Below are 70,841 nucleotides of genomic sequence, written 5' to 3'. Positions count from 1 at the left end.
CCCGACCTAGGGCACAGGCCCGCCACGTCAACAGGAAGCGCCATCATCACCCTGCCCCGAGCCGACTTGGGCCGCAGAGAACAAGACCGGTGTCCCATCTGGCTCGCTCCGCCAGATAGGCAATGATGGCGCCCCGCTAGCCCTGTGACGACGGCGGCTCTCAGCTCCCTTACGGAAGCAGGGGGACGTCAGCAAGGACTCAACCGCTCTGACAGTTGTCCCTCCGTCAGGCTCCGTTGCTCCTCCGACAGCCACGACATCACACCAGCAGGGTGCCAAGATCTCTCCGGCTGCCACATTGGCATGTACTTAGGGCGCTAGCTCTCCCTCCGCTAGACACGTAGCACTCTGCTACACCCCCATTGTACACCTGGATCCTCTCCTTACGCCTATAAAAGGAAGGACCAGGGCCTTCTTAGAGAAGGTTGGCCGCGCGGGGACGAGGACGGGACAGGCGCTCTCTTGGGGCCGCTCGCTTCCCTCACCCGCGTGGACGCTTGTAACCCCCTACTGCAAGCGCACCCGACCTGGGCGCGGGACAAACACGAAGGCCGCGGGATTTCCACCTCTCTCACGCCCATCTCCGGCCACCTCGCTCTCCCCCCTTCGCGCTCGCCCACGCGCTCGACCCATCTGGGCTGGGGCACGCGGCACACTCACTCGTCGGCTTAGGGACCCCCCGGTCTCGAAACGCCGACACTCTTGTTTCTTGGTTTTCTTAATCGTGCTTTCTTCATCTCATTATAAACTCTCTAGTGACTTGTAAAGTTAGCAAGAGACACCAAAGTGTGTGGTGGTCCTTATGGGGTCTTTGTGATCCTTGAGATTAAGAAGAAGCACTAAATCAGTCTGAGTGATCAATTAAGAGAGGGAAAGGGTTGAAAAAGATCCGGCTTTTGTGAAAGTCGCCTAGAGGGGGTGAATAGGGCGAATCTGAAATTTATAAACTTAAGCACAACTACAAGCCGGGTTTGAAAGTTGCCTAGAGGGGGGGTGAATAGGGCGAATCTGAAATTTATAAACTTTAGCACAACTACAAGCCAGGTTAGCGTTAGAAATATAAACGAGTCCGAGAGAGAGGGCGCAAAACAAATCATGAGCAAATAAAGAGCAAGACACAATGATTTGTTTTACCGAGGTTCGGTTCTTGCAAACCTACTCCCCGTTGAGGTGGTCACAAAGACCGGGTCTCTTTCAACCCTTTCCCTCTCTCAAACGGTCACTTAGACCGAGTGAGCTTCTCTTCTCAATCAAATGGAACACAAAGTTCCTGCAAGGACCACCACACAATTGGTGTCTCTTGCCTCGGTTACAATTGAGTTTGATCACAAGAACGAATGAAAAAGAAAAGAAGCGATCCAAGCACAAGAGCTCAAATGAACACAAATGTCGCTCTCTCTAGTCACTATTTGTTTTGGAGTGGATCCAGACTTGGGAGAGGATTTGATCTCTTTGGAGTGTCTAGAATTGAATGCTATAGCTCTTGTAATGTGTTGAAGGTGGAAAACTTGGATGCCATTGAATGTGAGGTGGTTGGGGTATTTATAGCCCCAACCACAAAAAATGGTCGTTGGAAGACTGCTGTCGCATGGCGCACCGGACAGTCTGGTGCGCCACCGGACACTGTCCGGTGCGCCAGCCACGTCAGCCAGCCGTTGGGGTTCGACCGTTGGAGCTCTGACTTGTGGGGCCTCTAGGTTGTCCGGTGGTGCACCGGACAGGTCCTGTAGACTGTCTGGTGCGCCAACTGCGCGTGCTCTGACCTCTGAGCGCAGGCGCGCATTTATTGCGTTGCAGTCGACCGTTGCGCGCGAAGTAGCCGTTGATCCGCTGGCACACCAGACAGTCCGGTGTGACATCGGACACTGTCTGGTTCTTCACCGGACAGTCCGGTGAATTATAGCGGAGCGGCCTCCCATTTCCCCGAAGGTGAGGAGTTCAGCCTCGAGTGCCCTGGTGCACCGGACACTGTCCGATGGCACACCGGAAAGTCCAGTGCGCCAGACCAGGATACCTTTGGGTTGTCTTTTGCTCTCTTTGTTTGAACCCTTTCTTGGTCTTTTTATTGGCTTATTGTGAACCTTTGGCACCTGTAAAACTTATAGACTAGAGCAAACTAGTTAGTTCAATTATTTGTGTTGGGCAATTCAACCACCAAAATCAATTAGGAAAAAGGTGTAAGCCTAATTCCCTTTCAATCTCCCCCTTTTTGGTGATTGATGCCAACACAAACCAAAGCAAGTATAGAAGTGCATATATTGAACTAGTTTGCATAATGTAAGTGCAAAAGTTACTTAGAATTGAACCAATAAATGTTTTCATAAGATATGCATGGATTGTTTCTTTATTTTTAACATTTTGGACCACGCTTGCACCACATGTTTTGTTTTTGCAAATTCTTTTGTAAATTCTTTTCAAAGTCCTTTTGCAAATGGTCAAAGGTAAATGTGTAAGATTTTGAGAAGCATTTTCGAGATTTGAAATTTTCTCCCCTTGTTTCAAATGCTTTTCCTTTGACTAAACAAAACTCCCCCTCAATAAAATCCTCCTCTTAGTGTTCAAGAGGGTTTTAGATATTAGTTTTTGAAGAGGGTGTACCAATTTGAAATTCTATCAAAAATAAGATACTAATTGAAAAATTCATTATTTCAAGACCTTTAAATTTTGAAAATTGGTGGTGGTGCGGTCCTTTTGCTTTGGGCTAATACTTTCTCCCCCTTTGGCATGAATCGCCAAAAACGGATACTTGAGTGAAATATAAGCCCCTTGTAACTAATTTCTCCCCCTTTGGCGAACAAAATATGAGTGAATATTATACCAAAGTTGGAGAGTTGCTCGGAGCGACGGCAAAGGATGAGTGATTCAATGGAGTGGAGTGGAAGCCTTTGTCTTCGCCGAAGACTCCAATTCCCTTTCAATCTATGACTTGGTTTGAAATACACTTGAAAACACATTAGTCATAGCACATGAAAGGTATGATCAAAGGTATAATTATGAGCTATGTATGCAAGACATCAAAAGAAATTCCGAGAATCAAGAATATTGAGTTCATGCCTAAGTTTGTTAAAAGTTTGTTCATCTAGTGGCTTGGTAAAGATATCGGCTAATTGTTCCTTAGTGTTAATATATGCAATCTCGATATCTCCCTTTTGTTGGTGATCCCTTAAGAAATGATACCGAATGGCTATGTGTTTAGTGCGGCTATGCTCAACGGGATTATCCGCCATGCGGATTGCACTCTCATTATCACATAGAAGAGGAACTTTGGTTAATTTGTAACCATAGTCCCTAAGGGTTTGCCTCATCCAAAGTAATTGTGCGCAACAATGGCCTGTGGCAATATACTCGGCTTCGGCAGTAGAAAGAGCTACGGAATTTTGCTTCTTTGAAGCCCAAGACACCAGAGACCTTCCCAAGAACTGGCAAGTCCCCGATGTGCTCTTCCTAATAATTTTACACCCCGCTCAATCGGCATCCAAATAACCAATTAAATCAAATGTGGATCCCTGAGGGTACCAAAGCCCAAACTTAGAAGTATGAACTAAATATCTCAAGATTCGTTTTACGGCCGTAAGGTGAGCTTCCTTAGGGTCGACTTGGAATCTTGCACACATGCATACGGAAAGCATTATGTCCGGTCGAGATGCACATAAATAGAGTAAAGAGCCAATCATCGACCGGTATACCTTTTGATCGACGGATTTACCTCCTGTGTCGAGGTCGAGATGCCCATTGGTTCCCATGGGTGTCTTGATGGGTTTGGCATCTTTCATCCCAAACTTGTTTAGAATGTCTTGAATATACTTCGTTTGGCTAATGAAGGTGCCATCTTGGAGTTGCTTTACTTGAAATCCCAAGAAGTACTTCAACTCCCCCATCATCGACATCTCGAATTTTTGTGTCATGGTCCTACTAAATTCCTCACATGTAGATTCGTTAGTAGACCCAAAAATAATGTCATCAACATAAATTTGGCATACAAACAAATCATTGTCAAGAGTTTTAGTAAATAAAGTAGGATCGGCCTTCCTGACTTTAAAGCCATTAGTGATAAGAAAATCTCTTAGGCATTCATACCATGCTCTTGGGGCTTGCTTGAGCCCATAAAGCGCCTTAGAGAGTCTATAAACGTGATTAGGGTACTCACTATCTTCAAAGCCGGGAGGTTGCTCAACATAGACCTCTTCCTTGATTGGTCCGTTGAGGAAGGCACTTTTCACGTCCATTTGATAAAGCTTGAATCCATGGTAAGTAGAATAGGCAAGTAAAATGCGAATTGATTCTAGCCTAGCTACGGGTGCATAGGTTTCACCGAAATCTAAACCTTCGACTTGTGAATATCCCTTGGCCACAAGTCGGGCTTTGTTCCTTGTCACCACACCATGTTCATCTTGCTTGTTGCGAAAGACCCACTTGGTTCCTACAACATTTTGATTAGGACGTGGAACCAAATGCCATACCTCGTTCCTAGTGAAGTTGTTGAGCTCCTCTTGCATCGCCACCACCCAATCCAAATCTTGAAGTGCTTCCTCTACCCTGTGTGGCTCAATAGAGGAAACAAAAGAGTAATGTTCACAAAAATGAGCAACACGAGATCGAGTAGTTACCCCTTTTGAATATCGCCGAGGATGGTGTTCACGGGGTGATCTCATTGGATTGCTTGGTGGACTCTTGGGTGTGGCGGTGCTGGAACTTGTTCATCTTCCTCATCTTGATCATGGGCATCTCCCCCTTGATCATTGCTCTCCTCTTGAGGTGTCTCAACTCCTTGATTTTCTCCTTCATCATTTTGAGCCTCATCCTCATCTTGAGTTGGTGGAGATGCTTGCATTGAGGAAGATGGTTGATCTTGTGCATGTGGTGGCTCTTCGGATTCCTTAGGACACACATCCCCAATGGACATGTTCCTTAGTGCGACGCACGGAGCCTCTTCATCACCTATCTCATCAAGATCAACTTGCTCTACTTGAGAGCCGTTAGTCTCATCAAACACAATGTCACAAGAAACTTCAACTTGTCCAGAGGACTTGTTAAAGACTCTATATGCCCTTGTGTTTGAATCATATCCTAGTAAAAAGCCTTCTACAGTCTTAGGAGCAAATTTAGATTTTCTACCTCTTTTAACAAGAATGAAACATTTGCTACCAAAGACTCTAAAATATGAAACATTGGGCTTTTTACCGGTTAGGAGTTCATATGATGTCTTCTTGAGGATTCGGTGTAGATACAACCGGTTGATGGCGTAGCAGGCAGTGTTGACCGCCTCGGCCCAAAACCGATCCAAAGTTTTGTACTCATCAAGCATGGTCCTTGCCATGTCCAAAAGAGTTCTATTCTTCCTCTTCACTACACCATTTTGTTGTGGGGTGTAGGGAGAAGAGAACTCATGCTTGATGCCCTCCTCCTCAAGGAAGCCTTCAATTTGAGAGTTCTTGAACTCCGTCCCGTTGTCGCTTCTAATCTTTTTGATCCTTAAGCCAAACTCATTTTGAGCCCGTCTCAAGAATCCCTTTAAGGTCTCTTGGGTATGAGATTTTTCCTGCAAAAAGAACACCCAAGTGAAGCGAGAATAATCATCCACAATAACTAAACAGTACTTACTCCCGCCGATGCTTATGTAAGCGATCGGGCCGAATAGGTCCATGTGGAGGAGCTCAAGTGGCCTGTCAGTCGTCATGATGTTCTTGTGTGGATGATGAACACCAACTTGCTTTCCTGCCTGACATGCGCTACAAATCCTATCTTTCTCAAAATGAACATTGGTTAGTCCCAAAATGTGCTCTCCCTTTAGAAGCTTATGAAGATTCTTCATCCCAACATGGGCTAGTCGGCGGTGCCAGAGCCAACCCATGTTAGTCTTAGCAATTAAGCAAGTGTCGAGTTCAGCTCTATCAAAATCTACCAAGTATAGTTGACCCTCTAACACTCCCTTAAATGCTACCGAATCATCACTTCTTCTAAAGACAGTAACACCTATATCCGTAAAAAGACAGTTGTAGCCCATTTTGCATAATTGAGAAACAGAAATCAAATTGTAATCTAAGGAATCTACAAGAAAAACATTGGAAATGGAATGGTCAGGTGATATAGCAATTTTACTCAAACCTTTGACCAAACCTTGATTTCCATCCCCGAATGTGATAGCTCGTTGGGAATCTTGGTTTTTCTCGTAGGAGGATAACATCTTCTTCTCCCCTGTCATGTGGTTTGTGCACCCGCTATCGATGATCCAACTTGAGCCCCCGGATGCATAAACCTACGAAACAATTTTAGTTCTTGATTTTAGGTACCCAAACGGTTTTGGGTCCTTTGACATTAGATACAAGAACTTTGGGTACTCAAACACAAGTCTTTGATCCCTTGTGTTTGTCCCCAACATACTTGGCAACTACCTTGCCGGATTTGTTAGTCAAAACATAAGATGCATCAAAAGTTTTAAATGAAATGTTATGATCATTTGATGCAATAGGAGTTTTATTCTTAGTCAATTTGGCACGGGTTGATTTCCTAGAGCTAGATGCCTCACCCTTATACATGAAAGCATGATTAGGGCCAGAGTGAGACTTCCTAGAATGAATTCTCCTAATTTTGCTCTCGGGATAACCGGCAGGGTACAAAATGTAACCCTCGTTATCCTGAGGCATGGGAGCCTTGCCCTTTACAAAGTTAGACAATCTTTTAGGAGGGGCATTAAGTTTGACATTGTCCCCCTTTTGGAAGCCAATGCCATCCTTGATGCCTGGGCGTCTCCCACTATAGAGCATGCTTCTAGCAAATTTAAAATTTTCATTTTCTAAGTCATGCTCATTAATTTTAGCATTAAGTTGACCTATGTGATCATTTTGTTTCTTAATTAAAGCTAGGTGATCATGAATAGCATCAACATTAATGTCTCTACATCTAGTGCAAATGGAAACATGTTCAACGGTAGATGTACGGGGTTTGCAAGATTTTAGTTCAACAATCTTAGCATGTAAAATGTCATTTTCACTTCTAAGATTGGAAATGGTAACATTGCAAACATCTAAGTCCTTAGCCTTAGCAATCAATTTTTCATTTTCTTTTCTAAGGCTAGCAAGAGAAACATTCAATTCTTCAATCTTAGCAAGTGAACTAACATTATCATCCTTAAGATTGGAAATTGAATCATCACATACATTTGAGTCAACCTTAGCAATTATTTTAGCATTCTCATTTCTAAGGTTGGCAATAATATCATGGCAAGTGTTTAGCTCACTAGATAGTTTTTTACATTTTTCTACTTCTAGAGCGTAAGCATTTTTAACCTTAACATGCTTCTTATTTTCCTTAATTAGGAAGTCCTCTTGGGAGTCCAAGAGTTCATCCTTCTCATGAATAGCACTAATTAATTCATTTAATTTTTCCTTTTGTTGCATGTTTAGGTTGGCAAAAATGGTGCGCAAATTATCCTCCTCATCACTAGAATTATCCTCATCACTAGAGGTTGCATATTTAGTGGAGGATTTTGATTTTACCTTCTTCCTTTTGCCGTCCTTTGCCATGAGACACTTGTGGCCGACGTTGGGGAAGAGGAGTCCTTTGGTGACGGCGATGTTGGCGGAGTCCTCGTTGGTGGAGGAGTCGGTGGAGCTCTCGTCGGAGTTCCACTCGCGGCACACATGGGCATCACCGTCCCTCTTCTTGTGGTACCTCTTCTTTTCTCTCCTCTTGCCCTTCTTGTCGTTATCCCTGTCACTGTCACTTGATAATGGACATTTCGCAATAAAGTGACCGGGCTTACCACACTTGTAGCACACTTTCTTGGAGCGGGATTTGTAGTCCTTCCCCCTCCTTTGCTTGAGGATTTGGCGGAAGCTCTTGATGATGAGCGTCATCTCCTCATTGTCGAGCTTGGAGGCGTCGATGGGGATTCTACTTGGAGTAGAATCTTCTTTCTTCTCCTCTGTTGCTTTGAATGCAACAGGTTGTGCTTCGGGCGTGGAGGAGTCGCCTTGCTCGATGATCTTTTTGGAGCCTTTGATCATTAGCTCAAAGCTCACAAATTTTCCTATGACCTCCTCGGGAGACATTAGCGTGTATCTAGGATCACCTCTAATTAATTGAACTTGCGTAGGGTTAAGGAACACGAGAGATCTTAGAATAACCTTGACCATCTCATGGTCATCCCATTTGGTGCTCCCGAGGTTGCACACTTGGTTCACCAAGGTCTTCAAGCGGTTGTACATGGCTTGTGGGTCCTCCCCTTGGTGAAGTCTAAATCGACCAAGCTCCCCCTCGATCGTCTCTCTCTTGGTGATCTTGGTCACCTTGTCTCCTTCGTGCGCGGTCTTGAGCACATCCCAAATCTCCTTGGCACTCTTTAACCCTTGCACCTTGTGTCGGTGTTTTAGGTCCGACCGCACACCCGGGGTTGCCCCTCAAGGTGTTTTTAGGAGTAGGACGGTGTCGGCGACTGTAGCAAAATGGTTCGTGCCAATTGCACGAGGGACAGTGGACAGGGTTTACAGGTTCGGCCGCTTAGAGATGTGTAACACCCTACGTCCTGGTGAGTATGCTGAGTGAATGAGGTTACAAGAGAGCTCTCTGAATTGAGAATACAGAGAGTCGAAATGGATGGCTAAGTAATAGGGTCGATCGATCTGAAGGGGTGCCCCCTAGGCCTTATATATTCGACCGTGGGGCAATACATGTGGATATGATAACAATGTGTAGCTAAAAGATAGTGAACTGTTTTAGTTTATCTCCCTATAGTTCTGCCGACTTATCCTCGCATGGCTCCGTTGCATGGGGGCTCCAGCGCGGGAAAGTCGGATCTCTGTTGTGGTTGCTCGCTCGACGTTGTGGGCCGTCCGGGTTTGCACCAATCCAGCCCCATGTCGATCTGCTTTGCTGGCTGCCCCTCCCCAGGCCCACGAAAGAATGAACTTACGATTTATTGGACCCTTGGGCCTTTCGTGAGGTCTTTTACTCTTTTAGTGGACCCGGGGGATATCTATCCCCCACAAGCCCCCGATCTTTGGGTTAATTTAGAGGTAATCAGCCCAAAGATCCCAGGTCCAGCTTGCAGGCGATTTGAAGAAAACGACTTCTTACTGTCTCCTCCTGCTTTGATCACTCGTAAACCGAAGCTTTGTTTCGTGTTTGTGCCTTAGAGGTCGGCATTTCGTTTTGTAGGACCCTGAACTTCATTGGGTGCACCGGAGGTGCACCCAATGGGTGTAGCCCCCGAGCTTCGAGTAGATTTTTAGAAAATAATCTACTCGAAGGTCTTCACCAGAAATTATTTCCATTTTTACTCCTGCGTTTTGGTTGAGGACCAGCCTTGTCTTTAATCTTGCCCCATGCTTTAGAAGTCGGCATTATCTTGGCTTGGAATGATAATCCATGGGGTGCACCGAAGGTGCACCCAATGGGTGTAGCCCCCGACCTTCGAGTGGATTTTTGAGGATAATCCATTCGAAGGTCTTCCTTTTGTGTCTTTTTGCTGAAGATTATCCTTTCTGCCTGTAAAAATCGGCACGATGCCATCTGCATTATGCTTCGGAGGTCAGCATTATGTCATCAATATTATGCTTCAGAGGTCAGCATGTATTTTGTCTTTTGCAGCCGAGTTCGCAATCCATCCATATCTTGATAGGTAGTGTAATTTATTTGCTCTGCGACTGATTGGACATTTGATGGACGTTCTCTGTCTAGTCTTCACGTCGCTTCTGTCGGCCATATTTTGTACTTCACTGCTATATTTGGCTTTCCTTTGATCCTTACTGATATCTCATTTTTGTCTTGAGGTATTCACTGCGTGCCCTGCACAGATGTGACCGTTTTGAAAAATATACTGATAATTCCTGGGCGTCCCCCCAATGGGTGTGGGCAAGGGACGGCTTGGTACGCTGAGTGTTTTAGCCGGCTGCTTCTGAGTAGTAATGTGATGTGACGGCGGGTGTAATCATATCCTCCGCGCTGTTGACTGGAGTCCCAATGGGTGTTGTGTTGCGTGAAACGGCGTCAGCCGCCTGACGTGTCTTCAGACGGGTTGAAGTGCTTATTGAATGCTTTGCGACTGTTCAGTGACCGCGGTTGGAGGTGAGCGGTTGCCTTCTCCTTCTATAAATAATGTCATTGTCTCTCCGGCTTTTTCACATCTCTTGCTGTTCTCTGTTGCTTGCCTTTCTTCTCTCCCTTTTGCTTCCACCATGGGCAAGAACAACAAGCGCAAGTGTGAGCCAACTCCTCCATCGGAGGATTTTGGTGACTCGGAGTACTCAGAGGAGGAGTTCTCCTCTGAGTCTGAGGGGTCTCCGGCTCCCATCCCCCTGCGTGAGTGACGACTCCCAGGGACTCGCGGCAGAGGTCTGGACGTACATCCGGGCCGTCGAGCGCTCCGGGCTCGAGGGCTCGGATGAGTCGGAGTACTCCTCGGATGAGGAGGACTCGGACGGTGGCGGCGAGGACGAGGACGACGACGACGAAGGCGGTGGTGGCGGTGACGGTGACGGCAGCGGCAGGGGCGGCAGCAGCGGCAGCAAGGACGGTGACGGCGGCGGCAGGGGCGGCAGCAGCAGGGGCGGCAGCAGCAGGGGCAGCAACAGGGGCGGCAGCGGCGGCGGCAGCAACAGGGCCAGTGGCTAGATGCCACTGGTCTTTTAGATGTTAGTATAGTATAGTTAGAATAATGTAGTAGTATTTAGTAGTGTAGAGTAGTTTAGTGTAGTGTAGTAGTAGTAGCAGTAATGTAATGTAATGTAGTAGTAGTAATAGGGAAGTATCAACTCATAATGAGTTGATTTGTAAGTATGTTATCTTCCCTTTAATGAAGAAACGATGTTGGTTTCTCCGTGATGATTGTCCTGCTCATTTGTGAAGCTGATTCCTTTGAAACAGTAAGTGAATAACTCGGGCATCATACTGATGCTTTTAGAAATAGCTGCCGAGTAACTTGTAGATGATGTCAGAGTTTTAGAGATAACTGCCGAGTAACTTGAAGACGACGTCGGCGCCTTAGAGGTAACTGCCGAGCGACTGAACACGATGTCGGAGTTTTAGAGTTAACTGCCGAGCGACTTGAGGGCGACGTCAGCGTTTTAGAGGTAACGCCGAGCGACTTGAAGATGATGTCAGCGTTTTAGAGGTAACGCCGAGCGACTGGAGGGCGACGTCAGCGTTTTAGAGGTAACGCCGAGCGACTTGAAGACGATGTCAGCGTTTTAGAGGTAACGCCGAGTGACTGGAGGGCGACGTCAGCGTTTTAGAGGTAACGCCGAGCGACTGGAAGACGACGTCAGCGTTTTAGATGTAACGCCGAGCGACTGGAAGATGATGTCAGCGTTTTAGAGGTAACGCCGAGCGACTGGGGGGCGACGTCAGCGTTTTAGAGGTAACGCCGAGCGACTTGAAGACGATGTCAGCGTTTTAGAGGTAACACCGAGTGATTGGAGGGCTGCGTGGGCCACTTTGAGGATAATAGCCGAGTGATGATGTGGCGCACCAGTGTTCTGGAAATAACTGCCGGGTGATCACGTGGCACGCTGGTGTTTTGGAAATAACCGTCGGGTGCTGACTGGATGCTTTTTGAAACGGTATCTGGCTCGGGAATATCCCATAAGTGTTGCGCTTTTAGCCGCCTCTGCTTTCCGTGCCCTAGTTCTTGCTTTCTTGCTTCCGAATTCTCTCTGCAATTCGCCTCCCACTCTGCTCGCCGGTAGAATCGAGATGGCGCCCAAGAGGAAAGCCTCGAGTTCGTCTGCCGTGGTGATTCCTCCAATCAACCCCAACAGCCAGTTGCCTTTCGCAGGTAACCACATGTCCGTCATCTCTGAGCACGAACCTCTCCACCTCGTGTCCATCGGGGTTCTTCCTCCGCGGGAACTCTGTTCTTGGCGGATTTGCCATGGGGTTACTGTCCCAACTGAGGATACCCATGAGTCCGTTGTTTATGCTCCTTTCCTTCTCCGCGGCCTTGGCCTTCCCATTTCTCCCTTTTTTCGCGGCCTCCTTGATTTCTACCATCTAAACTTGACTCATCTGAATCCCAATTCTATCCTGCAAATCTCCATTTTCCTTCATTTATGTGAAGCCTTTCTTGGCGTGCTGCCACATTTCGGGTTGTGGAAGTACTTGTATCACTGTCGCCCTGGGATGGCCGGGGACAACACCAGTTGGTTGGGGGTGCCAGCTTGGAGATGCGCCGCGGGAGGAAGACTGAGTATCTCGAAATCCCTCTCAAAGACAGTATCAAGGGATGGCGCTTGGAGTGGTTCATAGTTGAGAATTATGGAAATTCTCTCCCCCCGGTCGGGAAGACAGCCGGATGTTCGCACCCCAAGCTGGACCGAGTCTCCCACAGATCAGGAGGTAGCTGGGGCAGGTGTGTTGCTAGCTGAAGTTGGATTGCTGAAAGAGAGGGGTCTGACTGCTGAAGCTGTGGTTGCTGATTTTGTCTTCAAGAATATTCAGTCGTTGAAAGACAGGGCATACCCAGCTTATCTGTATCGAGGTCTAGCCGACTCAACTTGGGTTACCAACAGAAGAATTCCCTCTGCAGACTTGGTGAGCCGACTTGAGATGATCCTTAGAGGCAAAGTGTCAAATGTTGGTGCCCCAGTGGCATACTCGGCCTGGAACCTGCCTCCTCCTAAAGCCTTCACCCTTTTTGTGTCGAATCCACCTGTCACTGATGGCGGTTTGGGCCTTAGAGTGCGACCCTTTGCTGAAGAAGTTAGTGCCTTGGTTGCCTCGCTCGGGGAGATTCCTGATGATGAACGGCAGGTTCATTTTGAGGTGCCCCTGAATCCTAGTGATGCAGAGATAAGCGCCATGCTTGACTTGCTGGCTGAGGACTCTTCTGACGCTGCTCCTGCTAGGGCATTGGTAGTGGCGCCCCTCCCAGAGGCTGATACAACCTTGGATACTCAGAAGCCTGCCAGTACTCGCCCAAGGCGCCCTTGCCGAGCCAGTCAACCTGATCCTTCTGCTGATGAGCAGAAGAAGAAAAAGAGACGCCTCCGGCGAGTATCCAGTTTGGATCGGGACGTTGGTACCTCGGTTCCTGCTGCTGAAGAAGTGCCTGTGACTGAATTTACTGACGCTGACCCCAATGGGTGTACCCAGTCTGTTGCTAATCCCAATGTGAGTGTTCCATCTGTTGCTGATCCCAATGGGGGTGCTGCCTGTGTTGCTAATGTGGACGACGAGAAGGAAGAAAATGAAGTTCCTTTGACTCGGAAAAACAGTCGGCAGTTCATCGCTAGCGGTGAAAGTAGTGGAGTTCTTTCTCCTGCTTTGTCTGCTCTCATTGGTCTGCAAGAACTGTCCCTGGCCAACTTTGATTAGACTCTTGAGGATATGGTTCCAGAGGATTTGTTATCGGAGCCAGTGGATGATGGCGTGATGGAGGTTTGTGCTGATGTGCTTGATGCTGGGTTGAGGTCATCCCGTGCCTCGTCGACCTTGGAGCGCGATCTCGAGGGTCGGGAGACTGACTTGGATCATCATGGTCCCATGGAAGTAACTGAGGGCCCATCAGCCTTAGAAGTGGCTATCGCAGAGAACTTGGACCCCAAGGATGGTGTTGACACATGCCCAGCCCCCGAGGATGTCGCCGGGGATGACTTGGTTCGGGTGGGAAGTGTAAGCCACTGCCCAGCCCCCGAGGGTGCTGCCGGGGATGATCCGGCTCAAGTGGGCAGTGCAAACTATGACCCAGCCCCGAGGGTGTCCGAGCGGGGTCTCCCTCCTGTACTTCCATGGACGTTCATGCGGGATCGCCTCCACACTCCGGCTGTATGGTGGTAGCCCAAGCCTTGGACCAGGGAGTCGCTTTAGAGGGCAGCGTCCCCGCTGACCGAGTGTTGGGCCCTGTTGATGGCACCGAGCTGATTCCTGCTGGTTTGTTGCAAACTGCTTCGGGTGGTGGCCTTACGCCTGGTTATCAATTGATCTCTCCTGATTTGGGGATCCCTTCGTTCTTTTCCAACCTCCAGGTACTGTGATGTATTTTAGCTTGGTTTTTACATTGCATGAACTGCTGTCGTTACACTCATCTGTTCTCCTCATCAGGCTTTGGTGGATGGGATGGCTAGCCAGCTGAGGTTACAGGGTGCTTCTGTCCCAGAAGTAGCTTCGTCTCTTGCATGTTGGAATCCAGTGTCACTTCAACATCGTGTCTCTAAATTGGAGGCAACCAACGCTGGTTAGTGCTTTTTTGCTTCTCTTTGTCTTCACTGTGGACTGCTTTACATTCTGACTCCTTTTTGTTTGATTGTCTCCTGCTAGGAATGACTCGGCAGATTTCCACTCTTGAGGAAAAACATTCCCGAGATCAGGCTGAATTGGTCCAGCGGTGCACTGACTTTGAGGAAAAGTACTCTCAAAGCCAGACTGAACTGGGTCAGGTCTCCGCTGCCTTAGATGACGCCAATGCACTGAGTTCTTCTCTTCATGCTTAGCTCAATTCTGAAAAGGTGATTTATGGAACTATGCTTTGCCTTGTTGTGCTCCTATTGCTTGCTTGGTGTTTGAGGGAGTTTACTTTTGTTTGCAGGAAGAAAAATGTATCCTTGCTGCTTCTCGCGACAGTCTTGACAGATTGTATCGTGATTCTAGCAACTCGCTGACTATCCTGGAGAGGAGTCATCGCTTCACCATGGAAGAGTTAGACAACCAACGCTGTAGGCTGCAGGAATCCACGGATGAGGTGACCCGGCTCAAGCAGTTGATATCAGCGAAGGACGCTACTATCAAAGAGCTTCGGGCTTCCAAGAAATCCATCGCCCAAGAGTTAGAAACCGCTCGGCTGGCTGCCAAGGTTGCCGAAGAAACTTCTGTTACTCTCAGAGCCCAGCGCGACAGAGCCATGGACAAGGCTATTCGGGCGGGGCGAATCTTGATGAGGAGACCCGGCGTGGTTGTTCCCGAAGATATAAGGGCTGATGTGAATGCTGCCCCTGATTCCTCGAGTCGTCCTTCCTCATCGATTGCTCCTGAGAAAAATATCACCAAGTAGAGAAACATTTTGCGTGCTTTGAGCGCGCGGTTAGCATGGTCAGACATTTGTTAGAGGACGCCATTTCAGTACTTGGACGATATTGTTATTTTCATACTGTTTTAGAATTCATTAGTTCGTAAATTTGCAGTAGTAAAATGATGCGCGATGGTTATGAAATTTGTTTGTGGGATATAGAAGTCATCCTTATATGAGTAATTGTAATCACGTCAGATCGCCTTAAGTCGCTGCTGACTTAAGTCGATTGCTTTTGTTAATAGGGCGTAGTGGTCACCCTGAATTGCGTAGGCGTGAGCATGTTGCACCGCCTTAAGTCGTTGTCGACTTAAGCCGATTGCTCCGTTAGCAGGGCATAGTGGTCACCCCGAGTTAAGTAAGCGCGAGCATGTTGCACCGCCTTAAGTCGTTGCCGACTTAAGCCGATTGCTCCGTTAGCGGGGCATAGTGGTCACCCCGAGTTAAGTAAGCGCGAGCATGTTGCACCACCTTAAGTCGTTGCCGACTTAAGCCGATTGCTCCGTTAGAAGGGCATAGTGGTCACCCCGAGTTAAGTAAGCGCGAGCATGTTGCACCGCCTTAAGTCGTTGCCGACTTAAGCCGATTGCTCCGTTAGCAGGGCATAGTGGTCACCCCGAGTTAAGTAAGAATGCAAGTCAATCATGAACAAACTGAGTATCTTTGAAACCCCCTTTTTGTATTGATGACATATTTCCATTTTACAAAGTACATCGTCGTCCCGGTAGCTTTTGAAATACAGCTAGGGATAAAACTTTCTAAGGTGTTCTATGTTCCAGGAGTTCCCGACTTCTGTGTCATCCATCTGAGTGAGACGATATGATCCGGGCCGAGTGACTTCTGCTACTATGAAGGGTCCTTCCCATAAGGGCGATAACTTGTGTCGTCCCTCCCCCGTTAGAATTCGGCGGAGGAGGAGATCTCCTACTGAGAAGGATCGCTGTCGCACAGCCTTGTCGTGATAGCGCCTTAGAGTCTGCTGGTACCGTGCCGATTGGATTACCGCATTCAGCCGTTCTTCTTCAAGTATATCAATGTCCTCCAGCCTGGTGGCCTCGGCTTCTGCTATGTTTTCGAAGATCAACCTTGGCGCCCCGAACTTGAGATCGGCGGGTAGCACTGCCTCCGACCCATAGACCATGAAGAAAGGAGTGTTTCCATGCAGAGCTCGGCTGGGTTGGGTTCTTATGCTCCAATCGACATAAGGCAATTCCCTTATCCAATTTCCTGCGAATTTTTCATTCTTATCGAAGACCTTTTTCCTGAGTGCCTCCAGTATCATCCCGTTGGCTCGCTCAACCTGCCCGTTGGCTCTTGGATGTGCTACAGATGCATACTTGATCTGAATGCTTTTTTGCTCGCAGAAGTCGAAGAACTCTGAACTTGTGAAGTTGGATCCTAGGTCAGTTATGATGCTGTTTGCTTTTTTGTCATCTGGTTCCTCTTCATTCTTTATATACTTGATGATTGACCTTCTCCAGTCATCAGAGTCTGACTCGGGTTGATCTATAATATTACACTCTTCTGTTTGATCCATTGAGATGCTCGGCCGTACTACTTCTTGCACAAAGACTCCAGGTGGGACCTGAGTTCGACTGGATCCTAGCTTGGACAATACATCGGCTGCTGTGTTCCGATCTCTTTCTACATGATGAAATTCCAGGCCCTCAAATTTATCTTCCAGCTTTCGGACGGCAGTGCAGTATTTTCCCATTGAATCGCTGGAACAATCCCACTCTTTGTTTATCTGGCTAATGACTACCAGAGAGTCTCCGTACACCATCAATCTCTTGATGCCCAATGATATGGCGATGTTCAATCCGTGGATCAGAGCTTCATATTCGGTTGCATTGTTGGAGGCCGGAAACAGCAACTAGAGGGCATATTTGAGGTGCTCGCCTCCAGGTGCGGTGAAGAGAATTCCTGCTCCTGCCCCCTGCAGCTTCAGCGAGCCATCAAAATACATTCGCCATACTTCTGCAGTCTCTGGGTTATCTGGTACTTGCTGTTCAGTCCACTCTGATACGAAATCAACCAGTGCTTGAGTTTTGATGGCAGTGCGAGGTCGGAACTCGATGTCATGAGATCCCAGCTCACAAGCCCACTTGGCTATTCGGCCAATGGCTTCCTTGTTGTGAAGAATATCCCCTATCGGAAAACCAGTGACTACTATGACTTTGTGGTCATCAAAGTAGTGACATAGCTTGCGGGCAGTTAGAAGTACTGCGTATAATAGCTTCTGAACTTGAGGATACTTTTTCTTTGAGGGGCCCAGAACTTCACTGATGAAGTAAACAGGATGTTGCACTGGGTAGGCATGTCCTTCTTCTGCTCACTCGACTACCAACGCGGTGCTTACCACGTGAGTCGTGCAAGAGATATACAGTAGCAGATCTTCAGCTGGTTGAGTTGACGTAGTTCGTCGGGGTGGCTTCAGTACTGGTGGTGTTGTCAAGAATTTCTTCAGTGCATCTAGAGCCTCCTATGCCTCTGAAGTCCACTGAAACTTATCCACCTTCTTGAGTAGCTTGTAAAATGGTAAACCTTTTTCCCCCAGCCTAGATATAAATCTGCTCAGAGCTGCCATACATCCAGTAAGTCGCTGAACCTTCTTTTGTGATCGAGGTGCTTCTATCTTCATGATAGCCTCAATCTTATCCGGATTAGCCTCAATTCCCCGGTGGCTGACAATAAACCCGAGTAACTTTCCTGCTGGTACCCTGAAAACACATTTTTCGGGATTAAGCTTCCATCTATACCGTCTCAGACTGTTGAAAACCAGCTGTAAGTCTTCGATGAAGTTTTCTGAATTCTCTGTTTTGATTACCACATCATCTACGTAGGCCTCCACACGCTTGCCCCAGTGATCGGCTAAGCACGTTTGAATGGCTCTCTGATAAGTCGCTCCAGCGTTTTTGAGGCCGAACGGCATGGAGGTATAACAGAAAGCACCAAATGGAGTAATGAACGCTGTTTTTTCTTCGTCTTCCTTTGCCAAGCTAATCTGGTGGTACCCGGAATAACAATCCAGGAAAGACAACACAGAACACCCGGCGGTGGAGTCCACCACCTGATCTATCCTCGGGAGCCCGAAGGGATCCTTCAGACAGTGTTTGTTGAGATCAGTATAGTCGACGCACATGCACCAATCCACTTTATTTTTTTTTGAGTACAAGAACATGGTTGGCTAACCACTCGGGGTGTAACACCTCTCTAATAAATCTAGCCGCGACCAAGCGAGCTAACTCGGCGCGAATGGCCTCTCTCTTGTCGGGCGTGAAACGACGTAGCTTTTGCCGAATCGGCCTTGCCTGGGGATAGACCTTCAGTTTGTGCTCGGCCAGTTCTCTTGGGACTCCCGGCATATCCGCAGGTTGCCATGCGAATACATCTCGGTTATCTTGCAGAAACTGGACGAGCGCGCTTTCCTATTTGTCGTCCAGGCTGGAGCTGATGATGGCAGTCTTGCGCTCATCAGCGAACCCCAGGTTGATCCTTTTAGTTTCTTCAGTCGGTCGCATATAGGTCGCGGCCTGAGCTTCGTTTGCCGGTACTGCAAGGTCCTCCTCAGGCTTAGAGTTCGCCTGTGTTGAAGAAACCGTCGACGGCTTGGTGGTGAGGGCTGCTTGGATGGCCACTCGGAAACACTCTGCGGTGCCTTGGAAGTCGGCGCGCACAGTTATGATTCCTTGCGGTCCTGGCATCTTCAGTATCATGTACGTGTAATGTGGAATGGCCATGAATTTGGCCAATCCCGGCCTCTCGATGATGGCGTTGTACCCGCAGTCGAAGTTCGCCACTTCGAACCTTAGGAACTCGGTTCTGTAGTTCTCCGGAGTTCCGAAGGTGACATGCATGTAGATGTGGCCCAGCGGGTATTCCCCTTCAGTCGGCACGATGCCGAAGAAGGGAGTGTCCGACTCATGGAGCTCTTTGAGGTGAACTCCCAAGCCTTGGAGTGTCCGAGGGAAGGTGACGTTGATGCTGCTCCCCCCGTCCACTAGCACCTTCTTCACCCGGCTCTCTCGGATCACCGGATCGACGAGGAGCGGGTATTTGCCTGGATGGTCGAAGTTGAGCCATTGATCTTCCCGAGTGAAAGTGATCGGGTGCTCCGACCACCGGTATGGGGCGGGAGGACCGGTGGTCGCCACCAGTATCTGGCGGTCGTTGAGCTTTTGTTGCCTTTTGTTCTCCTGCGACCCGTGTCCACCGAAGATGACGTTGACCTCCCTGTCAATGCGCGGGAAAGCTCCTCGTGCTCCCTCCTCCTGCTGATGGGGTTGTCGTGGTTCATCTGGTCCTCCCCTCGGCGGAGGAGGAGGTAGAGGTTGGAAGGGTCGGCCGTGCCCGACGGAGTGCTTGAAGTCCCGGCAATTATGAAGAGTGTGGCGCATGTCCTTGTGGTACGGGCATTGGGCGTCGAGGATGTCGTCCAGTGTGCGCTCGCCTCCGCGAGGTCCTCCTCGGGCGCGAGAGGCGGGTGGTCCGGCGGCGTGCACTTCTTCGCGAGGCCTCTTCTCCCAGCGTTTGTCGGGTTGCTGGTTCGCGTCGCGTCGTGGTGCTGCCGGTGCGGGCTTTGCTCCTCCGATGAGGTCCTAGGCCCTCTCGTCGACGGTGATGTAGATGTCGGCTTCCCGGAACAGCTCCTCGGAAGTAGTTGGCGCCTTTTGTAATATGGCTCGGACGAAAGCCGAGTCATTGGATCCTCGGTAGAAGTCCTCGATCACGGCCGCCTCCGTGACCTCGGGGATACGATTTCTCATGGTCTAGAACCTTTTGAGGTACGACCAGAGAGTTTCGTCCCCCCGACGCTTGATGGATTTGAGATCCCACGGTTGCGCCGGTTTGTCGGAGAGGGACTGGAAATTGGCGGTGAAGCATCGACTGAAGTCGCCCCAGTCGTCGATGCAGTGTCGGGGTAGATGTCGCAGCCATTGCAGCGCGTCTTGCCCAAGGACAATGGGTAAGTACGCGGTCATCACGTCCTCGGACGCCCCGGCAGCTCGAGCAGCGGTGGTGTAGACGGCTAGCCAGCCCCCTGGATCCTGCTTAGGTTCATATTTGTCGACATTGGATACCTTGAAGTTAGGAGGCCAATGGATGGCCCTGAGGCGCGGAGTAAGAGCAGACACTCCGCACGTGTCCTCCTGTCGCCGGGGATGATATATGTCTCGGGGAGGGGAGTAGTTGTTGTGGTTCCTCGACCATCCCCGGGTAGTACCGCTAGTTGAGGCTGTTGCCGACTCAGTTCTGGTGGCCTGGCTCCGAGCTGGGATGCCATGATCCCTGTCGTACTCCTCCCGGCGGCGGATCTCGTTCTCATGCCGCCGTTCACGCGAAGCATTGATGGAGCTTCGCGCGTCTCGGCGACTGTTGATGGCGTGTCGTAGATCATTCGGCGGGTGAGCAAGCGGTAGAAGATGGTTGGCCGCCTGGGTGAACAGTCGTCGGTAGCCCTCGGCGTCGGGAGTCCGAGGGAGTCCATCAGCTATCCGAGCTAGTACTCCTCCGACTTCGCTCGGCGTGTTCATGGCTCGGGCGAAGTCGGGGTTCAGGTTGCGCCCGAAGAATGGATTCTCTCGGTGTTGCCTTGCGTCTTGCTCGGCTTGTTCCTGAGCCCGGCGGCGATCACGTCGTCGGGAGTTCCTTCGTTCTTTGAAGACGCGTTCCTCCGGGGTTTCTCCTATCTCCGAGACCTCGTCTCGCGAGACAGGTTGCTCCGGATCCCGTTCTCCGGTCGCGTGATGTCGTCGAACGTTCCTGCGCCGGTTCCTCCGTCGGCGGGATTCTCGTTGAGGCGGTTCTTCTCCGGGTGCAGTCGGCTCGTCGTCGGAGACGGTAGGTGACTCCACTCTCCCGATGAAGAGGACGTCAGGGTAGAATGGTGCTGCTGTCGTGGCGACCTTCTTTCTATTCTCCTTTGAGGGTGGAGGAACGGAAAGAACAACTTGCTTCCCCTTGGTCTCCTTCTTCCTCGCGATCTGTGTCCATTCTTTTGTCGGAGAAGTAGACAATGGAGTTCTCCGGGTCAGCGGGCCCTCGACCCCTAACTTTCCGAAGATGATCTTTTTCTGGAGAGCTGGAGGTTGCGCTTCTCCGACATTTTCGGAGTTTGTTGGAGGAGACTTCTTTTCCGGCGGATCCGCAATGCGGTGTAGAGTTCCCTCTTCATCTGCTACGGATGAGATTGTTCCGAAGCAGAATACGGATCCGGGACGGAGGGTGATCTTGCTGTGGAAGGTGATGGCCATTGAGCTAGCTTGGATCGTCGACACACCCCCTACCTGGCGCGCCAGCTGTCGGTGTTTTAGGTCCGACCGCACACCCGGGGTTGCCCCTCAAGGTGTTTTTAGGAGTAGGACGGTGTCGGCGACTGTAGCAAAATGGTTCGTGCCAATTGCACGAGGGACAGTGGACAGGGTTTACAGGTTCGGGCCGCTTAGAGATGCGTAACACCCTACGTCCTGGTGAGTATGCTGAGTGAATGAGGTTACAAGAGAGCTCTCTGAATTGAGAATACAGAGAGTCGAAATGGATGGCTAAGTAATAGGGTCGATCGATCTGAAGGGGTGCCCCCTAGGCCTTATATATTCGACCGTGGGGCAATACATGTGGATATGATAACAATGTGTAGCTAAAAGATAGTGAACTGTTTTAGTTTATCTCCCTATAGTTCTGCCGACTTATCCTCGCATGGCTCCGTTGCATGGGGGCTCCAGCGCGGGAAAGTCGAATCTCTGTTGTGGTCGCTCGCTCGACGTTGTGGGTCGTCCGGGTTTGCACCAATCCAGCCCCATGTCGATCTGCTTTGTTGGCTGCCCCTCCCCAGGCCCACGAAAGAATGACCTTACGATTTATTGGGCCCTTGGGCCTTTCGTGAGGTCTTTTACTCTTTTAGTGGACCCGGGGGATATCTATCCCCCACACCTTGTTATACTCCTCTCGACTTAGAGAGGCGAGGAGTATAGTGGTGGCTTGGGAGTTGAAGTGTCGAATTTGGGGACCTCGTCCGAATCATAGTCTTCATCCCCCGGTGATGGTACCTGTACTCCAATCTCAACAACATCCCAAATGCTAGTGTGGAGTGAGGTTAGATGATGCCTCATTTTATCACTCCACATATTATAATCTTCACCATCAAACATAGGTGGTTTGCCTAATGGGACGGAAAGTAATGGAGTACGTTTGGAAATGCGAGGGTAGCGTAGGGGGATCTTACTAAACTTCTTGCGCTCATGGCGCTTAGAAGTTACGGACGGCGTGTCGGAGCCGGAGGTGGATGGAGACAAAGAGTCGGTCTCGTAGTAGACCACCGTCTTCATCTTCTTCTTCTTGTCACCGCTCTGACACGACTTGTCGTGTGAAGGGGATCCCTTCACCTTGTTGGCGGACTCCCCGGATGGAGCCTTCCCATGGCTTGTGGCGGGCTTCTCGCCAGTTCCGATCTCCCTCTTGGCGGATGCTCCCGACATCACTTCGAGTGGTTAGGCTCTAATGAAGCACCGGGCTCTGATACCAATTGAAAGTCGCCTAGAGGGGGGTGAATAGGGCAAATCTGAAATTTATAAACTTAAGCACAACTACAAGCGGGTTAGCGTTAGAAATATTAACGAGTCCAAGAGAGAGGGTGAAAAACAAATCGCGGGCAAATAAAGTGTGAGACACGATGATTTGTTTTACCGAGGTTCGGTTCTTGCAAACCTACTCCCCGTTGAGGTGGTCACAAAGACCGGGTCTTTTTCAACCCTTTCCCTCTCTCAAACGGTCACTTAGACCGAGTGAGCTTCTCTTCTCAATCAAACGGGACACAAAGTCCCCGCAAGGACCACCACACAATTGGTGTCTCTTGCCTCGGTTACAATTGAGTTGATCACAAGAAAGAATGAGAAAAAGAAGCAATCCAAGTGCAAGAGCTCAAATGAACATAAGTCACTCTCTCACTAGTCACTATTTGATTTGGAATGAACTAAGGACTTGGGAGAGGATTTGATCTCTTTGGTGTGTCTTGTATTGAATGTTATAGCTCTTGTAAGGTGTGGGAAGTTGGAAAACTTGGATGCAATGAATGGTGGGGTGGTTGGGGGTATTTATAGCCCCAACCACCAAACTAGCCGTTTGGTGAAGGCTGCTGTCGCATGGCGCACCAGACAGTCCGGTGCGCCTGCCACGTCACCTGGCCGTTGGATTCCAACCGTTGGAGCTTCTGTCTTCTAGGCCATCGGACAGTCCAGTGGTGCACCGGATAGGCACTGTTCACTGTCCGGTGCGCCATCTGGCTCTGCTCTGACTCTGGCGCGCACTGTAGCGCATTCAATGCGTTCTGCAGACGCCCGTTGGCGCGAGGTAGCCGTTGCTCCGCTGGCACACCGGACAGTCCGGTGCGCCACCGAACATTGTCCGGTGCTCCACCGGACAGTCCGGTGAATTATAGCGGAGCGCCCTCCAAAATTCCCGAAGGTGAGCAGTTCGGAGTTGGAGTCCCTGGTGCACCGGACACTGTCCGATGGCATACCGGACAGTCCGGTGCGCCAGACCAGGGCACACTTCGGCTGACTTTAGCTCTCTATATTTGAATCCTTTCTCGGTCTTTATATTGGTTTGTTGTGAACCTTTGGCACCTGTAGAACTCATAATCTAGAGCAAACTAGTTAGTCCAATTATTTGTGTTGGGCACTTCAACCACCAAAATCAATTTAGGAAAAGGTGTAAGCGTATTTCCCTTTCACTTTGTGACCTCCTCAATGGGGAGTAGGTTCATTGGAACCGAACCTCGGGAACAAATCATTGTGTTCATTTTATTGATCATCACCCTACAATTTGATACTTCGTCTCCCCAAGTTCTCTTGCTCACAATCTTTTGAGTTAGCTCTCAAAGTTATCCGCATTGATTGAGCAACTCATAGCAAGAAGAACTATCTTCCGCACTCCGTATCCATTATTATTTGTTTCTAATCCTAACCCTATGTGAAGTTCGTGTTCAAAGTTTATAATTTATAGGATTCGCCTATTCACCCCCCTTCTAGGCGACTTTCAATTATAATGGTTGTATTTTCTAAATTTTATTTTGGATCGAGTATTATTATTATTTTAGTGGTAGATGTTGTACTAGCAAGATCTGTATCATGATTCCATCAATCTTAGGAATTTCCAGCCGTCTATAAATAGTGTACTCACATGAGCAACATGTGTGTTTATGGATCTATAGGAGTAAAGGTTCGACTATATCGAGTTTTGAAAAGAAAATCATGTATGACATGATATCTAGGACATGTCAAACATGATGGTGTTATACCATTATCATCCTTCAACTACAAATGGGTTAGAAATAATGGTAGATTAAAAATGAGGAATTAGGAAGCCACAATAAACATATATGCTATGAAAGTCACCTAGAGGGGGTGAATAGATGAAACATGTAAATTATAAACTTTGAACACGATCTTCACCCGGGATTAGGATTAGAAACAAATAAAATGAATACAGAGTGCAAAAGAGAGTTCTTCTTGCTATGAGTTGCTCAATCAATGCGGATGACTTTGGAAGCTAGCTCAAAAGATTGTGAGCAAGAGAACTTAGAGAGAGGGGAGAGGAAGAATCAAATCGTAAGGTGATGATCAACACAAATGAACACAATGATTTGTTTTCCGAGGTTCGGTTCCAATGAACCTACTCCCCGTTGAGGAGGCCACGAAGGCCGGATCTTTTTCAACCCTTTTCCTCTCTCAATCGATCACTTAGAACGGTTGAGTGCTTCTTCTTTAATCTCAAGGATCACTAAGACCCCACAAGGACCACCACACACTTAGGTGTCTCTTGCTAGCTTTACAAGTCACTAGAGAGTTAAGAAAGAGATGAAGAAAGCACGATTAAGAAAACCAAGAACAAGAGCAACAAATTAAACACGAATCACACTCTTTCAAGTCACTAATCACTAATGATCACTTGTCTCAATTGTGGAACTTGGAGAGGTTTGGAAGCTTTGAATGTGTCTTGGAATGGATTGCTAGCTCTTGTATTGAATGTGTACGAGTAGAGTGCTTGGATGTGTTGAATGGAGGGGTTGGGGTTGTATTTATAGCCATCAACCACTTCTTAGCCGTTGCCTCCTTCCTGCCAACCGCGGACGGTCCACGCCCCTGGTCCTGATGGTCCACCCCTACACCTCAACGACTGAAATTGCAACGATCAGCAGTAACGGCTATATCAATAGCTATAGTGCATTTAATGCGTCGTCAGATGTCAGATAAATCAGTCGCGGACGGTCCGTTCGTGCTCCCCGAACGATCCGCGAGAATGCTAAAAATGCATTTTACCGAACCCGTCAGCTTCGGATTTTTCTAGTTTTTCAACGATCGGACGGTCCGCGCTTGAGGCTGGACAGTCCAAGCTTGGTCCCGGACGGTGCTCGCTTCTCCTTCGGACAGTCCATAGTGTTTGACGTGTGTTTTTGCAGTGTTCCCGTCCGAGGCTCACCCTGGTGTCGCGGACGGTCCGCCGCAAGGGCCCAGACAGTCCGTGTAGAGGTGAATTTCCAAAAAGTTTCCATGTCCGGAATAATCTACGTTATCTCGGACAGTCGACTTAGAATTGATGTATATGAACTTTATGCACCTAAAAATGATCAACTAGGCAAACTGGTTAGTCCATGAGATTTGTGATGGGCGTCAAACACCAAAATCGATTATAGGAAATTGTTGACGCCATTTCCCTTTCATGCTAAAACAACTAAAGAAAAAGAATAAAACACAAACATGATGCATATGTAAGAAAAAGCACCACAAGAATCAAACAATATCCATAGATGCATGAAAAGAGTATAGATGTATGAATTAGATATGTTCATGATAGCTTTCTAAATTCAATCAATTATAGTGACTACTTATTTGCAATGCCCTTGTAGTTGGAGCAAAATAAACAAATAAGAGTAGACATAAATTAAGCCGATAGAACCTTATAGATGGAAAAAATATGGAACTCTAGCGACTATTGAGGCCGGAAATGTGGGCCTAAGCACTCAGGAACAAGAGAGATAGGTGGCACGACAAATCAGATGGTTCAGAGCTCAAATGTCTTTGTCAAGCGTGTCCCTGTTGGGATTCGAGTGGTGGTATTTATAGTAACTAGAGGGACACATGTCTAAAATACAATTGTACTCATTGTTACCTATTACATTCCCGAAATATGATATGCAACAGAATAATCATAGTACAATACTAGCCTGCACCTAATTACACCATGACATCTACCCGCATGAAAGTCTAGACTATGGCCCGATCTGGGCCCACAACAGGTGGGCCCTCTTTGTCCTATGGGCTCCACCCTCCTTGTTGTTTTAGGGACGCCAACATGTAGGTTGAGGTCCTAGTGCGTTAGGCCCCCGCCTGTCCTCATCATCGCTGGCCTCGAGATCTGGGAGTCTTCGCATGTTCCCGCTGGCATGACGAGCACAGATGGGGAGTCAACATTAGCGTGGGCATGGTGGTCTTCTATATGGCCTACATTCTTGAGGTGATGAGCCCCCGTGGTGAACAATTTTATCTCCATCGGTGTTGCATATGAGGGGGTGTGAGGGCCTCCCGGCGCCATGGCCCGTGTCGGCCGTGTGGGGACCCGAGGTCTCCGATCACGTTTGTGTCCTGCATTCACAGATAGGATCAATTAGGTTCTAGATGAGGTCACCCAATGGTTGGTTCGAGGTCTGGTTTGGCCTTTGTCCCAACAGTAGGCCCTAAGGGTGAGGCTCAACCTAATGGGCTGATCCCGAAGTCAATGGAGAATGGTACGAACGTTGCCCTCGATCATCGGTTGAGTTGTCTCGAAGGGTGTGAAGTTTATTTAATGTTGATTGGACTAGCATTATTGTTCATACTTTGTATGTATTTTTTTGAGTGTCTATAAATATGTTGTTGTTGGTTTTCTTTGTTTGTACTGTTGTGCCCGACGCTCGGTTCTCTCTATTTTCATCTTCACCGCCGCTGATCGCCGCCGACCACCGTCGACGCGTGCTCTGGGCTAGCTCATCTGAAGATTGTCGCGCCGCCTCTGCCCTTGGTATGTTGTCATGTATCCCTCTCCAAGTGGCAGTATTCATTCTACTTTCTTGTTGCCGCCGCCTGGTGTGATCGTTGTGGCGGCGTTGTCTGTTCCCGTGACCGGTTTGTCTGCCGAGAGGGTGGCCCTCTAATGCATCAGATAGAGAGACCTACGACTTGGGTCGGTCGATGACCATGAAGCGAAGGGTCCACGAGATGGAGGCATTGGGTTATTTTCTAGCGAAGACCGGTAGGGTTGTAGGGTTGGAGACCGCGGTGAAGCTAGTAGGGGGGTGATTGTCTTCGAGGATGTTGTGCCACCGGTTTATGACTGATGTCTTAGATAAGTACAAGGTGCAGATTCATCAGTTGACTCCAAATGCGATCGTTGAGCAAATTCATATGGACGTGGACGACTTATGAAGGGACTCCATGGACTAAAGTATCCGCCAAGCATTATTTCTTGTATTGGCAGAATAAGGACTTTGACAACCGTGTTGATCAGTTTAGAAGCTGCACCTTCACCCTTGAAGACCGGGAAGACGAAGGGTAAGGTCACCGAGTTGGTTCCATGTGCAAAGAATAGGTGGGGGATGGACTGACAAGTGCAAAAGATTGAGGAAGGGGAGGCTGCACTCAGCTGAACCAGATATGAAACTGTTTGAGGGTTGTGATTCTGTCTGTGAGCTTCTATACATCTTTCATTGTTTGCAGAGTCTGCATCTCCATTATTGCTTTTATCTTGTTCGGGTTAGCTTCCTTTTTTATTCCTAAAATGCATTTATCCGAGTTGAGCCGGATTCTGGCTTCGCGCATATTTGCACATATTTGCAAAGAACATGTGGTATTTACATATAGAGGACAAAATATAGAGGACACTGCGGGATATAAAAGGAGATATAAATGAGAATCTTTTAAAAGAGAAAGAACCGATATAGATAATTAATATAGATGGTGCTGCTGAAGATAGCTTAATGCACACTGCGGAATCTCACATCTCCTTCACACTAGCAGTAGCACACTTTAAACAATGTAACTTAAACTTATGTATGTCGAGTATTGTAGTGGTAGTATTAGACTATCTCCATCATCTTACCCATTCTTATTTCCATATTTAACTCTACTATGTGAATAGTGCAATATATACAATGTAAAACATAGTTTTGAGTGACAATATGAGTGAACTTGGACATGCCTGAATGAAAAATAATTAAAGATAAAATTGTGCGTAGTGGAACACTCTACGCAGCACGGTACCGAGATAGCGTAAAACGTTTGCTGCAGTGGATCACTGCATATAGTAGGCTATTTTAGCGTAGTGGTCCATGAACGGTGAATTTGGCGCAGTACAAAAACAACCCTATGTACTACATATACCAACGCATGTGTATGAAAGAGAAATGAAAAATATAACACCAACTTTTCGAATATTTTTTGTATGCTAGTTTATTTTTAAACTAAAATATGACAAATAAAAAATAGAAAAATATAATAGAGTTAAAATATGAAGTAAACATGACTATTGAGAATTATAATATATGGTAAAGAAGTTTGCTGATAAGAATAGAATATTACTTTTACGCATGATTATTGAGAATTATAATATATAGTTGTCTGCACGCAAATAACTTCAGTTCGACTCAGCTCCGCCGCGCGTGTCAGCCGATGGAAGAGCTGCGGGCCGCCGTGACGGCGCACTTGGACCAGGTAGCGGGCCTCGTGCAGGCGCTCTCCTCCGAGCTCCGCCGCGGCATAGGTCCCGCCGCCGACAACCTGCGCGCCTTCATCCGCGCCGTTGACTGGACGGTATTCTCTCCGGATCCGCCAACAGGAGATCGCATCCGGATCACCAAGACCTTGTTTCCTTTCCTCTCCCACTTCCAGGGCTGACAAATATCATGCGCTGCACTGTGTTGCGCTTTGAATGTGCTGCTGTTTCAGGAGCCATGGCTCATGTGCTTGATGGCATTCCATGTGGTTCTGCTGCTCACTGCTGTAGGGTTCAGGAGGAATGCCAATTTCCAGCTATTCTTGTTATTTCTTGCTTGTGAGTTTTTTTGTTCCTTCTGTTATTACCAAGCATGCATTGCATATAAACAAGCACATAGTTGCTGAGGGAAAGAGTATACAATTCCATCCACATTCCGCAGCAAGAATTGCCCGAGATAAATTTGTAGATTTAAATTCCGTCAGCACAATTTCTAATCGAGGTTTATTTTGTTTAGCTCTTTTCCGTTGGTGCCATTCGATTCACACCCTTCCGTGTGAAATGAAGCCATTGGAGGGAAAATCGATCTGACATTGATTTCGATCATATTATTCAGTAATAGGCGGCCAAGAGCAATGTATATGTTTGTACACTAATTTATTACTCCCTTTGTCCCATAATATAAGGCATAATCATCTTTTGTTTTTGTCACATAATATAAGGCGTGCTCTCTCTAGAGACACGTACATCAATGCCGTAATACTAGTGTTGATAGAGAGAATTAAATACATTTTTTGGTCTTTGAACCAGAGATGGTTACGCCTTAGAGCAGTCTTAACCCTCCACGTCATCTAGTTTCTATATCATTAATTCAGCTGCCATATAAGCTAAAAAATGATGTGGCAAACAATTAAATATAGAAAGAGTAAGAAACTGAGTCTTGTATAAGATTTGGTTTCAACACGATATCCAAGACAATGAGAGAAGAGGAGTATTAAATTTAGTTAAGTATTGCAAAATTGGAGAGGTAGTGTCTAGTAGTAGTTTCTAGATGATGTTGAGGCTATAAAAACTATAAGTAGTGTCTTAGGTTGGGACTGCTCTTATATACTGGGACGGAGGGATTAATATCACAGGCTAGTGCATATGTCACTAACTAAAGTAAATAAATTAGTTTGTTTAGCATTGACACAGGTATTAAAAACATTTCCTGTCGTTTTGCAATTGGATGATTGCTAATTTGTCCTCCTTAATCCACATCGTTTTCTTTTTTTCTCTCGAACACGCAGGAGAACTATGTATCATTATATTAAGAAAAAAAAAGAGGTAAAGAGATATCTCATACAAGTCCACACAGAAAAAACACCACATGAAAGAACCACACAACCTATACAAGACTTAAAACCTAGATGACCCAAGACTGATCAGGCTGACCAGAAATCACCTAATAGCTGGCTGCAGTGCTAGGGGATTAGAAATTCCACGGGCTCCTGCCATACTCCAAAGGTGAATCTCATCCTTGACCCAAAATGAGGACCTCACTAATATTGGTTGTGTACCATCGAAAACACAATGATTACGATGATTCCAAATGGCCCAACCCCTAAAATGGTAATTGAATTTAGGCCTTTTTGCAATGATCCAACTAGAGCCTTGCTTGCTCCATCCCACCAATCATCGAAAGAGGAAGTGCCAAGTTGGGGAGATAGATTCTGAAGTCCAATAGTTTGAAGAAGGCTGAACCAAAACTGCCGGGTAAAAACGCAAGAAACTAGTAGATGGTTCAAAGTCTCCTCCTCTTAATCGCACAACAGACATCTATGTGGGTGAGGCAAGCCTTTTTTTGCCAATCGGTCAGCAGTCCGACATCTTCCATGTGCCACAAGCAACATGAAGAATTTGCACTTCCCTGGAGCCCCGCTTTTCCAGATCCTCTCCCAAGGCCTAAAGGAAGTTGAGCCGATGAAGAAACCCTCATATGTTGATTTGGCAGAATATACTCCAGATGGAGAGCACAGCCAAATAAGTTTGTCATCTTGATCTGGATACAAGGTCCAGCCATCAAGGATACCCCAAACTTTTAGGAATTCAGTCAAAATTGTTACTGTAATAGCTCCTCTTATATCGTGAACCCAATACTCACCAGATAGGGCATCATATACTTTCCTTTTCTTGGCCCTGGCAGAGACCAACTTGAATAAATGAGGTGCCGATTGCTCCATATTTTGGTCATGTGTCCATCTATCTGTCCAAAACAACGTGGACTTACCATTGCCCACCTCAGTAGAGGTTGTCATTGAGAAGAAGGCTTGGACAGTAGGATGAACATGGATTTTGAAGGATGCCCATGGGAGGAAATTCACTTGGTCCAATCATCAAGATACTCCTACTCTTGTCAAGCTGGACAGAATGTTATGTACTGTAGACTGGGAGCAGTTATTCCCTAATTGTCTCTTACAAAGCGCTAGTTCTGATGGTTCAGATCATTGCCCTCTTCTTTTGGGTCTTCATGGTCTTAAGCCTGGGCGCAGGAGGTTTCACTTTGAATCCCACTGGACAAAACTGCCAGCTTTCTTAGGAGTGGTCGAGTCTGCTTGGACCTCTATCTCCTCATCTTCTTGCCCATTTGTATCTCTCTCAAGAAAGTTTGGTGCCACTGTCAAGCGTCTACAAAGTTGGAGTCAGAAAAGAGTTGGCCACATCATTTCTCAGTTGGGGCTGGCATGTGAAATTTCTCATCAACTGGAGATCACCCATGATAACAGGCCCTTATCTGAGTTGGAGAAGTGGTTGTTGGATCAGCTGGAGGCTCACATTGTTGCCCTCTCATCCCTGCAGCGTTCTTTGGTTAGAATCCATTCTCGGATCACCTGGCTTTCTGTGGATGACGGCAATACAAGCTTCTTCTATTTACACGCTAAATATAGAAAAAGCAAGAATTCTATCAACAGCCTGATTTCTGATGATGGTCTGATCCTGACCAAGCATGAGGACATGGAGAGAGGTAATCAAGTTTTATCATAATCTGCTGGGGGTTTCCTCTGACCGAGAACATACCATTAATCTGGAAGAACTTCGCATCCCCTCTCATGATCTCTCTGAGCTGGAAAGTCCCTTCTCTGAGGAGGAAGTTTGGAAAGCTATATTATCCTTACCATCAAACAAGGCTCATGGGCCTGATGGGTTCACTGGGAAATTCTATAAATCATGTTGGCAGATCAAAAAGGGGATATCTTGGTTGCAACCTCGGCGGTTTGGAGCAGAAGATTGAGGAACTTTGAGCTACTCAAGTCAGCCTACATTACCCTGCTCCCCAAAAAGGAAGATGCCACACATGTCAAGGACTTTCGGCCCATAAGTCTGGTCCATTCATTTGCAAAGCTCATCACTAAACTTATTGCCAACAGACTCTCTGGACACCTAGATAAGATGGTGTCTCATAATCAAAGTGCTTTTATCAAAGGTCGGACGATTTTAGACAACTTCATGCTTGTCCAACAAACACCAAGTTGCTGCATCATCATAAACTTGCAAGGATTATATTGAAATTAGATATCACAAAAGCCTTCGACTCAGTCTCTTGGCCTTTTTTATTGGAGGCTATGCAACAATTGGGCTTTGGGCTGGTTTGGTGTGATATAGTCTGCAGATTGCTTTCTTCTGCATCTACTCAGGTGCTTCTTAATGGGAGTCCAAGTCACACCATTTTTCATAGAAGGGCGCTTCGACAAGGGGATCCTTTATCCCCCATGTTCATCTTGGTTATGGATGTCTTATTCTACTTAGTGAAAAAAGCAGTCGATGATGGTCTTTTCAGCCCCTTGCTGGGAGGACAGACCTTCAACGAATATCCCTCTATGCTGACAACACAGTGATCTTCCTCCGGCCTGTAGCTGGGGACATTGTGATCACTCTGGACATTCTTAAGATTTTTGGGGAGGCACCAGGTCTCAAAACAAACATTGAGTAAAGCAATGTTTTCCCTATACAATGTTTGGATGCAGATATTGGTGCCATTCATAATCTCCTTCCCTGTCAGTTAGACACTTTCCCTTGCAAATATCTAGGGGTGCCTCTAATGTTGAGGAGGCCTAGCAAACAACACATTCAACCAATCATTGACAGACTTGCTGGCCGGCTACCAAATTGGAAGGCAGACCTGCTGACAAAATCGGGTAGGAAAATTCTTGTGCAGACAGTCCTCACTTCGATGATGGTTTACTTGGCTATGACATTGGATCTTCCTTCTTGGGCTATTAAGTCCATTGACAAAATTAGAAGAGGCTTTCTATGCAGAGGAAAAAAGGATGCTTTGGGCAGCCATTGCTTGGTGGCATGGAGCAAGGTCACTCGACCAAAAGAGTATGGGGGCTGGGCATCTCCCAATTGCAGCAGATGAATTGGGCTCTTAGGTTACGGTGGCTGTGGCTACAAAAATCCACATCATTTTCTTACTGTCTCAATTAGAGTTCTAATGCTATAATTGCATTAGTTATTTTTGTATTTGGATAAAGAAATCGATCTGGTATGAATATTATCTCACATTATTTCGCAACACTAAACTACAGTGAGATTTTGAAGATTAGGAATTTGGGACCTCATATTTTGATTTGCTTTGGTTTTGATGCAGTTCATGGTTTACCTATGCAGATTCAGGAGTGTATCTAGCTGAAAAGATGAACAGATACCTGGGAGAGAACTGGAAGAGCTTTACCAGTAGGAATTATTTTGATCGTTCTGGAGTTTTTATCTCTGTCGTCTGGTCTGGGCCCCTTATTGTCATATCGATTGTCAGTGTGGTTAGTAAAAATCTGGCTTACCCTTATGTAAAGGTTTCTGTCTATTGCATTCATCTCTTTTTTTGTTTGCAATTTAGCTTATATACGTTGTTTATCTTTCTGCTCTTTGATCATTCCAGATTAGCAGCCTCATTGCATTATGTCGATTGATGGTGAAATGGAAAAGAGCAGAACTTAGGCACCGGGCTCGACTTGCTCATGACAAGAAGGATTGAGAGAAGAGAAAAAAATCCTTATTATGGGAGAATCGAATGATTTAGTGATTTTGAACTTTTCTAAGTTTGTATGCCGCTTGTCAACAGGGCACTCAAGAATTAAGTGTTGGAAATCCTGGATAAGCGAGGAGTGTCTACAGCTATTGTTCCTGCTGGTCACTGTAGGACAGTAGCAGCTAGACATACTTCATAAAAAAATAGATATGGTACCTGTCTCTATCTTGTTTTAGATTGTAGATGTAAACATGGATGTAATCTTGATTGAAACTGCCAAGATTTGTAGAACAAAGCCTCACTGTTTCGTTTCCCATCACAAATATGAAATATGAGACGCGGAAGTGATACGAGTAGATTTTGCCTTGAAGAACAATTTTATAGAAGCATATATTTGTTAAAAGCATTAGGACCAAAAGTTTAGACTCGTAAAATTATACAACTTCAAAACAGTCAGACTTTAGAAAACTTCAAAACGCATCTGCCTGCGGAGGGAGAACAGTTTGCACTGAACAAACGCAGTAAAATCTAAATGTAAAACTATTATGTTTCAGCTGGATCTTTTACTTTTTTTTACTTTTAGGGCTGATTTCGTGACCATATCTTCTTGTTATTCAAAATTGAATAGCAAGAGGCTCATAAATCCCCTCCAATTTTCTGGTTACCAAATCATTTCTTAGGAACCGTTTGGATCTTTCATTTAATATAGTAGGTTATTTAGTTTGGAACTTTACATTTCACTACTTTCCAAAATTTAGATATGAGCCTATTCTAAATTCATAGATGAGTAGATGGAAATTGGTTTTATGTATTATTAGTACATATTTCTACTCTATAACTTATGACACGTTCTATAATAGTCGACACACTTCTTTATAATAAAGATATGGCTATGAATGTTTCCCCCATATGATCAATAATAGTACTAGTATACAAATATATTCTATATAAAATTATACTAGTTTATTGTTCTATGCCTAGTTTACGATTATTTGAACAGAATTCAAGCAAAATTTGTGCGAATGGGTCTATAGTCTTAGTCTAGTGCTCACAGGTCTCTAGTCTGTTACTAGCCGGATTCTAGTCGTCATAATCAAATTCTGACAGTTAAACACTTCTGTAAAAATCGAATTGGAAGGAATCCGTCATTTTCTAAACTCTAAACCGTGCATACCTCTTCAACTTTCTCAAGTCTCGTGATATCTAAATTCTCGTTTACAGCAGAAAACTTAGTAGTTGGTAGCTTCAGAAATCCAAATTATTCTTGTGATATCTAAATTCTCGTTGACGCTTCAGAAATCCAAATTATTCAGAAATCCAGCAGAAAAGCTCTTAAAAAAAGCTGTACCAAATATACTCTTAGTAGTTGGTAGCACCTCAGTCCTGACTTAGATTAAAAAACTTATCTCGCTGGCTATGTTCCTGACCTGAGTCGCTTTTAGCGAGATGCACAGAGCTACATGTATGTGTTCTGAAGCGTTGGGTGGTAATGACAAAGCTAGAGTAGAATTGAGAAATGTGCATTTAGCTTTTTGGATGTATAATATCTTTTTCTAGAGATACATATACGGTGAAATTTTAACTGAATTTCAGGATGTTTTTTTTTGCCTATGTCTGTGCACGGAATTTCTATCTCCAGTAGCCTTCCTATCCTACTTCCTCCGTTTCATTTTAGTTGTCGCTGGATAGTGCAAAATTGAACTATCCAGCGACAACTAAAAAAACGGAGGGAGTACCTTTTATCTCTCTCTATTTCAAACTTTACCCTATAAACAATGCACTCTACAACGTAAAATAATGTTTTGCACGTCGTAGCCTTTCTCATTTAGAACATTTTTTCTTACAAGTGTACGAATTTGACGTTTTAGGGCATGTATAGCGGAAAGATATCAAAACGGTTCTCCAAACACAAGAGACAACTAAGATACTCTATTATACAATTGTGTGTCTATAAATATAGTCTATTAATAAATAATAAAGTGAATGAAACTGTAAAGCATCATATCGATATAACATACGACGAATTCGTACAAGTGAAGTGAAGACATATGTTACTACTTAGGTTACGAGCTAAAGGCGTCTCTTCACATAGAGACAGCTCCACAATTTTTTTTTTGCAAATGCTCTCTTTAGATAATCTCAAGAGCCTCTATATTAAACATCACTGTACATGCTCTTACATACCAAATAAATCTGTGTTAGCACAGTGTTCACGATTTCTTCAGCTTCCTAGATAACAGAGAATTACTCAACCTTTTCCTGAAGAAAAAACCTAGGGCCCCAAGCAACGGCCAAGAGGTTACAAGAGCAATGTAAGCAAGCAACCAGATTGACTTACCCTGGGATCGACTGAGTTGGTTTATTGATTTCTTAACAGGACCAATGGCATCACTGATTTTATTCGCATATGGCACTTCTCTCTGTTCTTGAGTTCCTCCATGGGCTTGAACATTCCCTTCGGAGCTGTTTTTATCATCCAACCAACTGTCACTCTCATTTTGTATAGCTCTGGTGTTTTGGTTCTGTTTTACGTGTTGGACAACCACGCTATCATTAGGTTCAATTTCACCAAGAACCTCGTTAAGCAAGGAGTCACCGTTGTTAGGACCATCATCTGTTAATGCAGCTACCATTCCATCTTCCATGAAATTCACATATGGGCTCTTGTCAATTGATGATTCCAACGATGAGTGCAAATCGTGCCCTTGTGCCTGCATTCAACTATAACATGTTATATTATGTTAACCAGAGCTGATATGTGAACTACTGCCAAGCACCACCTTCTGCCGATGCATGTAGGGGCCATCATGCAGAGCACAGAGGAACTCGGAAACAGGTCGTACCCACCTGTCAAGCATTTAGATAGATACAGGCTGAACGTCATCACTGTTGGCTGATCAAATAGACAGAAGTCACATCTGAAATTAAGATGGAGACGCAAGGGCAATAAACGAGTAATTCATGCTAAATATTTTTGCCAAATAACTTACCAAAGCTTTCCAGCAGTTAGGCCTTCAAAGAAAGCAAGATGTCCGCCATTAGGTGTAGTTGCCAATACAATGTTTTTGTTTGCCCTAAATCAGCGCATGCATAAGGGCCTTATCAACACATTAAACCAAAAAATATTCAGAATAATCTTTCATCGTATGTTTACCTGCATTCATCCCAGGGAATGGCCTCCCTTGTGCAGAGGGGGTCATCTAAGGCACTGATACAAAGCAGTGGAACTGACACATTACCGATATAATTTGCACTGCTGCACTTGCGGTAGAATGTGTCCACTGTCTGAAAGGAGCTAGTCACTACATGAATTCACTCTTAAAAACTATACAACAGCTAATTACAACAATGCCAGTACCATTTTAAATAGCACTAGCTAACTAAAACAAAAGACCCACCCATAATTATTATTGAGTTGCATTGATAAGTTTTCCAGGTCATGAAATTTCTGTTGGAACTTGGATCCCAAACCAAATAGCAATTATATGATTCATGCTCAAGTAACCTGTATCCCATAAAGTAAATACTCTACAAATAAAATTCATATGCTAGAACTGGTAGAAATTCCTAATAATTCTTCCTCATCTCGACAAGTGTTGTTGTGCCATCAGTCTAGGGCCCTGCTCGGTTTAGCTTATAATCCACCTAAGGATGAAAATAAGCGAGAATCCCACCAAACGTCTAGATTATTTCCGCTTCTTACAGAATCGATAGTTCACCTATTGAACTAATAAGCAAGAATTGAATAATCCAGAGAATTGTGGCGTTTCTTAGAATCTAAGCTGGTGGGGAGAAGCGAAACCAAACATGCCCTATAACTAAGGTGTCCAATTGAATAATTTCCCATGCAGACGTGCACATTCTAAAGCTGCAATACTTGATGCTGCCAGAAGTCCTCTAACAATAAATGTAACCCTTGCTTCTACTGTCACTATCAGTAGCAAGTGTTTTAGGTTTCCTTTGTTTTATTAAGAGCTGAAACCAAACACATGTAGTCCAAGCTACTATTGAGACCACAAAATACCATTCGATAACCTCACTTCTGTAACCATCTGCCCTGAATGCTGGATTCAATCAAGCAAGAGGCTTTTCCTTCAGCGTCTTAGACTACTCCTGGTTGTTACTATCTGTAAAGTGGTGTGTCTGTTAGCCTAAAAGCCTGGTGTGTGAGTGTGAGTGAGGGGTGTTTGGGAGGGGATGACTTTGCCCCTCCCTTTGTATTTTATCTCTCACTGAAATGACACAGTTCTCCTATGTTGTTCGGGAAAAAAATTAAGCAAGAGGCTCAAGTGTGCAACATGAGATTGAGCAGACCATTACATGGTTTCGATATGGAGTCATCTGATTGATAACAATGGTTCACTGTTTAAACTAGCGCCTAAATTTTGAATGCTCTTGGATTTTTCTCTTTAATCTTTTGATGTGACTGCTGTATGATTTTTTGATAGCCCTGTCGTGTCAAAATTCTTCAACTTCTGCATTTTCCATGGTCACCGGCCACTTTCCCAATTCCCAAAGTCAACAAGATGCTGTTTTGACGAAAATATTTTAGAGTTGCATGCACATATTTGAAAGATGTGTGATGCTATGGAATTATCAATTTATTATGGATAATCAAATTCCATCATGTAAGCTACATATTTTAGGCAACATTTTGGTAAAAAAAGAATATGTTTTGGCTGGACACACTCTACTGTATCTGTATCAGTTCATTCTAATGGAAAGAGTAGTCCATGGATGAAGTGGGGCACGGGGGTTGGGGTGGGGGTGAGTCCATTTCTGCTTGGATCAATTGTGGTTTTGCTTAAAATAAAGTTACCACTGATGAGCAAAGAGAGCAGTGAAACTGTAACCAATACTTCTAGACAATCTAAAATATGAATACTTTTCTGATTGTGCAAAAGAAGGTGGTGCAGGTTTTAGCATTAGAAAGAATACCTCGTATTTTGCAACAACACAAGTGGCATGGCGGTCGAATTCCCGGATAGAGTGTGACTGATGAAAGAAAAAAGGGGGTAAGCACAATATGTCATATAACCGGCTAATTCATTGAAATATAGTCAAACTGCTTATTAAATGGACTACATCTGTTGTTTTTTAATCAAACCAGTAACACATAAACATGATAGGGATTGCATGACTATTTAAAAATAGACCAACAATGCTATCTTACCGATGTAATAGCTTCCCAGTTTGCAAGTCGTGCCAAGACTGATTGATGTCTGTAAAAGTAACACAGTTGAAAAGGAGTATGAATAAAAGTAGAATCTATTATATTGTTCACTATTATTATTAGACAAAGAAAGATCTGCTAAGTTTAAAATGGTGCCTATCTAGGAAGGAGAAGCATCATCACAATCAATCAATGTGGCAAGGACTTCTTCAATAATTACTAAACATTAGTTAGCAGAAAAAATAAAGGTAAGGTTCACAAGATTGTATGGGAAAGGGCTTAACAAGCACATACAGTTTCGCATATCCTTTTAGACCAATCGCAAGGGCTCTGTCATAACATCGCTGCACAAGCTTGCGTGAAATAAATTTGCTGGTCACCTGCATAAATGAAGTGATAAAACAATATACATGTATAATCAGTAATAACCAAGTGTAGCGTTGCGAAATTGAAGTGATAGAAGAACATCATTTGTAATTTGTTAACTAAGACACTGAGGAAAGATGAGTAGGCACAGAAACCGAAGTGACAGTATTTGAAACCACAGGTGTGGTACAATTGATATGCAAACCAAAGTATTTCTGCATACACTTTTAAAATCAGAAAAAGTTGGAAACCCACTAAATTAATTAATAATTAACTAACCAGCAGATCCCAGGGAGAACAAATAGATGCAGCACCAGCTACAGGTGTGTTTTCACCTTCTTCTCCAAGATACTTGACCTAAATGGGCAATATATAAGAAAGTTTCAGAACTAACCTTAAACTATTAAGAACAGCTGCCGTAATTTTTTCACAGGGTGGGAACGGGAAAGAAAAACTAAACCCACCACAATATTGGCACCTATGCTTGTCCCAACAGTGAATAGTGGAGCCTTAGGATACTCTTGATGAAGGAAACTAACAACTTCACGCATATCTGCCGTCCACCCGGCATTGTAAAAGCAATCAGACTGCAAACAGAAAAAAGTAACAATAGACATCTAAATCTTTTATCAGCAACTAATGTTGGTGACAATTCTTCTGGTGTTATAATGTGTATTCAAGGTTAACTAGCTTAAAAAATCTTGGTTTTTTAATAGAAAATTGTGTCTTATCATAAGTTTTGACCTATGGAAGAACTTACTGTTATGGAGATGCCACCAAGACCCCTGTGGTTGCTTACAACAACATTCCATCCTTTGATTGCCATAGAAAAGACCAAGTGCTTCACATACTGCAACAAAGCCCCCCACATCTTGTTTAGATTAAATTATAAAGGTAGCTAAAATGAAACAGAGAGTCAGGGATTATACAATCAACTTCCAGTTCTTGTTTAAACTGATCGACTTACAGCAGCACTAGAATCACTAGTTAATCCAGGTATCACAACAAGAAGGGGTGTTGAATCATCCTTAGAAATGGTTCCGTCAGAAGTGCCAATATCTCCATCTGCAATTTAGCACCAAAAGGAAAAGGTTAATCGTCCATTTGCTTGCTAATCAATCTTAAACTATCTAAACTTTGCAGAACCTTCAAGATCAGAAGCTAGTAACCAATCTAAGGCAATGGTACCGCCATCACGAACAGTGTACAACTGCCTGCAATATGAATAGTCCAATCACTGAGAAAGATAACCACAGTCATAAAACTCTATAACATTGCAGTTTTTATCTTGTATTACAAGGCCCTAATTTAAAAATATGAGGATCTCTAAGGTATATCAAGCTGATATGTGTGGCCACAAATTGCAGAATACTGAAATGAAACAATGGGAGCCAAACATTTCCTGGACATATGAAAAACTACTTTTGCCTCCCTATATACATCATATGTTCACAATAATGAAATACCCCTTCCATTCCAAATTGTACTCCTTTAACTTTATCTTAAGTCAAACTAACTTAGCATAAACCATGAAATTACTTTCGTTAAATTCATAATGTAATATGTCTTGATATGACATTTATTTGAACTTGAAGCGTTAATAATTTTTTCTAAAAAATCGGTAGAGATTAAAGAAGTTTAACTTAATGTGAACTATAATTTGGACCAGATGGAGTACTATTTTCTTTTGGACTTTGTGCACCAGCCATAAACACATAGAATTGCATAGCCAAATTGAATGCATCAGCTAAGTTTTAGTAAAGCATCAACAGAAACATAACAATGTATAAGTAACAACCACTATGTAGTCACTTAATCACTTTACTACAGAGGAACTAAAAAGCAAGCGAGCAACAACACCATGAAGAACGCAACACGCAAATGCTTAATAATATCAATGATGACAACGATTTACTATTTCACTCCAACCTCCGATAGGTGAATGAAGGTGGTCTGCCAGATATGCTCAGGAACAGCGTCTGCAAATGAGGACTCGCTAACCACGGCGTCGTCAGGTACCTACGCAATGCAACATTGGGGGGAAAATCACAAAGCAATTTTTCTTCGGAAGAGGGAGGCAGAGCAGATGTCTCATGAGTCATGATAGCATCCCACACCCGCCGACCTGCCGTGCAGCGAGCGGCACTTGGAGGCGACCCGGTGGTACACTTGAGACTCGGGGTGGAAGGTAAGCGAGACGCGGCCGCCGCGGAGGCCGCGGAGGAGGTCGCCGAGCAAGTGGAGCTCCAGGAACCTGTACAGGAGTACGGCGGCCAGGGCTAGCGCCGCGAGGAAGTAGCGCGTCCACGGCACCAGCGCCGCCGCGCGGAGAAGCAGCTCGCCCGCCGACTCGCCGGCGCTGGAGACCGCAGCCTTCATCAGTTTCGGTTGAGGGATGCCGCGCCCGCGAGCTAGTAGTAATGGAGACCGATCGACACGGAAAGGTCGTCACTCGTCAGCGATTGAGGTCGATGTCGATCTCGCCGCTGCGCTGCGGGCGGTTAGGATTGGGAAGCGATGGGCAGGCACGTGACGTGAGCGGTTTGGTCGTTGAATGGACGAGCAGGCTGCGAGAGCGAGACTGCAGGAATGCGTGCGAGACACGTGTGACGAGACATCTTGTTAACGTTTTTTTTACCTCTCGTGAGTGCCTGAGTGGCAGGAGTCGATGGACACTGGCGCGAACCCTGTGGTTCTCCATGGAAGGTTGGACAATGGTGCGCGGACCCTGTGCTCCTTTCTAGAAAGGTTTGTAGTCAGAATCACTGCCGTGTGGATCCGACTGGCGGGTGCCAGTCTAGAAAACCAACTCAATTAGGAACTAAAACAGACGAAAAAACTTCAATCTCGTTTTCATATCCGCATTTTTATCATTGAAAATTAGATTGAATTTGGAATAGTCAGAAACGAAAAGAGGATGGGATGAACCGAATTACAAAAAACGAACGGAAATAAAATACTAACGGAAATAAAAATACTAACGAAAACTCATAATTTAATACAAATACAAATGGTATTCATGGTTTGATTGACTAATGATTAATTGGTAGGATAATAATATAAAACAAATAGATATAGAGAAACAACATTCTATTGTTGTTTGGTTGCTAATGGTGTACATATAGCTATATCCGATATTGTTTAATACTTTAGACCACTTGTCATTGAAAAAAATCGATGGTTACAATGACCACTTGTACTATAATTTGTCATCTAAAGATACGAGGCTTTAGTTTATATACTAATTCATATTAGACTCTTCTTATATTTATCAATTACGGAATAAATACATGTTCAATCCAGATAAAAGCGAGATCTCACAAAAATTGGACGAAATAAACCTTCCATCCCGTTTCCATATTTTTCCGTAAATATAGAAACAATCGGATCAAATATACAATCGGGTCAAATATAGAAAACGATACAGGTCGGTATTTTACCGGTCCGTTTTCAACCCTAAACTCAACAACATAGCAAATAAGCAACACAAAGCGGACGCAGAGAGGCAGAGTGCTCCACTCCAGATTCAAGGATCAAACACGGACCGATCAAGCACCAAACAAGATAGCATACTTGTCATTGTATTGAAAACATACGCATTGGTGCATTACAAGCTTTAGAACAGGGCTGAGCATGCGCAAAGCAGTATATAGACGATACGTCCCTTATTCTTACATAGTACTGTACTATACACATTCGTCAGACCTGTGCCATACAGCCATACTAAACACAGTCTTCTTGATTCTCATACGCCTTCACATAAGGCCCAAGGTGTGTGTCGTGCCCTGGTGAGTGCCAGACCCAGGACCATGTAGCTGGTAAGTCTGGCTCGGCACAACCTGGAGAACACCTGGTTGCTCTGCAAAACAAACCAACAAGCAATAGCAAGGTTGAGAATAAGCCTAGATACAAGAATGAATTAATGAACTCAAATAGAGATAAGAGAATGTCTCTTGAATAATGAGTGCTAGCGTGCGATGACTGATGATATATAATGTGTTGTAGAGTTTCCACAACGGGTACTGAATGATACTTAACCATATCATGTTCAACATATCAGTTAAAAATAAATATGTAAACTAACAAAACTCTGCCAATGGATAAAGAGATAAAGGTCCCGGTCCACAAGGAAAATGTTGAATTTCCTAATTTATTCTCTAGGACCTCCATCATCAACAGTCAATAATATCACAATTCACAAATACCGAGCAGCTGTAATTCACTATGCCACTACGGGATGAAGTTGTAACTTGTTACCACTCAAATGTCTGCCAAATCTGGGAAAAAGTTTAGTTATAAACTCAACACAGAACTTCTTTCTATTCATTGGAAGACAGATGTAGATCCTGTTTGGATCCGTAGGGCTAATAGTTTTTTTTTCGAACACACAGAAGAGTTGTATACCATTATATTAGGGTACGTTTGGTTGGAGAGTCAACTAGAATGGAGCGGCTTCATTCTAGTTTTTGAGAATAGAGCCGTTCTATTCTGTATTTGGCAAATAGAACAGAGTTGCTCCATTTTTTTTTGGTTGAAGAATATAATAGAGTGGCGTCATTCTATTCTTTGTTTGGTTGGAGAGCCATATGAGTGTAGAGGGAAGGAGAGGGAGAAGACCGCTCCCGTCCTAGGAGCACTCGCATCCGGTCCTTTTGGTGGAGCGGGAGCATTCCAGTTATTTATGGTAAATTTCAATATGTAGACTCCAGGACCCACTCCGCTCATCTTTTGTTGGAAACAAAACATCCATAAAATAGGAATCGAGGTCGAGTCACTCCATTCTCCTCCACTCCTCAACCAAACGCACCCTTAAGAAAGAGAAAACGAGGGGGAAGAGCCCACTCAAGAAACAAGGCTAAAACAGCACCTAAAACCCTACTCAACCTGGTCAGCCCGAGGCTTGGAGGAAGGATAATGTCAAGGACCTGGAATCCCCGACTTGCCGGACCACGGCTACGTAGCTCGTAGCCGTCGGCCGTCCTCTCCGGTTGGGGTTATGCCCCCCTAACCGCAGGCTTGTGAGGCTGGAGGTGGAAGAAGAGACAAATTCCTTATTGCTATAACCGTGCAGCATAGCTGGGTATATATGGCCGTCGGCCACCTACAAATGGAGCAAGTCTCCTTGATTTTCTCTAGCCTGATTGATTGCTTCTTTCCTATTCTTATCCCTCTTTCCTAATCTCAGCCCCTGCTATCTGTGGCTGATTTGCAGCACCTGATTTTAGCCCTCTTTCCTAATCTCAGCCACTTGCCATTGGTGGCTGATTTGCAGCATGCGCTGCTGCCTGCTCTGCGGCCGCGCGCTCGGTTGCTCGCCGGACATCACGCGCGCGCCTGCGCCTAGTGAATGTATTACCGTACATGACATCTCTCCCGGCCTCGAAAACCAGCTCGTCCTCGAGCTGGAACTGTGGAAAGCTGGCCGTGAAGTCTTCAAGCTCCTCCCAAGTCGCTGCCGTCGCTGGTTCACCCTGCCACTGAACCAGGACCTGTTTAACGCCGCGAGCTAGGCGGCCAGCCAAGACCCGTGCAGGTGCAGACACGGCGGCGCCGTTGAGCGTGGCTGGCAGCGCCGGCGGTTCGGATGGTGGCGATCCCACAAACTTTCTGAGAACCCCCACGTGGAAGACGTCGTGGAGTCTGGCGCCGGCCGGAAGCTGTAGGCGGACTGCCACGTCGTTGATGACTTCCTTGACGCGGTAGGGCCCGACATAGCGCGGCTTGAGCTTGCCTGCTGCCGAGCGTGGCAGTGTCGCGGACGGCCGCTGCCGTAAGCGAAGAAGGGCCCAGTCGCCCACCTGGTAGATGACTCGCCGGTGGTGTTGATCGTAGGCGCGGCGCTGGGACTCTTGAGCCTGGTGGAGACGGTAGCGGACGTCGTCGAGGAAAGCAGCGCGCTCCTCCATCTCTTGCGCCACCGCGGGAATGCGTGCATCGCCCGGCTCATAGGATCGGATGGTTGGCGGGTCGCGGCCGTACACCACCCGGAATGGCGTGTCGCGGAGTGATGACTGGAAGGCAGTGTTGTAGGTGTACTCCGCCCACGGAAGCCACCGGAGCCACTGTCGAGGGCGGTCGCCGGTGAAGCAGCGAAGGTACATGGCGATGACGCGGTTGGCTGCCTCCGACTGGCCGTCTGTCTGGGGGTGGAAGGCGGAGGACATGAAGAGCTTGGTGCCCGTGAGCTCCATCAGCTCTGTCCAGAAGGCCGAAGTGAACACGGCGTCGCGGTCCGAGACGATGGACTGCGGAACGCCGTGCAGCCGCACCACTTCGGCGAAGAACGCCTGCGCCACCGATTCTGCCGTGTACGGGTGCGCCAGCGGGATGAAATGGCAGTACTTGCTGAAGCGGTCGACGACGGTGAGGATGACCGTCTTGCCTTGGGCGCTGGGCAGCGCCTCGATGAAATCGATGCCGATGTCGGCCCACACCGCCGAGGGGATCGGCAAGGGCTGTAGAAGACCGGCCGGCCGCAAGTGATCAGACTTGTATTTTTGGCACGTGCCGCATGCCTTGACGAAATCCTGCACAACACGGCGCATGTTTGGAAAATGGAAGTCGCGCTTCAGCCGATGTAGGGTGCGTAGGACGCCTTCGTGGCCATCGTCGTGTATGGCAGCCACTATTTCCTGCAGGAGAGGGGACGATGCCGGGATGTAGAGGCGCCCATGCATGGCGACCATCCCGCCCATGATGGACCACGGCGCCGTACGTGTGCCCGCGCGAATTTCCTCGCAGATGGCGACGAGGGCCGGGTCCGTAGCTTGGGCTTGGCGTAGCCGCGTGATGAAGTCGAAGCGGGGTGCGGATATAGCCATCAGCGCGCCCTCCTCGGTGTCTTTTCGGGACAGGGCGTCGGCGACGGTGTTCGTGGCACCCGAGCGGTACTCCACCTCGAAGTCGAAGCCCAGGAGCTTTCCCACCCAATGGTGTTGAGGGATGGTGGCCAGCCGCTGGTCGAGGAGGTACTTGAGACTGAAATGGTCAGTCTTGACGGTGAAGTGCCGACCCCACAAGTATGGCCGCCAATGGCGAACGGCCTGGACCAAGCCGATAAGTTCGCGCTCATAGGCGGCGAGGGCGCGATGCCGGGGAGCGATTGGCCGGCTGAAGAACGCGACCGGGTGTCCCTCCTGGACAAGCACCCCGCCGAACCCTGTGGCGGACGCGTCGCACTCCACCACGAACGGCTTGCTGAAGTCCGGCATGGCGAGCACCGGGGCGGAGGACACGGCTGCCTTGAGTGCTGCGAACGCTGTCATAGCCGCGTCGTCCCAGACGAAGCCATCCTTCTTGAGGAGGGCCGTCAACGGGGCAGCCACGGTGCCGTAGTTGTGGACGAAGCGGCGGTAGTACCCGGCAAGGCCGAGGAAACCGCGAACTGCCCGGACCGAGCGAGGTGGCGGCCAGTCGCGGATGGCGGCCACCTTGGCCGGATCCATAGCCACCCCGGCTGCCGAGATAATGTGGCCGAGGTAGGAGACGGCCGGCGCGCCGAAAGAGCACTTCGAGCGCTTGACGAAGAGCCGGTGGCGCTGCAGCTCGTCGAGAACCGCCCGGAGATGGCGGAGGTGATCGGCCCAGGTTTTGCTGTAAATTAGAATGTCGTCAAAGAATACCAGGACGAAACGGCGGAGGAATGGTCGGAGCACGTCGTTCATCAGCGCCTGGAACGTAGCCGGAGCGTTGCAGAGTCCGAACGCCATCACGAGGAACTCGTACAGGCCATCGTGCGTGCGGAAGGCGGTCTTGTGCACATCCTCCGGCCGCATCCGCACCTGATGGTAGCCGGACCGAAGGTCGAGCTTAGTGAAGAACTTGGCGCCGTGGAGCTCGTCGAGCAGCTCCTCTACCACCGGGATCGGGAACGCGTCTTTGATGGTGAGGGCGTTCAGGGCTCTGTAGTCGACGCAGAAACGCCAGGAGCCATCGGGCTTCTTGACCAAGAGAACCGGTGACGAAAACGGGGAGTCGCTGCGGCGCACGATCCCTTGCTCGATCATCGCGGCGCACTGACGCTCCAGCTCGTCCTTGTGGGCAGCCGGGTAGCGGTACGGGCGGACAGCCACCGGCGATGCGTCGGGCTTGAGGAGGATGCGATGGTCGTGGGCGCGCTTGGGAGGCAAGCCCGAAGGAGCGGCGAAGAGCCCCCCAAACGAGTCCAGGAGAGCCTCCATCAACGCATCCCCCCCTGTCATGGTGCGCACCGCCGGCTGCGCTGCGCGTGGGGTACCCGTCCAGGAGACCGAGCGCCCTGGGCGCTGAAACGTCATGCGGCGGGTGGCGAGGTCCCACACGATCGGTCCCAGGGCCCCCAGCCAACGCGTGCCGAGGACGACGTCGTACCCGGCCAACGGCATGACGAAGAGATCGGCCGGGTATGGTTCGCCCTCGACGAGGAGCGGCGCGTTGCGGAGGACGCCGGCACAGGAGATCCGCTCGCCGTTAGCCACCATGGCCGTGAGACGTGGACGGCGCTGGATGGGGAGGCCCGACCGGTGTGCTGCCGTCGCGGAGATGAAGTTGTGTGTACTGCCCGAGTCGAGCAGCGCCACCAGGGAGGCCGGACCGAGGGTGACCGCGATCTGCATGGTGTCAGTCGGCGCCACCCCGGCCACCGCCTGCAGGGAGAAGAGCGGGGCGTTGGGCTCGGCCGCGCCCGTGTCCCCGTCGACCCCGGTGTCATCGATCTCCACCCCATCCACAAAAAAGAGACGCCTGCAAAAACGATTGTGGCCCCGAGAGTACTTCTCGTTACAATTGAAACATAAGCCTTGCCGACGACGATCCGCCATCTCCTCGGGTGACAGGCGGCGAGCGCCCTCGCCGCGCGCGTGTGCTGCACCCACCGGCGGCGCTGGCAGGGCCAAGGGAGGAGGTGGCGCCGGTAGTGTCGGAGCGGCTGGTCGTGGAGGGGGCGCCGGCAGAATACCCCGCGCTGCCGGTCTTGTCGCCGCCTGGACGCGGGCGATCTCCAGCTGTTCCACCTCCCGCGCCAGGCTCATCGCGGCGCTGAGAGTGTCGGGGTGTAGGATGCGCACCGAGTGACTGAGCGGCGGCAGCAACCCCCCCGTGTAGAGCTGGACGCGCTGCGCCTCCTCCATCGGACCGGCGTGGGGTAGGAGTTCCTGGAAACGGTTGGAGTACTCTTCGACCGAGCCGGTGCGGCGGCATTCGGTGAGCTCGAAGAAAGGCGCGGACCGGCTGGTCGGCCCGAAGCGCAGGTTGAGCTGCTCCTTGAACCGGCGCCAGGACGGGGTGCCGTCATCCTCTTGCAGCTGCATGTACCATAGTTGCGCGGTGCCTTCGAGACTGTATGAGGCCATCCACACTTGCTCCTCTGGCGAGGAACGATGTTGGCGAAAGTATGACTCACACTTGTTGATGAAGAGGAGAGGATCGGTCTTGCCATCAAACCGAGGGAAGTCCCATTTCTGGAACTTAGGCAGGCGGTCGGTGTCGCGAGGGCGTTCCTGCATGGTGCCGCCGGCGGACGACGACGCGGACTTCTCTTTGAGGCCGGAGATGTCGGCCTGCATCTCCTGCATCATCTTCACGACGTCGGCAAGGGTGTACTCCGACATGGTGCTGGGGGCAGAGGAGCGGGTGGGAGATGGTGGTGTTGTGCGGCTGGTGGGGGGTTCGGTGGACTGGGAATTGCTGGACGAAGATCGCCGGACTCGTGATACCAAGCTGTCAAGGACCTGGAATCCCCGACTTGCCGGACCACGGCTACGTAGCTCGTAGCCGTCGGCCGTCCTCTCCGGTTGGGGTTATGCCCCCCTAACCGCAGGCTTGTGAGGCTGGAGGTGGAAGAAGAGACAAATTCCTTATTGCTATAACCGTGCAGCATAGCTGGGTATATATGGCCGTCGGCCACCTACAAATGGAGCAAGTCTCCTTGATTTTCTCTAGCCTGATTGATTGCTTCTTTCCTATTCTTATCCCTCTTTCCTAATCTCAGCCCCTGCTATCTGTGGCTGATTTGCAGCACCTGATTTTAGCCCTCTTTCCTAATCTCAGCCACTTGCCATTGGTGGCTGATTTGCAGCATGCGCTGCTGCCTGCTCTGCGGCCGCGCGCTCGGTTGCTCGCCGGACATCACGCGCGCGCCTGCGCCTAGTGAATGTATTACCGTACATGACAGATAAATCCTTTGCTCCATCCAAGGTCCACACCAGATGAGCCCAAACCCAAGCTTCTTCATGACCTCAAGCAAGAAAGCCCAAGAGACTGAATCAAAAGCCTTCGAAATATCTAATTCAAAGAGGATCCGGGGCCGTTTCTGTTGATGCAGATAACAAGCAGTTTGCTGCACAAGCATGAAGTTATCCTAGATGAAACGCTTCTTGTTGAAAGCAGATTGAGTGGGGTTGACCATATGCTGCAGCCACTCAGCCAACCTATTAGCCAAGAGTTTGGTGACAAGCTTAGCAAAGCTATGAATTAGGCTAATTGGTCTTAAATCCTTCACATGTTGCGCCCCCTCCTTTTTTGGCAATAGAGTGATATAAGCAGAATTAAGCGAGCCTATTTTCTTGAACTTCTGGTTCCAACAAGATATAGCTGCCATGACATCAGATTTAATGATGGACCAACAAGACTTGTAGAAACGGTCAATGAAGGACCCCAAGAGTGGAAGCAGCAACTACCTCGTTCCTAGGCACCACAGCCTGATCTAAAGATAGGGACGACGCAGTTATATCTTGTTTGGAACGAGCAACTGCCCCTAGGGGTGTATCGTTGTGTGCCACTGCCCCTAGATCGAAGACGCTGACGCTTGGCCGGCGCAGCAACAGACCCCCAAAACTAGCAAAGAATGCCATAGCCGGGCGGGCCGGGGGAGCTGGTGGGATGGCCGCTGGCATGATCCTGTGCCACCCTGACCTCCACTTAAGCTCAGCCTTGGACTCCCTATCAGAAGGAGCAGGCAGGGGGCCAAGCTGATCCCAGACGGAGACCAACGAACCGCCTCCCCCTTGGCCTTGCCAAAGCACCCCTAGCAAATGACAAATAAAACAGCACATCGGCCGACGACAGGAAGCAGCAATGTGGGAGGCAGAGAGACAATTGAAACACTTCCCCTGAAGATCCAACGAGACCATACGACAGGGGAAGTGTGAGGCCTTGCAACGGAGCTGGCGAATGTGCTTACTTTCCACCAGTTGCCACCCATCCACCTCAGGGTGCTGCAGCGGCGGCTGTGGCTTGTAGACCTCGGACCTCAACCGAAATCTTGGACGAACCTCCAAAGCCGCTGTTGGCTTTACCGTAGGCGCATCATCGGCAGACCCAGCAAGAAGAACCTCCTTGAACAAGGGATCAAGGTGCATGGCAGCCACTCCTGCAGGACGAGTGTTGCCGCAGGGACGAGACATGGTTAACCTCCACCCAGCATTGAGACTTGGAATGGCCAGACGGAACAAATGGTTTAGTGAGAAGAGACAAGGACACGGTTGGGAGGGTGGTCGCCTAGGCCGAAGTAGCCACCGGCGAGGGTTTGTGGTGATGAGTTGGGTTGCCGGTGAGGAGGGTTGCCGAGGGGACAGGAGCGGGCGTCATCCTTTCTTTCACTTAGAGCTAATAGTTAGCTCCTTAGATCCAAATAGGTCTAGCTAATTGTTAGTTGAATACCCAACTAATAACTACTTCACTAGTTAGACCAAACTAACTAATAGCAGCTAATATTAGCTATGGACTATAGCTGGCTAATTATTAGCAGCTAATATTGGCTATGGCCTATAGCTGTCTAATTATTAGCAGCTAATATTAACTGTGGACTATAGCTGGCTAGTTATTAGCAGCTAATGGATCCAGACAGAGCCATAATAAGAGTGTGCTCCAAGATTATAGTGGGAGCATTGGAGGACTTAAGTGCTCACAGCATCACTTCAGGTACAACCACAATTCCCCAATTAGTTCTCCAATTCCTTCACTCTTTTGTGTGCACACAATAATGTGGAGAAGTAATCACTTTGATTAATTATTATCCTGCAAAAAAATTAAGTCCAAGCATCAAACAATCTACGGCTTGGAGATTGAGGCCCTATTTGTTTCAGCTTTTTTCAGCTTCTGGCCAAGTGGATTGCCAAACGCTCAACTTTTCAGTCCTCTTTTGTGAGAATCGCTTTGGTGAAAACCGTTCAAAATCAATATGAACATAGAATCGGTCGAGTCGTCGTGATAATAGAAATACTTCACTTTCTAGATCCTAAACCTATAGATCCCTTCACCTTCTCGGATTCTCCTCACAGCCCCACAACCAGGTTCTTAGAAAAGCTGAAATAAGCAAGGATTTCATACACGATGGGCATCCAGTGATTTGATCATTTGGTGCAACCAGAAACAAGAATAATGCTCTGAATGCAAAATTTTCGGAGTACAGCCGTGGGATGAAGCAATGGTATCCCGAAGCAAGGAGTACAGCTTAACCGCAGGAAAATATTTGAAGGGAGAACTCAACTCACCCTTGAGATCCTTGACCTGCTGGGGGGTGAGCTTCGCGGAGAAGCCGCTGGCGGCGTTCTTGTAGTGGTAGAGCACTGCGTCCCTGGCCTTCTGTTCGCTGCCAACCCGAAGAAAAAATAAATCACCGCAGTAGAAAACCCACCAGGCGACCACGTTCCAATAACGAATAAAATGCATTTCCAGCACAAATTAGAATCGATGGAGCCCCAAATTTCATCCTACCAACAAGCGCGGGCCCGATCGGGTTCCGTTAAACCGATCCGATGATTACCTGCCGAGGACGGGGGTGAGGGTGCGGATGTGGAACTCCTCAGGGTCGGCGTCCTCGGGGCGGTCAACGTACACGATGTGCACGGCCGTCTCCTGTGCCGCGGGGGCCGCCTGCTTCTCCGGCTCGGCCGCCATGGCTGCTGCTGTGAGGAACAGGACGATCAGGAGAGGGGAACTGGTCTTCTTCATCGCCGTCGATTTCGAGATGGGCCTCGTCTTTATAGCCGTCCGGGCTGGCGGTGCCGTGGTAGCTAATCTGGATCTGGAGATAAAAAGTCGATAGGTTCGTGGTGACTCCGTGCGTCCATCTTCTCGGCATCTCCGTGTCCAACCGCACGGCTGATTCTTCCTTCTCGGCGAAGTATTTTTCTCTAGTTGTTTGCTGGCACGTTTTGCAGATCAAGCCACGTGGTTTAGCTTATTCAGGTTTCAGGGAAAAAATATCCTTTCTCTGTGTGTGTTGTTCCCTCGTTGCCGCGGTTGCCGGAGGGGCGGCACGGCCATGAAAAAAAGGGAAGCATCTAGAGGTGCCGTTGCTGTTTTCTTCTTTCCCTTGCCGATGAAGCAGCACATATTTTTTTTTTGGAGTTTTTTGCTATTATGATCATCTCGTCACCTGGCTTCGTGTCTTTATATCCTGCAGCTCGTTATCGCCAAATTAGTATTACCGTCGTGCACCACTCGCTGTATTGGTTCGTTTTCATCTAATAGGCTTCTAACCGCGCGCAACTTTTAAACTATATACGATTGACTAATTTGCTCTTCTCTTTTCGCTCGTGACTCTAGTCCGTCCCCATCTTGAGCCTCGAGCGCTCGACTCAGTATTCCCGTCTGCCGGACATTGAGTGTTTATGAGTTTGGTCGACGACGAGCCTCGTCGATCTCCAGCCATGGATAAAGACGTATCGCCGCCGCTCGCGCCGACATTCGTTGCTTATGGTCCCGGTGAACCACTTGTTGCGTATGAGTGTAAACGGTACAGATATTATACGAGCATCCGACCATCCAAAGAGTTTATTTATCCTGTTGTATAGGTTTTTTTTGATATACGCAGAATTTTTGGATTTTGGATTCGGATAATATTGTTTGGATATCGGATACATATATGAGATGACTGATATCCGCCAGGTTTCGGATATCCGGATATCTTCTCGGATACTTGTCCGGATTTCAGATTTCGAATATCCGGACATCTTCCCAAATGTCTTACCAGATTTCATATTTCAGATATTCGGATAGTTACATGTAAAATCGCTCTAAATATCCAAGTTTCAACATAACCAATACTTCAATTTATTATTTTCATATGGTGACTTGAGGTTATGTTCTTATATAATGTTTATTGGTGATGGTAACCTATTTGCAATTTTCGGTTGACGGTGGAATATTTTATTAATTTAATTGCATTTTGATTAATTTTCCTGTAGAAAAAATAATAATAATACACAAATAGTCTCAGAAATTTATGAAATTTGACGGAGGGGCAATATATGCTTGAACCATAAAATTCACAAGATGTCAACAATTATTTCATTTCCACTTATTTGTGTGAGTTATATATGGAACCACTGAAAGGATCACGATGCCCAAGAGGGGTGAATTGGGTTTTTCTAAAAATCAACACTAATTAAAACCTAAGCAAGAGCCCAACTTCACCCCAACAACTAGCACTAAGAGAATAATACTAGAAATACAACAATGCTAAGACAATACTTCAAATACTTGCTAAACAAATACACAATGTAAAATGCTTGAATTAAGTGCGGAATGTAAAGCAAGGTTTAGAAGACTACTCCAATTTTTCCCGAGGTATCGAAGAGTCGGCACTCTCCACTAGTCCTCGTTAGAGCACCCGCGCAAGGGTATCGCTCCCCCTTGGTCCTCGCAAGAACCAAGTGCTCACTACGAGATGATCCTTTGCCACTCCGGCGCGGTGGATCCCTCACGACCGCTTACAAACTTGAGTCAGGTCACCAACAAGATCTCCACGATGATCACCGAGCTCCCAACGCCATCAAGCCGTCTAGGTGATGCCGATCACCAAGAGTAACAAGCCGTAGACGTTCGCTTGACCAAGAGAAGCCTAATGCAAGTGGCGTGTGCTCTAGGTGGCTCTCGCTAGCGCTAATGAGGTCCAAATGCGAGATTAAGATTCTCTAATCTCCTCACTAGGCTTTTGGTGCTTGCAATGCTCTTCCAATGTGCAAGAATTAATGTCGGTAGCAAGACATTGAATATGGTGGGTGGAGGGGTATAAATAGCCCTCACCCACCAACTAGCCGTTACAGACAATGTTCTGCGCATGGGCGCACCGGACAGTCCGGTGCGCCAACGGTGCGCCAACGATGTGCCACCGGTCGACTCCAATGGCTAGGTCTGATAGCTAGCTGTTGGGCTGATGGCACACCGGACAGTCTGTCCGGTGCGCCACTAAAAATCCACTCGGGAACCTTGCGCTCTCGAGTTTCTGCATGGGGAAACCCTTCCCCTGGGCCAGCCTGGCCCCACCTGGCAGAGGGTGCACCGGACAGTGCGGTGCACACCGGACAGTCCGGTGCCCCAAGGCCAGAAACCCTATTTTCTATTTTCCACTGTTTTTCAAATCGGTTTTCGTTCTAACTTGTGAGTATGTTCTAGAGTGTCACCTAGCACTATATGTGAGTGTGAATATGCACCAACACTACACTAGAACTCTCTTGGTCAAACTACTCATCGACAACCCCTCTTTATAGTACGGCTAAAACAGAATAAAAGACCTAACTAAATCACGAGTGTCCACAACTCCTTGACACTCGGACTACGTAGTCCTTCACTTTTTGTTTCGTTGTTTTAGCCGTCGCTTCGAGTTCTTATCTCCGGGATTGTTTTCACTGTTGTAGTACTTCTACCTTAGGGATGGCAATCGGGCGGGTAGTACACGGATATATAGTTCGCGAATCCATACCCGCGAGACAAAACTCAACCCATATCCGTACCCATAAACGTTCGTGGGTATGGATCTGTATCCATACCCGTACCCGTCGGGTATCCGCTATCCAGTGGATACCCGTTACCCGCCCGCCCACTACAATTTTAGCATTGAACACCAAACAACAATTTTCTTACATTTTAAAATAATTATCATTCCAATAGCATTAAATGATGATTTCAGCACCAAACAACATGTTATGGATAAAAATTGAAAACTAAGAATTTATGATAATATATAAATCCGGATAGCCCACATATTAGATATCCATTGGGTAACGGGTATGGATACTGGATATCCATACCCGCGAAAAAAATATCCGCGGATACCTTATTATATCCATAACCGTACCCACGGATATCAAATTACACCATACCCATATCCAATGGATAATTATCCGCGGTTATTTACCCATACTCGTACCCATTGCCATCCCTATTCTACCTGTAATGCGACCTAACTTACCATTTGTCTCTGCAAAACACACGTTAGTCATATATAACATTACGTTGTCATTAATCACTAAAACCAACCAGGGGCCTAGATGCTTTCAATCTCCCCCTTTTTGGTGATTGATGACAACCCTACAAGATTTGTGAGAGTAGTCTGTTTTGAAAGTTCTGTCAATAGAGAAGATGGTTAGTTATACTCAGTAATCTTTGACAGAAAGAGTGTGTACCATAATAGTAAGAATGAGCGCATACACATCGTAAGTTTCTTGTTCATATAAAAGTGAAATCAAATCGATGAACAAGAACTAGAAGAATGGTGATAACATATAAGGTGAAAACATAATACACACACAGTCAACATAAGCATCAAGAGTATATAATAGAGTTTGTGAGCCAAAAGCATCATACAAAAGTGGAACTAGTACTGAGAGTAACAAGCACATATATTACATCAAAATGACTCTCTACTAACTCTCTAACTCCCCCTAGTTCTCACAACTCATATCTCTCCCCTTTGGCGTCAAACACCAAAAGGGAACCCGAACCTACACATCAGAAGAGGGAGGAGGTGGCAGGGGCGCATCCGGTCGCGGTTGTGGCAGTAGAGCGAACGCCAGCTGTGGGTCAGAGTCAGTCTCGGATCCAGGATCTACTGTAGAAGCTGGAGCTGGTACTAACTCAGGCGGAGGCTGCGCTGCAGGAGCTGCCGGAGCCGTAGAAGTCACAGACACCGCCACAGCGGCAGCGGTAACAGTAGAAGATGGTGGCACTAGCGACTGAGTGCTGACAGAGCAGATGACCGGCGACGTGAAAACCAGAGTGACCGGCCGGAGCGAAGAGGAAGAAGGACCAGCTGTAGGAAGAGGGGGTCCTGGCTGAATAGCTGGCACAATAGGAGCCTGAAGAGGTGGAGGCGGTGCTGACTGAACTGGGGGAATCGGCACACTGGTGTGCTGAAGCATGAGAGTCATGAATGCCCTGTTCTCAGTCCGGTCCTGGAGAAGCTGCTGCTGAAGAGTATCCTGCCTGTCCTGAATCGTCTGAAACATCGAGAGCATTCTCTCGGACATCTGTTGCTAGACCGCTGCCAAGTGAGCCTGCTGCTGAGTAAGAGTCTGGAGGATCGCTGCAAGAGCAGGGTCAATGGCAGGAGGGGCAGCAAGGGCAGCACCACTGGAACTCCCAGCCTCATGATCATGAGTGCGAGGAGGCATAGGAGGTGGAACCCCAAGGACATCATCATCATCATCATCATCGTCAGGTACTGCTGCGCCCTGAGTCTCGAACTGGTGAAAGGTGGTATCCTCGGCCTGAGTATCAATCACTGGAGAAGGTGCCGGCACAGTATCCTCTGGTGCTGGACGTTAGGACCCAAAGAGGAGGCGAGAGGCCTCAAGAGTACCCTGAAACTGTGGTGGTCGAATCAGCTGAGCAAAGATGTGGCAAAGATAGTGAGCATACGGTAGCTGTCGATGAGCACGTAGACCATCTAGTACGGTGTCCTCGATCTCACAAATGAGGAAATCCACAACATCAAACTCGGAGTGAGAGACCAAGGCACCAAGTAGCCAAAGCTGAATATGAGTGGCAGCCTCCCTGTAACCCATCCGTGGCAGAAGCGTCCGTCTCATGAGCTGATATAGAAACTTGGCCGCTGTGGTGAAATCTGCTGGAGAATATCGCGACCCATCTGAGAAGGGCGGTCAGAATAAAGCCGTGATGTGAGCTGTACCAGGAGCAACTCCGTCGTGAGGGCGACGAGGAGGATCAGAGGTGCCATAGCACAAGCTGTGAAGACAAGTCGATGACTCGTTGAATCCAAACAACTGGTGAATCTGATTGGCATGAATGGTAACATCCTCTCGCTCAAAGCGGAACCTCATCCACTGGTGATCAGGGTCTATCCATACTGAAGCATAGAAAACTCGGACCCATTCCTCAACATATCTGCCGCTGGTAGTCAACAGAGAGAGAAGTCCAGGTAGATATGAGAGGTGTACCTCAGAGTCAGCACCGGCGGCAAGCAGAAATGCAGGAAGGTCCAAAAGCCGGTGCACTCGTAGAGCAATCTGTGCAGACATCTGTGCTCTGAAGAAGGACTCCTGAATACAGGTGCTGAAGAGGTCAACTGCAGCAGGGTCCCTCTGAGCCGGTAACCAAGTCTCCATGGGTACGTGTCTGAACTGACGTACCCGTGCCGCTGTAGCACGCTGAAGATCAAACAGTCTGGGATCCGCAGCCAGAGGTTGCACCTCAGTCTCATCGCGCTCCCAGAAGCGAGCAGGTGGGATAAGAGGAGCGGAAAGGGGAGCGGGAGGAGGAGCAGTGGAAGCTGGAGTAGTGGAGGTGGCGGGTATGGCTGAGGTGGTGGATGGCGCAGGAGTGACGGGAGCAGGCGAAGTGGGTGGTGGAGTGGAGGCAGTGGTGGGAGTGGTAGGAGCGGAGGAGCGAGGACGAGAGGCGAGACGACGAACTCGATAGGCAATCTGATCCGAAGGAATCTGTAACTGAGCTCCTCGCTCTGCCTGCTCAGTGGCTGCTGCTGCTGCTATCGCTGCTTGGGCTGCTCTGTCCAGACGCCACTTCTTGCGGCCTTCCTGCTGCTCCAAATAAACAGTCTTCCCCTTGACCTGCCTGAAGGGGCGAGGAGGGTCCTCGTCATCTCCTCCCCCTGACGCCGACACATTCTTCGTGCACGGCATCCTGACCTGACAACTGGAAATGAGAGAGAGAAGCTAAGCACAAGAAGATAACAGTCGATAGAATGACAAAAGAGCGAAGAGCTACCTGGAAATCTCACACGAGAGGGAGAGAATCCAGGCAGGACAGGAGATGGCTCACGGGCAGGCAAGGGCACTGAAATGACAGAAGAGGTGAGCACATATTAGTCACATAGTCATAAGTATATGAATTGTGAATAAATACATACACAGAGTGTTATGGCACAGAAATCGAGAGTTATGGCGATCGAGAGGTCAAACGACGTGACAACGGTGTTTGAACGAGAAATAGTGCCATAGGAGGTTTGAAATTCGAATTGAGGCATAAAATGACCGGGAATTGAGCCGATACTTCACGAATAGGTTTATATAGGTAAATATGAGTGAAGTGTGCGCTTGGTTTGATTTGAGGCGAAGAAAATGGAATTTGGGCACTCGGCTCGGAAACGATCGCTCGAAATAGGGAAATGTGTGAAATTGAAGCCTGGTATATCGGATTGGCGTGAAATTTTGTGACTATGTTACTAGAGGTATTGTAAAAGCGCCTGAAAAATTTGGGAGCGATTGGAGCATTTTTGGCTGGTTTGGGCATTTCACCGAGCACGTGGCGAGCGGTGGATTAGGGTTCTGGAGAAATGCCTATTTGAGGTGGTGAAGCCCTCCCTAAGGAGCTAGGAACCTGCAGGGGATTCAATGGAGCACTAGGGCACACAACCATGCACTGGGATTCACTCCATTCACTGGAATTGATAGGAATTTGAAATGGGAGGAATAGAGGTGGAAGAAAAGTTGCACTGCTGCTTGAAACAGAGAGAGAGGAGAAGAGTAGAGAGAGCTGAGGCTTCTCACTAGAGAGGAGTGAAGAGGTCACTGATCCACCGGAGCTCGATCACCGGCGAGAGCAAGTCGCCATCGAGGAGGGCAAATCGCCAGAGAGCAGAGAGGAGCCAGAGAGAAGTGAGAAGTGGAGGTCTCTGGCTCGGGCTGGAGGCCTTTTTTTAAAACACGTTATGGGTGCACCGAACAGTCTACAGTGCATGTCCGGTGCACACCAGACAACACACAGTAGTTGTCCGGTGAACCACCGGACAGCGCACAGGAGAAGGGGATCTTGCGCGCGCGGCCGGTGCACCGGACAGTGCACAGTGCAGTGTCCGGTGAGCCCAGACAGAGGGAAATTTTGAAATTTTTCAAATTTTCTATCTAGTTTTCAACCAAACCAAATCCCAACTTATAATCACACAAAATAACACTTGTTGGGATAGGTATTGGCACCCTCATATATTTTCTCATAATTTTCGAAATATTTTGCCATAGGCTAGATAATTTTTAGAGAAAATAGGCAGATGGTGAGATTTGCATTTTGGCGTTGCACTAGAGGTTTTCATGAAAGATTTGAGTTTTGAATACTCCGCCTAAGTGTAGTGCCTCATGCATGTCTCAAGAACGAACAATTGCATAGTAAGTAAGAATTTAAGTACTAGAAGCTTAAAACTAAGACTTGTCAAGTTTGATCTCGAGTTAAGCTTTTTCACTCGCTTTGTTGGCGGTTATCTCGACTAGGTTAGACAGGCCCTAGATGCAATACAGGAAATGTAAATATGCAATGCAAGCTTGACAACACCATTTGACATCTTAAATAAAATTTCTGAGATCAAGTATATTTAATTCATTTCTCAACATGCAAAAGCGGGTCTTATCAAGTGGCTTAGTGAAAATATCCGCTAATTGATCTTCCGACCTCACTCCTTCTAAAATGATATCTCCTTTCGCAACATGATCTCTAAGGAAGTGATGACGGATATCAATGTGCTTGGTGCGAGAGTGTTGTACAGGGTTCTTAGCAATTTTAACAGTACTCTCATTGTCACACAACAAAGGTACCTTTTCTAGAACTACGCCATAGTCTAGAAGAGTTTGTTTCATATATAAAATTTGTGTGCAACAAGTACCCACGGCAATGTATTCCGCTTCGGCGGTTGACAAGGCAACACTATTTTGCTTTTTGGATGTCCATGATACTAGTGATCTCCCAAGCAAATGGCACCCCCTAGAAGTACTTTTTCTATCAATTTTGCAACCGGCATAATCTGAATCGAAATAGCCAATTAGGTCAAAAGTAGCTCCTTTGGGATACCACAGACCAACGCTTGGGGTGTGCCTGAGATACCTAAGAATTCTTTTAACAGCGCGAAGATGAGCTTTCTTAGGATTAGATTGAAATCTAGCACACATGCAGACACTAAACATGATATCGGGCCTAGATGCGGTAAGATACAATAAACTACCAATCATAGAACGGTAGAGAGTTTGATTAACCGGGTTACCTCCCTCATCTAGGTCGAGATGTCCATTTGTTGGCATATGTGTCTTGATTGGTTTGCACTTCTCCATGTTGAACCTTTTCAACAAGTCTTTGGTATACTTCTCTTGTGAGAGAAAGTTACCATCTTTCATTTGCTTGACTTGAAAGCCGAGGAAGTACGTTAGCTCACCAATCATTGACATCTCGAACTCCTTCGACATCAACTCACCAAATTCCTTGCAATGATAGTCATTTGTCGAGCCAAATATTATGTCATCAACATATACTTGACAAATGAAAATATCACCGTTATGTTTCTTTGTGAATAGAGTTGTGTCGATGGTCCCGATCTTGAAGCCCTTTTCGATGAGGAAGTCGCGAAGACGCTCATACCAAGCCCTTGGAGCTTGCTTTAATCCATATAGCGCCTTGGACAACCTGTAAGCATGGTTAGGATATCTAGGGTCTTCAAATCCAGGTGGTTGTTCAACATATACAAGTTCATTTATGAAGCCATTTAAAAATGCACTTTTTACATCCATTTGATACAACTTTATATCATAGCATGATGCATATGCGAGTAGGATACAGATGGCTTCCAGTCGAGCAACCAGTGTAAAGGTCTCTCCAAAATCTAAGCCTTCAACTTGAGAGAATCCTTTTGCAACAAGTCTTGCCTTGTTCCTTACAATCACGCCTTGATCATCTTGTTTGTTTCTGAACACCCACTTTGTTCCAATAATTCTTGCATCTTGTGGAGGCTTTTCCAGGGTCCACACTTGGTTACAGGAGAAGTTGTTAAGTTCTTCATGCATGGAGTTCACCTAGTCCGGATCCTATAGCGCCTCATCTATACATGTAGGCTCAACACAAGAAACAAAGGAGTGATGTTCAATAAAAGAAGCATGTCTATGTGATCGAGTAATAACCCCTTGTGAAGGACTCCCAATGATTTGGTTTTGAGGGTGAGCCTGAAGTAGTGATGAATTTCTCCTGTCAGCCACTTGGGAAGAAGATCCTGGAGCATCAACATCTTCGGCTTGTACCCTTGCTTGTTCATGAGAGACAAATGTATTTGCATTTGCATCTCTCTCATCTTTCTCATCATCTTATGGTACACTTGATGAAGAAGGCCTGTCAATGTTTTGTGAAAGGGAATTAGGCTTACACCTAGTTCCTAAATGATTTTGGTGATTGAATTGCCCAACACAAATAATTGGACTAACTAATTTGCTCTAATGTATAAGTTATACAGGTGCCAAAGGTTCAGAACAAGCCAATTAAAAAGACCAATGTTGGGTTCAAAATAGAGAGCTAAAGGCATCCCGAAAGGCTCCCTGGTCTGGCGCACCGGACTGTCCGGTGCGCCACCGGACAGTGTCTGGTGCACCAGGGGACTACACACTGAACTCCTCAGCCTCGGGAATTTTCAGAGTCGGCGCGCTATAATTCACCGGACTGTCCGGTGTACACCGGACAGTGTCCGGTGCTCCAAGAGGACGCGGCTCTGGAACTTGGCAGCCTCAGATATTTGCAAACGGCTGCTCCGCTATAATTCACCGGACTGTCCGGTGTACACCGGACTGTCCGGTGTAACAGCGGGGCAACGGCTACTTCGGCGCCAACGGCTACCTGCAGCGCATTTATTGCGCGCCAGCGCGCGTAGAAGGCAGGCACGCCCATACTGGCGCACCGGACACTCTACAGTACATGTCCGGTGCGCCACCGGACATCCAGGCGGGCCCAGAAGACAGAGCTCCAACGGTCCGAACCCAACGGTTTTGGTGACGTGGCTGGCGCACCGGACATGTCCGGTGTGCACCGGACTGTCCGGTGCACCATGCGACAGACAGCCCCACCAAACGGCTAGTTTGGTGGTTGGGGCTATAAATACCCCCAACCACCCACCATTCATAGCATCCAAGTTTTCCACTTCTCAACCACTTACAAGAGCTAGGCATTCAATTCTAGACACACTCAAGTGATCAAATCCTCTCCAATTCCACACAAGGCTTTAGTGATTAGCGAGAGAGATTTGCCGTGTTCTTTTGAGCTCTTGCGCTTGGATTGCTTCTTTTCTTTCTCACTTGTTCTTGTGATCAAAACTCCATTGTAATCAAGGCAAGAGGCACCAATTGTGTGGTGGCCCTTGCGGGGAAGTTTTTGTTCCCGGTTTTGATTTGAGAAGAGAAGCTCACTCGGTCCTAGGGACCGTTTGAGAGAGGGTAAGGGTTGAAAGAGACCCGGACTTTGTGGCCTCCTCAATGGGGAGTAGGTTTGCAAGAACCGAACCTCGGTAAAACAAATCCGCGTGTCACACTCTTCATTTGCTTGTGATTTGTTTTGCGCCCTCTCTCTCGGACTCGTTATTATTTCTAACGCTAACCCGGCTTGTAGTTGTGATTAATTTTGTAAATTTCAGTTTCGCCCTATTCACCCCCCCTCTAGGCGACTATCAATTGGTATCAGAGCAGGTTCTTCATTAGAGCCTAACCGCTCGAAGTGATGTCGGGAGATCACGCCAAGAAGGAGATGGAGACCGGCGAAAAGCCCACTACAAGCCACGGGAACACTTCATCGGAAGAGTCGCGCACCAAGAGGAAGGAGAAGAGATCTTCTTCACACCACAAAGAGAAGAAGGAGAAGTCCTCTTCCCACAAGCCGAATCGGAGTGGGGACAAGAAAAAGAGGATGAGGAAGGTGGTCTACTACGAGACCGATTCTTCATCAACATCCACCTCCGGCTCCGACGCGACGTCCGTCACTTCTAAGCGCCAAGAGCGTAAGAAGTATAGTAAGATTCCCCTACGCTACCCTCGCATTTCTAAACATACACCTTTACTTTCCGTCCCATTAGGCAAACCACCAACTTTTGATGGTGAAGATTACGCTAGGTGGAGTGATTTAATGTGATTTCATCTAACCTCGCTCCACAAAAGTATATGGGATGTTGTTGAGTTTGGTGCACAGGTACCATCCGTAGGGGATGAAAACTATGATGAGGATGAAGTAGCCCAAATCGAGCACTTCAACTCCCAAGCCACAACCATACTCCTCGCCTCTCTAAGTAGAGAGGAATATAACAAGGTGCAAGGGTTGAAGAATGCGAAGGAGATTTGGGATCTACTCAAGACCGCGCACGAGGGTGACGAACTCACCAAGATCACCAAGCGGGAAACGATCAAGGGGGAGCTCGGTCGCTTCCGTCTTCGCCAAGGGGAGGAGCCACAAGATATGTACAACCGGTCCAAAACCTTGGTGAACCAAGTGTGCAACCTCGGGAGCAAGAAATGGGACGACCACGAGGTGGTTAAGGTTATTCTTAGATCACTCATCTTCCTTAACCCCACTCAAGTTCAATTAATTCGTGGTAATCCTAGATACACACTAATGACTCCCGAGAAAGTTATCGGGAATTTTGTGAGCTTTGAATGTATGATCAAGGGCTCAAAGAAGATCAACGAGCTTGATGATCCCTCCACATCCGAAGCACAACCAGTGGCATTCAAGGCGACGGAGGAGAAGAAGGAGGAGTCTACACCAAGTAGACAACCAATCGACGCTTCAAAGCTCGACAACGAGGAGATGGCTTTAATCATCAAAAGCTTTTGCCAAATCCTCAAGCAACGGACGGGGAAGGATTACAAATCCCGTTCCAAGAAGGTTTGCTACAAGTGTGGTAAGCCCGGTCACTTTATTGCTAAATGTCCATTATCAAGTGACAGTGACAGGAATAACGACAAGAAGGGCAAAAGGAGAGAAAAGAAGAAGTACCACAGGAAGAGGGGCGGCAATGCCCACGTGTGCCGCGAGTGGGACTCCGACGAGAGCTCCACCGACTCCTCCGATGACGAGGACGCCGCCAACATCGCCGTCACCAAGGGACTTCTCTTCCCCAACGTCGGCCACAAGTGCCTCATGGCAAAGGACGGCAAAAAGAAGAAGGTTAAATCTAAATCCTCCACTAGATATGAGTCCTCTAGTGATGATAATGCTAGTGATGAGGAAGATAATTTGCGTACTCTTTTTGCCAACTTAAACATGCAACAAAAAGAGAAATTAAATGAATTAATTAGTGCCATCCATGAGAAGGATGATCTCTTGGACTCCCAAGAGGACTTCCTAATCAAGGAAAACAAAAAGCATGTTAAAGTTAAAAATGCTTATGCTCTAGAAGTTGAAAATGTGAAAAATTATCTAGTGAGCTAAGCACTTGCCATGAGACTATAGACAACCTTAGAAATTAGAATTCTAATTTATTAGCTAAGGTTGATTCTATTGCTTGTAATGTTTCAATTCCCAATCTTAGAAATGATAATGATGATTTGCTTGCTAAGATTGAAGAATTAAACATGTCTCTTGCTAGCCTTAGGATTGAAAATGAAAAATTGCTTGCTAAGGCTAAAGAATTAGATGTTTGCAATGCTACTATTTCCGACCTTAGAACTAAGAATGATATATTGCATGCTAAGGTTGTAGAATTAAAATCTTGCAAACCCTCTACATCTACCGTTGAGCATACTTCTACTTGTACTAGATGTAGAGATGTTGATGTTAATGCTATTCATGATCACATGGCTTTAATTAAACAACAAAATGATCATATAGCAAAATTAGATGCTAAAATTACCGAGCATAATTTAGAGAATGAAAAATTTAAATTTGCTCGTAGTATGCTTTATAATGGGAGACGCCCTGGCATCAAGGATGGCATTGGCTTCCAAAGGGGAGAAAATGTCAAACTTAATGCCCCTCCTAAAAGATTGTCTAATTTTGTAAAGGGCAAGTCTCCCATGCTTCATGATAACGAGGGTGTAACGCCCTGAATTTGGGGGTAGAATTTTTTCTTCTTTTCTCTCACCAAATTCGGGCGTTACTCTCTTTTCTCTTTCCCCGTTTTGCTCATTCTTCCCAATTTCAAACCAGTATAGTGACAGGTGTTCGTGTCATGTATAAACCAAAACCTAAGTGTCATGGGTGTTGCATCATGCCGAAGCACGTTTCTTGGTCTGATGTTGAGTGTTCGTCTCGTTCCGTTCAGGATTTCGATTTGCGATTTAATTCCGTTTAGTGGTCCGCGCGCGTCGTGGGTTTTCGATCCGCGAAGTGGCCCGGCCCAGCCCAGCCCAGCCCAGCCCTGCCCGGCCCGGTCCGGCCCGGCCCTGCGCGCCCCTGGCGCCCAAACCCCCCATGCGCCCCCCTTCTCTCTCTCTCTCATTTGGATCTCCCGCGCAACAACCTCTCCTCTCCCTCTTCCACCTCTCTCTCCCGTGGTGCCCTAGGATTTGGAGACGACGATCACCAAATTTTGGACCCCGAGGTGAGCTCCCCTCCCCTCCCCTTCTTCTCTCTCTCTCTCCCTCCCTCTCCTTCTTCCTCCCCACGCGCGCCCCTTTTTTTGTCCTGCTCGCGCGCGCCCCTGCCCGTTCTCGCTCGCCGGCGGCGCGGCCGGCCCCGCCCGCCCCCTGCCGCGGCGGCGACCCCGTCCCCGCCCCCGTCGGCGGCGCTCCCCCTCCCCCCTCGCGCGCGGTGGCGCTCGCTCGCCCGCCCGGCCTCCCCTCGCGGCGGCGCTTGCCCGCCCGCCCGGCCTCCCCCCGCGCGGCGCCCCCCGCCCGGCCTCCCCTCGCGGCGGCGCGGCCCCCGCCCGGCCTCCCCTCGCGGCGGCGCGGCCCCCGCCCGGCCCGCCCCCTGCCCCTCCCCGGCGCGGCGGCGGCCCGCCCCCACCCCGGCCCCTGCGCGCGGCGGCGCCCACCCCGTCCCGGCCCCGTGGTGGCGCTCGCTCGCCCGCCCCGGCCCCTGCGCGTGGCGCTCGCCCGCCCGCCCCGGCCCCTGCGCGTGGCGCTCGCCCGCCCCGCCCCTCGGCTCGGCCGGCCGTGGTGGCCTGGCGCCCTCCCGCGGCACGGCGAGCCCCGCTCGCCCGCGCGCGCCCGCCCCCGGCTCGGCTGCCCGCCTCCCGGCGAGCTCGACCCCCCCGGTTCAACCGCCCCCCCGGTTCAACCGCCCCGTTCCCCGGCTCGGCCGCCCGTTCCCGCGCTCGGCCTCGTCCGACCGTGTCCCCACTCGCCCGCGCTCGTGGTGATTATTTTTGTTAGTTGATGGTTAGTGTCAAACTCCGTTAGTTAGCGTGCTGCGTCGCACGCTTCGCCGCGCGACGGATTGTCTAATTTCAGATTCTATCTATGTGTTGCGTCGTGCGCTTCGTCGCGCGACGATCCATTTTAATTTCAGGTTGTTTAAGGTGTAACGCCGCGTGTGTATTCACGCGACGTTCCACTTTGGACTCAGTTTAGTCGACGTATGCCGTCGTGCGTTTCGTCGCGCGACGCTTAACGTCTCCTCATAACCAAGGCGAAGTGTCTCGTTGCATGCCCGGTCGCGCGACGAGTCGTTAACTTCTTAATTTGTTTTAGAGTGCTATGTCGCGCGTCTCGCCGCGCGACCATCCTTTTTATTTATCTCCACCTGCTTATAATGATTAGACATGAAACATGACTTTACTTTACGCTAAACATAGTGTCTACATTAAATTTCCTTCCATTAAGCGAGTGGTTAATTTATAATCATGTAACGTGATCGTTTCTCGACTGTCTTTTCCTCTTTCTCTCTTAACCGTACTCGCGAGCCCGCGTGGAACGTCTGTTTACTTATTGCATTCTTTGAATGGTGTACTGTTCTTTTGTATTAAATATGTGGATGTATGTATGTTTGCGCTCGCATAGAGAACGATCCGGTCGGAGAACCCGCAGGAGAAGCCCCTGAGCAGCAGTCGGTTGGTGGAGGCAAGTGTCCTTTGACCTATCTCTGTCCTATTCATTATTTAATTCACCTCCCGCTTTACATATTTATACCTAAGGTTTGACTAGCTTTTGTTATCCATGTCCTTGTTTACCTATCTGGGTTGGATTATTATTGTTTAGCTTTATGCTATTGCTTAACTCTAATCAATGAACATGATGAGATTATCTATGATACGTTGTTTTCCCTTCTCTTATTATGATGTTGTACTTGTGGCTTTAAGGGGGCTCGAGCGGTTTCTCGAGTGCCTCTCCGTAAGGACCTGTTCTATGGATGACCGCCCGGGAAAACAGTGCAACCATGAGGGTGGAATGGGGTGCCCTTAGCTGAATAATTAGAGGATCTAGGGTGTAGTTCGCTTCGCCGTCGTGTCGTCAATGGGGCTCGGTGTATGCGGCTCGCTCTGCCAAGGTTGATTTGTCCCTTGGGGAGGAGTGCGGTACATTTAGGAAACCTAACGGGCGGCTACAGCCTCGGGGAATCTTTGTAAAGGCTACGTAGTGAGACCCTGCCTATTCACCTTGGTAGTGTTTAAGGGTTTGATCGGCCCGAGGCAAGAGGGAATCACGGCTTGTGGGTAAAGTGCACAACCTCTGCAGAGTGTTTGAAAACTGATATATCAGCCGTGCTCGCGGTTATGAGCGGCCAAGGGAGCTCCAGTGATTAGTGGTACTTGATCAGAGACATTATGGTACAAGTGGCTATGAGATCGATGGCTTTGGTTATGACTATGGTGCTGGTAACTGCTGTGTACGTGAATAACTGATCCTGGCACGTACATGGTTCGCATTCGGTTTGCCTTCTAAAACCGGGTGTGACATAAGTGGTATCAAAGCCGTGCTGACTGTAGGACCGCTAACCTAGAATAGAATGGTCGTTCTAAGGACTATAGACCTCTGTCCCTGCCTTGACTTTGATATCCCTTCAAAAGTTGGTCATACCGACCAAACCTATGTTCTACTATATATTATACCTTGCTGAAAAATTGTGTTTTATTCTAATCCTTCATTTATTTATGATTCATTACTTGCTGGTCATATTGATTTTGTTCTCACCCTTTTGCTTGCGATGTCTTTTGTAGATGGCTCGACTTAGACACACTGCACGAAAGTCTGTCATCCCCTTCTTACCCTCCCGCCTTGCTGGGCGTCCGCTTCGCCGTCCCGTGGCCGGACAGTCCAGCCACTTGGAGAGACTGCACCACCGCCTGCATGAGGAGCAGGAACGTCGACGACAGGAGCAGCAGGGCTCTTCCTTCTCGCTCCAACAGGAGATAGAGTCCGTGAGGAGCTGCTCCCCCGTGCTTCCTCTGGAGGCGCCCCCTGCACCACCACTGGGCGCCCCAGCCTCTGGAGTAGCTGCTGGAGGAGACCCAGACGACGGAGGTGGCGACGACAGCTCGAGCCACGACACCGACCTCTCTGCTAACTGAAAGGGAATTAGGCTTACACCTAGTTCCTATATAATTTTGGTGGTTGAATTGCCCAACACAAATCTTTGGACTAACTAGTTTGTTCTAGTGTATAAGTTATACAGGTGCAAAAGGTTCACACTTAGCCAATAAAAAGACCAAGTGTTGGGTTCAACAAAAGAGCAAAGGAGCAACCGAAGGCTCCTCTGGTCTGGCGCACCGGACTGTCCGGTGCACCACCGGACAGTGTCCGGTGCACCAGAGGACTCCAACTCCAACTCGTCACCTTCGGGAAAATCCAGAGCCGGAGCGCTATAATTCACCGGACTGTCCGGTGTACACCGGACAGTGTCCGGTGCTCCAGCGAAGGCGCTGCTCGGGAACTCGCCAGCCTCGGGATTTCACGAAGGCTGCTCCGCTATAATTCACCGGACATGTCCGGTGTGCACCGGACTGTCCGGTGCATCCTCGGAGCAACGACTACTTCGCGCCAACGGCTACCTGCAACGCCTTAAATGCACGCACAGCGCGCGCAAAAAGCAGGCGCGCCCATACCGGCGCACCAGACACTGAACAGTTCATGTCCGGTGCGCCACCGGACACCGTGGCGGGCCCAGAAGTCAGAACTCCAACGGTCAGATTCCAACGGCACTGGTGACGTGGCTGGGGCACCGGACATGTCCGGTGTGCACCGGACTGTCCGGTGCGCCATCGAACAGACAGCCTCCACCAACGGTCAAGTTTGGTGGTTGGGGCTATAAATACCCCAACCACCCCACCATTCATTGCATCCAAGTTTTCCACTTCTCAACCACTTACAAGAGCTAGGCATTCAATTCTAGACACACCAAAGAGATCAAATCCTCTCCAATTCCACAAAAGGCTTTAGTGTTTAGCGAGAGAGATTTGTCGTGTTCTTTTGAGCTCTTGCGCTTGGATTGCTTCTTTTCTTTCTCACTTGCTCTTGTGATCAACACTCAATTGTAATCAAGGCAAGAGGCACCAATTGTGTGGTGGCCCTTGCGGGGAAGTTTTATTCCCGGCTTTGATTTGAGAAGAGAAGCTCACTCGGTCCGAGGGACCGTTTGAGAGAGGGAAGGGTTGAAAGAGACCCGACCTTTGTGGCCTCCTCAACGGGGAGTAGGTTTGCGAGAACCGAACCTCGGTAAAACAAATCCGCGTGTCACACTCTTCATTTGCTTGCGATTTGTTTTGCGCCCTCTCTCGCGGACTCGTTTACATTTCTAACGCTAACCCGGCTTGTAGTTGTGTTTATATTTGTAAATTTCAGTTTCGCCCTATTCACCCCCCCTCTAGGCGACTATCAATTGGTATCGGAGCCCTGTGCTTCATTAGAGCCTAACCGCTCAAAGTGATGTCGGGAGATCACGCCAAGAAGGAGATGGAGACCGGCGAAAAGCCCACTACAAGCCACGGGAGCACTTCATCGGAAGAATCCCGCACCAAGAGGAAGGAGAAGAAGAAGAGCTCCTCCAACAAAGGGAAGGAGAAGAAATCTTCTCACCACAAAGAGAAGAAGGAGAAATCTTCTTCTCACAAGCCACATCGGAGTGGGGACAAGCACAAGAGGATGAGGAAAGTCGTCTATTACGAGACCGACACTTCATCAACATCCACCTCCGGCTCCGACGCAGCATCCGTCACTTCTAAGCGCCAAGAGCGCAAGAAGTATAGTAAGATCCCCCTACGCTACCCTCGCATTTCTAAACATACACCTTTACTTTCCGTCCCATTAGGCAAACCACCAACTTTTGATGGTGAAGATTACGCTAGATGGAGTGATTTAATGCGATTTCATCTAACCTCGCTCCACAAAAGTATATGGGATGTTGTTGAGTTTGGTGCACAGGTACCGTCCGTAGGGGATGAAGACTATGATGAGGATGAGGTGGCCCAAATCGAGCACTTCAACTCTCAAGCAACAACAATACTCCTCGCCTCTTTAAGTAGAGAGGAGTATAACAAAGTTCAAGGGTTGAAGAGCGCCAAGGAAGTTTGGGATGTGCTAAAAACCGCGCACGAGGGAGATGAGCTCACAAAGATCACCAAGCAGGAAACGATCGAGGGGGAGCTCGGTCGGTTCCGGCTTCGCAAAGGGGAAGAGCCACAACACATGTACAACCGGCTCAAGACCTTGGTG

At 47.7% G+C, this 70,841-nt stretch overlaps 3 protein-coding genes across 4 annotated transcripts; 1 reads left to right on the top strand and 2 right to left on the bottom strand.

Moving 5' to 3' along the window:
* The first annotated feature begins 28,624 nt into the window (after positions 1-28,624).
* On the top strand, positions 28,625-34,116 carry LOC100192581 (Transmembrane protein 18). Its single transcript, NM_001137796.2, has 4 exons — positions 28,625-28,839; positions 28,975-29,080; positions 33,392-33,540; positions 33,660-34,116. The coding sequence occupies exons 1-4, from the start codon at positions 28,699-28,701 to the stop codon at positions 33,753-33,755; spliced, it is 492 nt and encodes a 163-aa protein (NP_001131268.1). The 5' UTR covers positions 28,625-28,698; the 3' UTR covers positions 33,756-34,116.
* Positions 34,117-35,729: 1,613 nt separating this feature from the next.
* On the bottom strand, positions 35,730-41,896 carry LOC103630423 (embryogenesis-associated protein EMB8). Of its 2 annotated transcripts, none has more exons than XM_008651478.4 (14): positions 41,414-41,896; positions 41,218-41,307; positions 40,435-40,502; positions 40,256-40,353; positions 40,049-40,138; positions 39,753-39,875; positions 39,568-39,645; positions 39,217-39,302; positions 38,923-38,971; positions 38,688-38,744; positions 36,904-37,034; positions 36,740-36,823; positions 36,530-36,596; positions 35,730-36,460 (listed from the first exon to the last, which is right to left on the bottom strand). In XM_008651478.4, the coding sequence occupies exons 1-14, from the start codon at positions 41,665-41,667 to the stop codon at positions 35,960-35,962; spliced, it is 1,776 nt and encodes a 591-aa protein (XP_008649700.1). In that variant the 5' UTR covers positions 41,668-41,896; the 3' UTR covers positions 35,730-35,959. The 2 variants fall into 2 exon arrangements, with proteins under 2 accessions (XP_008649700.1, XP_008649699.1); XM_008651477.4 differs by having other exon boundaries at positions 39,753-39,905; positions 41,414-41,828.
* A 919-nt stretch (positions 41,897-42,815) lies between these two features.
* Positions 42,816-52,355, bottom strand: LOC100281745 (uncharacterized). The gene is made up of 3 exons (NM_001367270.1): positions 52,031-52,355; positions 51,759-51,856; positions 42,816-43,147 (listed from the first exon to the last, which is right to left on the bottom strand). The coding sequence occupies exons 1-3, from the start codon at positions 52,216-52,218 to the stop codon at positions 43,044-43,046; spliced, it is 390 nt and encodes a 129-aa protein (NP_001354199.1). The 5' UTR covers positions 52,219-52,355; the 3' UTR covers positions 42,816-43,043.
* Positions 52,356-70,841: the final 18,486 nt, after the last annotated feature.

Source organism: Zea mays, chromosome 6 (assembly GCF_902167145.1).
Source record: "Zea mays cultivar B73 chromosome 6, Zm-B73-REFERENCE-NAM-5.0, whole genome shotgun sequence".
Lineage (NCBI taxonomy): Eukaryota > Viridiplantae > Streptophyta > Magnoliopsida > Poales > Poaceae > Zea > Zea mays.
The sequence above is the reverse complement of the archived record's forward strand: the minus strand, read 5'-3'. Positions and strand labels throughout refer to the sequence as shown.

Coding starts and splice junctions, on each gene's coding strand:
- LOC100192581 (NM_001137796.2), top strand. CDS start 28,699: ATGGAAGAGCTGCGGGCCGCCGTGACGGCGCACTTGGACCAGGTAGCG. Junction 28,840..28,974: donor TCCGCGCCGTTGACTGGACG/GTATTCTCTCCG, acceptor CTGCTGTTTCAG/GAGCCATGGCTCATGTGCTT. Junction 29,081..33,391: donor ATTCTTGTTATTTCTTGCTT/GTGAGTTTTTTT, acceptor TTACCTATGCAG/ATTCAGGAGTGTATCTAGCT.
- LOC103630423 (XM_008651477.4), bottom strand. CDS start 41,667: ATGAAGGCTGCGGTCTCCAGCGCCGGCGAGTCGGCGGGCGAGCTGCTT. Junction 39,303..39,567: donor GTTCTCCCTGGGATCTGCTG/GTTAGTTAATTA, acceptor TCATTTATGCAG/GTGACCAGCAAATTTATTTC. Junction 38,972..39,216: donor CTAAAAGGATATGCGAAACT/GTATGTGCTTGT, acceptor TTACTTTTACAG/ACATCAATCAGTCTTGGCAC.
- LOC100281745 (NM_001367270.1), bottom strand. CDS start 52,218: ATGAAGAAGACCAGTTCCCCTCTCCTGATCGTCCTGTTCCTCACAGCA. Junction 51,857..52,030: donor CTCACCCCCGTCCTCGGCAG/GTAATCATCGGA, acceptor TCGGGTTGGCAG/CGAACAGAAGGCCAGGGACG. Junction 43,148..51,758: donor GCAGGTCAAGGATCTCAAGG/GTGAGTTGAGTT, acceptor TTTGTTTTGCAG/AGCAACCAGGTGTTCTCCAG.